The sequence below is a fragment of the Lynx canadensis genome, chromosome D3, assembly GCF_007474595.2.
Source record: "Lynx canadensis isolate LIC74 chromosome D3, mLynCan4.pri.v2, whole genome shotgun sequence".
In the NCBI taxonomy this organism is placed as follows: domain Eukaryota; kingdom Metazoa; phylum Chordata; class Mammalia; order Carnivora; family Felidae; genus Lynx; species Lynx canadensis.
This window is the reverse complement of record NC_044314.2, coordinates 69,263,568-69,324,515: the sequence shown is the minus strand read 5'-3', so window position 1 is coordinate 69,324,515 and position 60,948 is coordinate 69,263,568. Positions and strand designations below refer to the sequence as shown.

The 60,948-nt window shown below is 56.3% G+C and overlaps 1 protein-coding gene across 1 annotated transcript; it reads left to right on the top strand.

Annotated features, from left to right (window-relative positions):
* The first annotated feature begins 13,165 nt into the window (after positions 1–13,165).
* On the top strand, positions 13,166–57,395 carry MN1 (MN1 proto-oncogene, transcriptional regulator). The gene is made up of 2 exons (XM_030292265.1): positions 13,166–17,060; positions 57,180–57,395. The coding sequence occupies exons 1-2, from the start codon at positions 13,253–13,255 to the stop codon at positions 57,359–57,361; spliced, it is 3,990 nt and encodes a 1,329-aa protein (XP_030148125.1). The 5' UTR covers positions 13,166–13,252; the 3' UTR covers positions 57,362–57,395.
* Positions 57,396–60,948: the final 3,553 nt, after the last annotated feature.

Sequence of the window (60,948 nt, the reverse complement as noted above, 5' to 3'; positions counted from 1 at the left end):
CCAGGCCTGGGATGAAGAGAACATTTTGAAGTCAGCTTTTGGGGAAGACTTCCCTAAGGATGCAGTAGCTGAGCTGAGGGAGACTATGCCTCACCTGGGGGAAAGGGGGCAGGGGTGGGAAAGAGCCCCCCAGCTGTGGGCATTGCACCTGCAAATTCTGCGAAACACAAAAACAAGGTGTGGCTGGCAGACCGTGGCGAGGAACTTGATCGTCATTGCCCAACACTGGGATCCACTGTGCATGTTAAGGGTGTGGGGAGGGTGGGGGCGGGGCAGGGGAGGGGTGTGTGTGATCTGATCTGATCAGATTTCGATCCTGACTGCGGTCGGGGTGTTGGGCAGGGGGGGTGGGTGGGGGGGGGGGGGGGGCCAGAACCGGGGAAGGGAAGGAGCCAGGAGACGCGTCGACAGGGCCTGGGGATGTGGATGTGAGAGAGTGCGTGCGTGTGAGTGCGTGTGCGCGTGTGCATGGTCACGGCTGGGTGAGCCCCTCCAGGCCTCGCTTCCTCCACCTGACATCCCTCCAAAGGAGGCGTAGGCAGGACATTGGTGGCAGGAGGAGGAGGTCCAGTGCCTGGAGACAGTCCCTCCCTCGTGGCCCCATACCCGGGGTGTCATGAGGTCCTTGCTCTCGCCCGAATCCCTGTGATTTAAGAGGCGTTCTCCTTTTGGGTGATATAGATTCCAAAACGCGGCGTTCATCTCCTTGGCCCGGTGAAGCCAGCCTGTCTGAGTTATAGCAGCTTGCTTTCCGCATGCACAAGCGGGGCCGGGGGCCCCGTTCTGCTCTTTCTGCTCCCCGGGCCTGGAACATTTGAGCAAACATTCCTGGCGGCCTTGGAAGTTACCAAACCCAGATGAGCTCATCCGAGCCAGAGGTGGGGGCAGCTGGCGCCCGGGAGCCTGCCCGGAGCTCACCAGGTGGCCTGGTGGCAAATGTCAGAGGTGGCTGGGCCCCAGCTGGGGGGGAGCCAGGGGAGGGTGGGCCCTGTGCAGCTGGGGCCTGGCCCAGAGGACCCGGGGTGGGGACGCCCGGCCTGCTGCCCCTCCTCGGAGCCGGCGGTGTGCTGGTCTCCGGTCTGGATGCAAGCTCGGAGCCTCGAACCGCACAGCCAGGGTCTGAGAGGGAGCAAAAGTGTGACACAGGCACCTCATCAATCCTTCTCAGGGCCGCCCTGTGGGAGCCGGGCCCGCCCTGCAGGGGCCTCGCTCCACGCGGTAGCACTGCCGTTTATTGAGTGTTAACTACGTGCTAAGTACTCCGTGCAGGGTTCGCCCCCCCTGACAACCCAACCAACTGCTATTCTCCCCATTTGACGGATGGGGAGACCGAGGCTCAGAGAGGTAAAGCGACTGTGAGCGGCCGTGCTCGAGGCTGATCCCGCGCACCTCTAGACTGTCCGGGCCTCCCTCTCAGAGGGAGAGCTCTTCGAACTGTCACGGGCCAGACAGCGATAATTTGTGAACTTTTCCAAGGATCTGACTCCAATAAGCACATTACTGACTCTCTCTGGGCTCTATTGCCTCACTAGAGCGGGAAGGGCATTCAAAACCCACCAGCCCCTGGTCCACTCCACAGCCTGAGGGGTCGGGTGGGCTGGGGGAGTCTGAGCCTTCCCCAGGGAGTTCTGTTTATTTCCTGCCTGGGTCTTTTGCCTGAACAGGCGAAGGTGCCTATTTCAAAGCAATTCTCCCCAGGCTCCTTCCCAAAGTGCCGCACCTTCCTCTAAGGTCCCTCTATAAAATGGGCACGTACACAACCCTGTGTCCTCTTGCCTTAGGAATTAGAAATAACCTACGGAGGGGACTCAGTGCGGAGGCCGGCACAAGTGAGCACTCAGAACTGGAGACCGTGTTCCTCCTGTTGTGAGTTGCCAGGGCCCCCCCCTCTCCGGTTTTCTGCACTGGCTCCCACTTACCTCCTAGGGGAGGTTCGAGACATCATTTCATCTTTTTCACATAAACGCCATTTGCTGTAGGGATGCTGGGATCTGCTTTTACAGATGAGGAAACTGAGGCACAGGGGGCGAATGACCTGTCCAATGTCACAGATCTCACATCTGTGGGATGCTCTGAGCCACACCAGCCCGCCCCTTCCCTTCGCAGTGGAAAGCTAAGGGGATCCAGCTGGCAAACCCCAGCAGCTGTCACTGCCACTGACCCACGGGACAAGGCTGCAGACTCCAGGTCCTTGCAGGAATCGTCCCTGGAAGGAGTCCTCGGCCCCAGGCGCTGCAGGACCAAGTCTGGGTGACCTTCTCCCTGCCTTGGAGTGGTTTCCCCAGTGCCCCAACTCCCAACCCCAATGGAGACCCCACCATGTTGCAGTCTTCCCCAGCGGGGGTGAGGGAACAGACAAAGTAACGTGAAAGGCTTTGGCTAACGACGGGCTGGTCCAAAGTTTTCCCATCGTATGTATATGCTTGTTTGACTCCGTTTACGAAGCTGGTTTGCCAGCTAGATTCTCAGTGGTAATGAGCTCGCCCTGCTGACTGCTGCAGGGAGGGAATGAAGGCGGTGGGGGCTGGGGGGGGGATCATGCTAAACAGGTTTGTTGCATAATTATGAACGCTGCTGACCTTTTGCATTTTCTGACTCACCGTGTGGTGCGTGACGCCTCGTGCGTGGTCTCTGTTGTTTTGCTGCGGGAGAGAGAACTTTTTCAGAGGGAGGCTGGACCAGGCAATGGCGTTGCCGGGACTTCGGTTCCAGCCCATGGAGCTGGTTTGAGTTATTTTGGGACTGGGGCCTGGGTTCAGCACACTCCGCTTAGAGAATGGAAAATAGAAGCTCAGAGCTGGATGCTATCTGGGGGAAGAGAAAACCTCGGAGATGGAGAGATTGGCCGGATAGCTTGGGGATCCTATGGACCACGGTTTGAGACCAGGCCCTGCCGTGTGGGCTCCAGCGAGTTTGCAGGGATGGTGGAGGGACCCGGCTCCTAGGATCTCTTTCAAGATAAAATGAAGCCTAGGCGGGTTTCTGTGCTCAGAAGAGAGGCATCTCTTATCAGTGTTCATACCTTCAAGCAGTGGGCCCGCTTCTGGTCTGCCAGGTCACAGCTAGGCCTGCGGGTACTGGCTCTGAGCTAGACTCATGAGAGGGGAGCATGTGCCGGGGATGGCTGGGCTTCAAGGACGGCCCAGTGCTGGAAGCAGGTCACAGACTCGGCCCCCGGGTGCCTGGGTCCCTGGGAAGCTGCAACGCTTTCTGGCGGCAAGAGCTCTTTTCCCGTATAGGTGGCCCTGCCCAGCCCTGTGAGCAGCAAAGCGGCCAGTTCTCCAGGTCTGGTTCAAGGGGAAGGTCACTGGCTCTGTCATACTGACGTGCCGTGATCGGGCCCTACAGGCCTCTGGGAGCAGGGGCTGGGCAGGAAGGAGAAGAGAAGGAGGGGGCCCTCAACCCAGGCTGGGGGTCCCCAAGGGCAGGGGAAGGAGGAGTTTCTCTGGCTGGGCCAATTCCCCCTCCTGCCTCTGGGGGGCTCAGACGCGGGGGCGGGGGCCGAGGCTGCATAGAGTGCGGACAGGTGTAGAGGCCGATGGGGGGGGGGTCAAGCCAGGTCTGGTGTGAGTCCTGCTGTGCCTCTTACTTGCTGGGTGACCTGGGGCAAATCCCTTCACCTCTCTGTGCCTCAGTTTCCTCCTTTATAAAATAGGAAAAATCATAGAACTCACCTCACAGGTTAGCTATATAATATAATATAATATAATATAATATAATATAATATAAATAATATAAAGCTACATAATATAATATATGAGGCACTATAATGTAATATAATAATTATATATAATATATATTCCATTGTGTGACCTGGGTGCTTTCAGCCTCCCTGATACCCTTGGAGACAGGTATGATTCCAGATTGGGAAATTGGAGCTCCAGTCCAGATCTTGCCTATGGTCGTGCGGTCAGGGGTGGGGGAACTGGGCTTTGAACCTAGGACACCTTGTAAATGTCCCTAGGCCTCCTCCAGCTGAGGGCCAGGTGGGAAGTCCTAATCAACAGGTGACAGCGTCTGTAGTCACTGAAGTGAGGGGGCCCCTGTCCGTGCGAACAACCCCGACATGGGGAAGCCGGCTTGTACTGCCTGGCTCTGTGCTGGCTGCCTGGGGACAAGCACGTCGCTCTCCCCATCCCAGGCTCTGTTTTCCAGGGAAAGCAGTGAGGGTGGTTTTTGGGTCCACCTTGGAAAGCCAAGAAAGGGGAGACCCTCAGGGTCTCCAAGGATCTTTTATTTAAAAACAATTTTTGGGGCGCCTGGGTGGCGCAGTCGGTTAAGCGTCCGACTTCAGCCAGGTCACGATCTCGCGGTCCGTGAGTTCGAGCCCCGCGTCGGGCTCTGGGTTGATGGCTCGGAGCCTGGAGCCTGTTTCCGATTCTGTGTCTCCCTCTCTCTCTGCCCCTCCCCCATTCATGCTCTGTCTCTCTCTGTCCCAAAAATAAATAAACGTTGAAAAAATAAAAAAATAAAAAAAATAAAAACAATTTTTTTTAAGTTTATTTATTGGGGCACCTGGCTGGCTCAGTCGGTTAAGCATCCGACTCTTGATTTTGGCTCAGGTCACGATCTCACGGATCCATGAGTTCGAGCCCCGCATCAGGCTCTGCACTGACAGTGTGGAGCCTGCTTGGGATGCTCTCTCTGTCTCAAAATAAATAAATAAACAGTTTGTTTTGAAAGAGCGAGAGAGAGAGCGTGGGGAAGGGGCAGAGAGAGAGGGAGAGAGAGAAACCCAAGCGGGTTCCACACTGTCAGTGCAGAGCCTGATGTGGGGCTTGAAGTCATGAACTATGAGATTGTGACCTGAGCCGATAACCAACTGAGCCACCCAGACACCTTCCAAAGATCTTTTAAAACTCACCTCTGACTGTGTCACTTGGCTTTGCTTAACACCCTTTCATCATTCCCCAGAATGATGTGCAAACTTTCCCAGATGCCTTTGTGGTCCTCTCAGCCCAGACCCTCCTGATCTCTTGACCTCTAGACAAGCCTCTCCCTCAGCCAGCCCTGAACAAAGTGCTGCCCAAACCTCCCCCACGTACCGTAATCAGATGTCTCTGCTTCGAAAGTCCCTTGACTCTGTGCTGGTCGTTGAAGTTTTATTCTACCTTCCAAACCCACCTCTGGGAATCCCTCTCTGTCGTCCCTCCCTCCCACCACAGTTATTTTGCCCCTTCTAGCGTGTAATGTAGTCCCTTTTGCTTATACTACGAGGCGGTTTCTTTGGTCTGACTTGAGAGCTGGGGCTGCAACTTCCACTTTTTCCTGAGCCCTGGCACATAGTAGGCACTCGATATACATTTATTCAATGGACAGATGGAGGAGAGACCCCCCCCCTCCAAATATCGGGCATCGTGCATAGAGAGAGGGAGGAGATATGGTTGCTTAGCAACCGGCAGCCTGTGGCTCCTTGAGGGTCTCATCCCTTCCAACCTTTAGCAAGCTACTGTACTCTGCCCTGGCCATACCTGGGCCCTCCTGGAGGCCTCAGCCCTGGGTCCTCCCTGGACAGGTGCTGGGCCTGCCCCCAGTTACACCAGCACAGTGTGTGAAGTCAGGGACGTTGAGGCGACCACCTAACAGAGTCATCCTTTCCCTCAAAGACTGGCTGGTGAGGCAAGACTGATTTGTCAGATCAATTCGATTTCTCTGGGATCACTGTTTCACCTTCCGCCTCCCCGGATCCAAATACAGAAGAAATAATAACGACAATAATGGTAATAAGAGAGGGTATCTGTCAGGCTCTGGGCCACTTTTTAAACGTTGCCTCCAAACCTTACGATCCGCCCGCACTGGCCGTCATTCATTCCCCTTTTCACCAGGGGAAACCGAGGCCAGGAAGAGGGAAGTATGTGGTCCAAGGCTGCCCAGCTCAAAAGTGGGGAAGACAAGATGTGAATCTGGGTATGGAATGCCAAAACTCCGGCCCTTTCCACCGCTGACTCAGGAGAGGGAGTCATCCCGTGGACGCTCTACCCTTGGCCTCCAGGGAAGTAGGTTCCCGTCCGGGGCTCCTGGGAGACTAGCTGCAAGAGAGACTCGGGCCTGCTGGGAGTCCTGCGCGCTCCCAGGCTCTAAAGGGCAAGGCGGTTAGGGCAGAAAAGGCTGAGGACGTATGTGGGCGTGGGCGCTGTTTTCTCATGTTTGTGTGGGAGAGAGGGACCCACAGAGACTGCTAACACTCGTCACGGCCACAATACTACGAATAGCGATAGTAGTGGAGTTGTGATAAAGGTAGCCAACATTTCTTGGCGCTTACCCGTGTTCCTGACACGTGCTAAGTGCTGTACCTGAACGTTGAGGCAGCGGTTAAGCGCCGGGACTCAGGGGCAGGTGGACTAGCGCAGAATCCCAGCTTTGCCACTGGTTGACTTTGGGAGACTCACCCGGCTGGTGTGAGGCTCCATGTCCTCATCTGTAAAATGGGTTCAGAGCCCCCGTCTCGCGGGCCCCTTCTGAGGAGGAAGTGGTACCCTGGACGTAAAGCAATTAGCACTGAGCCTTCCGTCCCCAGTAGCCATTATGGTGTACAGACACGTCCACTACAGAGGTGTGTGTGAATGCACACGTGTGAGTGTGTACAGACACGTCCACTATGGAGGTGTGTGTGAATGCACACGTGTGAGTGTGTACAGACACGTCCACTACGGAGGTGTGTGTGAATGCACACGTGTGAGTGTGTACAGACACGTCCACTATGGGTGTGTGTGAATGCACACGTGTGAGTGTGTATAGACACGTCCACTATGGGTGTGTGTGAATGCACACGTGTGAGTGTGTATAGACACGTCCACTATGGGTGTGTGTGAATGCACGCGTGTAATTGTATACAGACATGTCCACTATGGAAGTGTGTGTGAATGCACGCGTGTGAGTGTGTGCAGACACGTCCACTACGGAGGTGTGTGTGAATGCACGCGTGTGAGTGTGTACAGACACGTCCACTATGGAGGTGTGTGTGAATGCACACGTGTGAGTGTGTACAGACACGTCCACTATGGGTGTGTGTGAATGCACACGTGTGAGTGTGTAGAGACACGTCCACTACGGAGGTGTGTGTGAATGCACGCGTGTGAGTGTGTACAGACACGTCCACTACGGAGGTGTGTGTGAATGCACACGTGTGAGTGTGTACAGACACGTCCACTATGGGTGTGTGTGAATGCACACATGTGAGTGTGTATAGACACGTCCACTATGGGTGTGTGTGAATGCACACGTGTGAGTGTGTATAGACACGTCCACTATGGGTGTGTGTGAATGCACGCGTGTAATTGTATACAGACATGTCCACTATGGAAGTGTGTGTGAATGCACGCGTGTGAGTGTGTACAGACACGTCCACTATGGGTGTGTGTGAATGCACACGTGTGAGTGTGTATAGACACGTCCACTATGGGTGTGTGTGAATGCACACGTGTGAGTGTGTATAGACACGTCCACTATGGGTGTGTGTGAATGCACGCGTGTAATTGTATACAGACATGTCCACTATGGAAGTGTGTGTGAATGCACGCGTGTGAGTGTGTGCAGACACGTCCACTATGGAGGTGTGTGTGAATGCACACGTGTGAGTGTGTACAGACACGTCCACTATGGGTGTGTGTGAATGCACGCGTGTGAGTGTGTACAGACACGTCCACTACGGAGGTGTGTGTGAATGCACGCGTGTGAGTGTGTACAGACACGTCCACTATGGAGGTGTGTGTGAATGCACACGTGTGAGTGTGTATAGACACGTCCTCTATGGGTGTGTGTGAATGCACACGTGTGAGTGTGTACAGACACGTCCACTACGGAGGTGTGTGTGAATGCACGCGTGTGAGTGTGTACAGACACGTCCACTACGGAGGTGTGTGTGAATGCACACGTGTGAGTGTGTACAGACACGTCCACTATGGGTGTGTGTGAATGCACACGTGTGAGTGTGTATAGACACGTCCACTATGGGTGTGTGTGAATGCACACGTGTGAGTGTGTATAGACACGTCCACTATGGGTGTGTGTGAATGCACGCGTGTAATTGTATACAGACATGTCCACTATGGAAGTGTGTGTGAATGCACGCGTGTGAGTGTGTGCAGACACGTCCACTACGGAGGTGTGTGTGAATGCACGCGTGTGAGTGTGTACAGACACGTCCACTACGGAGGTGTGTGTGAATGCACGCGTGTGAGTGTGTACAGACACGTCCACTACGGAGGTGTGTGTGAATGCACACGTGTGAGTGTGTGCAGACACGTCCACTACGGAGGTGTGTGTGAATGCACGCGTGTGAGTGTGTGCAGACACGTCCACTATGGAGGTGTGTGAATGCACGTGTGATTGTGTACAGACATGGCCACTATGGGTATGTATGTGAATGCACGCGTGTGAGTGTGTACACACACGTCTACTATGGATCTGTGTGTAAATGCACACGTGTGAGTGTGTACAGACATGTCCACTATGGGTGTGTATGTGAGTGCACGCGTGTGATTGTGTACACACACGTCTACTATGGATATGCGTGTGAAGGCACACGTGTGGGCGTGTACAGGGGCGTTTGTGTGCTTGTGTTGGTGTTGGGGACCTGATGGGCGGGCGTGAGAGCAGGGTGTGTACCGGGTGAAGGGTGTTGAGTATCGGTTGTTTTGCGTTTTTGTTGAATGGGGTGTTGGCTGGTGGGGGCCCCCTCGTAGACTGGGGCTCCTGGGCTCTTTTGAATATGCCAGGTTCTCAGCCCCAGTAGGGAGGGTTCCAGTAGCTGACTGGGGGCCATTCCAGGCAGCCCCCTGCTTGTCACGAGCTGGGAGCGGCTCTCTTCAGCTCTGGGGCCCCCAGTTCAGCTGTCCCCTTTCTCCATCCAGGGGGCCCCCCTGTCTGGATGTGGGCCCATGCAGCCCCCTCGGAGAGCAGGGCTGGAGGAAGGGGAGTAGGAAGGAGGAGGGTCTGGGGGTGGACCCTGCTGCTCCCGGCTCTGCGCCGTGGGGACTTTGAGTCGTCTGAGCGCTAGGGGGCAATGTGTCTGTTCCAAAGAAACTGCAGGCCCTTGCAGGCCGAGCGCGCACACAGGCACACGCAGGGGCGCCCACCCCTTGGAGGCACACACACCACGTCCACGGGCACCGATGTCCACTTTCACACTCACAGAGAAAACACACATGCTCGAGCAGAGACAGAGCCCCGGGTACAAACGCAGGCGTTACACACACGCAGAGGCATAGGGTTGGGGGACAGACAGCATCTCTCCTGGGGACACTCACGGAGACACCCGGAGACCCGAGAAGGCCTGTACCCAGATACACGCAGGTGCCCTGCCGCGCTCGCCCAGGCGAAGACATGGACGCAGCCGCACGTCGCCCTCCCGCACATTACGGAAAGGTGACCCAGACACATCCTGGAGAGAAACCCAGCCAGGCCCCAACACACCCTCCTTTCAGACGCTTACACACCTTGTAGACTGAACTCTTGGAAACAGCCCCAGAAAAATAGTCCCACACCCCCTCCCTGGAGCACACAGTTATTCCACAGGAAACCTGCCCAGGTGTTCAGGGGACCCCCACCCCCGTGTGAAGTCATGCCTTGGCCTAGGACACACCCCAACGGGGGGCTCCCCGGACTGCAGGTCTGTGGGCCATTCTTCCCACTGCCCTGGCCCACCCAGGTCTCCAGACAGGTCCGACTGCCACTATTTCCTCCAGACACGCACGGAGACATAATGCTCCTCACAGAGGGCCTCCTGAGACGCACAGCACCCGGCACCGATGGCTCTGGATGAGGTATGTGACCAGGTGTCAGGAGCTTTGCACGGGCCTTTGCCCAAACTGGGTCTTCCCCTTGGCCACCATCCCCTCTAGCTGTCCCCTTCCTGACCAGGAAGCTCAGGGTCTCCCCTGCTCTGGCCTGGGGCCCTGGGTGGGTGGGTGGGTGGGGTCCCTGGAGGCCCACCCAGTACCTCTATTTCTTTGTGCCTAAATCAGCCAAGCCTCAGTCTTTTCCGGCTCCCACATCCCTGTCACTTTGCTAAGTAATAATTTCCATGTCCGATTCCATTTCTTTCTAGTTCTGAAACCTCTAAGCTATCAGCAAGAGGATAGTTCACATGAAAACTAATTACACAAAATCAATATTTAATCACAGACCAACAACCTGATCCTGCAGAAAAATCCTTTTAAAACTCCACCGCCCTGTACAAATACTTCTTCTCGATGCTTATTTATGGACCCCATTTTTGGTGGGGGTCATTTTCATTTTTAATTTCAAAAAGAAAAAAAAATCTGGGTAGACATCCACAACAGGAAGGTCCCAGGAAGGGCCCTAGATCTGAGCTGGCTTCCGCTCTCTGAGTTTCAAAGTTGCAAGTTTTTATTGCTTGTTTTCATGTTTATTCTTTTTGGGAGGGGTGTTATTTTCTCCTGGAGTCCCTCAAGAGACCCCGGTCGCTGTCCTCCCCTCACCCGAAGTTGAGCCGTGTCCCTGGCATTTTGGCTCTGGAACACCCAGAGTCTGCCTTCCCAGCAGTGACTCCAGGGAGCAATGAAGCCGTGTGCACACAACGTGGTAACTTTTTAACTCCCGCCCGCGACGGTGGAGTGCTTAATCTGAGGTTTTTAAATAAAAAGGGCTCAGGGGTTGGTTTTATTATAACGTTTATTTCATTTCAGATTTCATGCGCAATTTAGCAAACGCTAGACAGACTTGGGTGATAAACACTTTCTTTTGTGGGGGGAAAGGCATTTTTATACACCATGCTTAATTTTATTTAGATTTAATAGCGATATCAGGGGCACTTCAAAGAAAGTTCTTTTTTTTTTTTTCCTCCCCTTCTCCTAAGAATGCTGGTCTGCTAGCGAAATCGCCTGGCGCTATTTTATGGCAAGGGAAATTACAGGCCTTCTCCCCCTTCCTCCCTGACTCGCACTTTAGGGAGGAAAACACACACACACACACACACACACACACACGCAGGCACACAGAATAAACACCTTCCCTACCCTCCATCCCCTCTAACTCCCAACTTCTAATTGCAAGATAGATTTCAGCCTCAGTGGGGATCAGGAAGATCTAAACATTTTAACTAAGATTATTGGGATAAATATTTCATAAAGAGCAGGGCAGATATTAAATTACTCTTATTGATTTTAGTATCACAACCCAATTCCGTTCTTTGGCCTCTTCAGTTTAATTGATCTCTTAAGGAGGCCAACCTCGCGCCCGCAGAGGGCCTGGGCCTTGGCCCGGGTGTCCGGGGTAGGATGCTCCAGCGGGTCGGTGCACCTTCTGCGCGCGGGTCTTCTTTCTGGCTCTGCGTTCATCCGGGGTGCCCCCCCCCCCCCCCCCCCGCTCCACACTCCCCCCACAAGTGGCCAAGCGGTTAAGGCTCCCCTGGGCGGAAGCCGGCGACCAAGAACGGGGAACCCCGGGCAGGGAACAATTGTGCGCGCCCTAGTGAGGAGGAGTGAGCAAGCGCCCGGGTCTTTCGAGGAGAACCCTAACTTCGGGATCCCCCGTCTGCTTTCACCTCCAGGAAAATCCGAGGGCCGGCTAACTTGGGTGCCACTAGTAGGCAGACAGCGGTGGAGAACCGAGGGTTCGCCCCGGGGCTGAAGCGCAGCTGACTCTTAGCGACTTTCCGTGCTCAGTCCGAGAGCTTTGCTTGGCGACCCCATTGTCTAAGCGCCCCGCACCGCTTACCGCCCACCTCCCCGCCCCCTGCCCAACCCGCAGGTCTCGCTTCAGTTAGGGGTGGGGAGTTGGGAACTGTGTGAGTGGGCAGGGGGGCGAACAAAGCCAAGCTCCCGCCATTCTCCGCCGGCGCCCTCTCCGCCCCGATGCGCCAGGAGGCCAGGGCGCGCCCCCCAGCGCACTGGCGCAGGACCCCGAGGCAAAACCCGAGCGGGGTACTCCGGAGCTGGCGAAGTGCGGGTTCATGGCGGGGGCCTCAGCAGCCAGCTACCAGGACCACCTTAAGAGCGAGCCCCGCCCCGGGACCGGAGCTCGGGCTGCGCTGATTGGTGCAAATGTAATGGCTGAAATTGATTGCTGAAATGCAAAACTTGTTGCTGCTTCTCCCGGCGCTGGGCGAGAGGCAGACACCGAGAGGGGAGCCGAGACCCTCGGAACGCCCCACGCAGAGCCCCCCCGCCAGCCAGGAGAGGGGTGCACGGACCCCCCCAGGATTGCCCCCGCCCCCCCATTCCGGGCCCGTAGAGCGTAGCCGGAACGCCTCAGCCCGCTCGCCCAGCGTGGCCCCCCAACCCGCGTACGCCCCCCTCCTCGGGTCCGAGGGGGACTCGCGAAGCACCTCGGAGCGGAGGCACGGAACCCGAGACTCGGAGCGACCCAACCTCTCGTCTCGCTGCCCGCCCGCGCCTGGAACCGGGCGCGGAGACCCCTTCGAACTCAGAGACCGAATAGAAGAGGACAGAAGCGGCAGGCGGCGGACGTGGCCGCGAAGCGGCGCGCCGGGGTGCAGAGCACCCGCCGCGGAGCAGGGGGAACCGCGCCTTCCCTCAAACCTCGGCTCGGACCCCGGGCGCCCGCCGCCTCCCCAGCCCCGCTTCGCCCTCGGCTCAGGGCCCGCACCCGTGATGCCGAGCCGAGCGTCCGGCCCTCCGACCCGCTGAAGAAACAGTAGCAGCTTGCTCGGGGCCGACGGAGACTGTGCGAGCGGATCGTGCTCGGCGGAGGCTTGGGCTGCGGAGCGCGGGGACTCCGGGGGGCGGGGGGGCGGGGAGGGACTGCTCTGTCCATGCCCGGGTGCCAGCCACGGCTTTGAAGGGTCTCCTTGCTCGGCCCCTTAGCAGCTCCGCCACGGACTCCAGGAGGCTTCGGGAGACGTCCTGGGGCTTCCCACCCGACCCCGATCGGACTTAAGAAGGTGATCGCTCCGCTCTCCCTTCCTCCTTCCCGCCTCCTTCCCCCCCACTTAACTTTTTGTCTCCACTCGCCCGCAGCTCCGTCCCCTCCGCGCAAACCCACCCGCGTCTGTGCCAACTGCCGGGGCATGGGCCCCCCAGCACGGCTCCTGGAGGCCTCGCGGCACTGCAAGATGTGAGAGGCCCGGGTCCGGCAGAGCCAGAGCTTCGGGAGAGGAGCTGATAGCCCCCAGCCTCCACACGCAAGCGAGGCGGCCGTGCGCACTGCGCCCCCGCGGTGCTGAGCGTCCCGGAGCGCCCAACCCTGGGCCGGAACGTTTAGCTGGCCGGAGGCGCGCCGCGGAGAGCAGGCTGTCATGCCCTATTGATCCCCCCGCCCCCCGCCAAGTATGTTTGGGCTGGACCAATTCGAGCCCCAGATCAACAGCAGGAACGCTGGCCAGGGCGAAAGGAACTTTAACGAGGCCGGACTAAGCATGAATGCCCACTTCAAGGCCCCGGCTTTCCACGCGGGGGGACCCCCTGGCCCCGTGGACCCTGCCATGAGCGCGCTGGGCGAGCCCCCGATCTTGAGCATGAACATGGAGCCTTACGGCTTCCACGCGCGTGGTCACTCGGAGTTGCACGCGGGGGGGCTGCAGGCACAGCCGGTGCACGGATTCTTTGGAGCCCAGCAGCCGCACCACGGCCACCCGGGAGGCCACCACCCCCATCAACATCACCCCCACTTTGGGGGCAACTTCGGCGGTCCGGACCCAGGGGCCTCATGCCTGCACGGGGGTCGCCTACTTGGCTACGGGGGCGCCGCCGCCGGCCTGGGCAGCCAGCCGCCCTTCGCTGAGGGTTATGACCACATGGCGGAGAGCCAGGGGCCCGAGAGCTTCGGCCCGCAGAGACCCGGGAACCTCCCGGACTTCCACAGTTCGGGCGCCTCGGGCCATGCGGTGCCTGCCCCATGCTTGCCGCTGGACCAGAGCCCTAACCGAGCCGCCTCCTTTCACGGCCTGCCCGCCTCCAGCGGCTCCGATTCCCACAGTCTGGAGCCCCGAAGGGTGGCGAACCAAGGAGCCGTCGACTCGCTGGAATACAATTACCCTGGCGAGGCGCCCTCGGGACATTTCGACATGTTTTCGCCCTCCGATTCCGAAGGGCAGCTGCCTCATTATGCGGCGGGTCGCCAGGTTCCCGGGGGCTCCTTCCCCGGTGCCTCGGCCATGCCCAGAGCTGCAGGCATGGTGGGCTTGTCCAAAATGCACGCCCAGCAGCAGCAGCAGCAGCAGCAGCAACAGCAGCAGCAGCAGCAGCAGCAGCAGCAACAGCAGCAGCAGCAGCAGCAGCAGCAGCAACAGCAGCAGCAGCAGCAGCAGCAGCAGCACGGCGTGTTCTTCGAGAGATTCGGCGGGGCCCGCAAGATGCCGGTGGGTTTGGAGCCGGGAGTAGGCTCCAGGCACCCGTTAATGCAGCCTCCCCAGCAGGCCCCGCCACCCCCTCAGCAGCAGCCCCCGCAGCAGCCGCAGCAGCCGCCGCCGCCGCCGCCGCAGCAGCCGCCGCCACCCGGGCTTCTGGTCCGACAAAATTCGTGCCCGCCGGCGCTCCCGCGGCCCCAGCAGGGCGAGGCGGGCACGCCCAGCGGCGGCCTGCAGGACGGGGGCCCCATGCTGCCCAGTCAGCACGCACAGTTCGAGTATCCCATCCACCGGCTGGAGAACCGGAGCATGCACCCTTATTCGGAGCCTGTGTTCAACATGCAGCACCCCCCTCCCCAGCAGGCGCCCAACCAGCGGCTGCAGCATTTCGACGCGCCCCCCTACATGAACGTGGCCAAGAGGCCGCGCTTTGACTTCCCGGGCAGCGCGGGAGTGGACCGCTGTGCTTCGTGGAACGGCAGCATGCCCAACGGCGCTTTGGACAACCACCTCTCGCCCTCCGCCTATTCGGGCCTCCCCGGCGAGTTCACGCCGCCCGTGCCCGACAGCTTTCCCTCAGGGCCACCCCTGCAGCATCCGGCCCCGGACCACCAGTCCCTGCAGCAGCAGCAACAGCAGCAGCAACAGCAGCAGCAGCAGCAACAGCAGCAGCGCCAAAACGCGGCCCTCATGATTAAGCAGATGGCGTCGCGGAATCAGCAGCAGCGGCTGCGCCAGCCGAACCTGGCTCAGCTAGGCCACCCCGGGGACGTGGGCCAGGGCGGCCTGGTACACAGTGGCCCGGTGGGCGGCTTGGCCCAGCCGAACTTTGAGCGCGAAAGCGCGGGCGCGGGGCGCCTGGGCACTTTCGAGCAGCAGGCGCCTCACTTGGCGCAGGAGAGCGCGTGGTTCCCAGGTCCGCACCCGCCGCCGGGTGACCTGCTGCCCCGCAGGCTGGGCGGCTCTGGCCTGCCGGCTGACTGCGGCCCGCACGACCCCGGCCTGGCGCCGCCCCCTCCCCCCGGCGGCTCCGGAGTGCTGTTCCGTGGCCCTCTGCAGGAGCCGCTGAGGATGCCCGGAGAGGGCCACGTGCCCGCGCTGCCCTCCCCCGGCCTGCAGTTCGGGGGCAGCCTGGCCGGCCTGGGCCAACTGCAGTCGCCCGGGGCTGGGGTGGGACTGCCCAGCGCTCCCTCCGAGCGCAGGCCCCCGCCGCCGGATTTCACAGCACCGGCGCTCGGGGGCCAGCCTGGCTTCCCGTTCAGCGCGGCGAACCGGCAGGCCACGCCACACAGCGGCCCTGGCGTGAACTCGCCCCCGAGCGCGGGCGGGGGCGGGGGAGGCACGGGCGGCGGCAGCGGAGGGGGCGCCTACCCGCCGCAGCCCGATTTCCAGCCCAGCCAGCGCACCTCGGCCAGTAAGCTGGGCGCGCTGTCGCTGGGCTCCTTCAACAAGCCCAGCTCCAAGGACAACCTGTTCGGCCAGAGCTGCCTGGCCGCACTCTCCACCGCCTGCCAGAACATGATCGCCAGCCTCGGGGCCCCCAACCTCAACGTGACCTTCAACAAGAAGAACCCGCCCGAGGGCAAGAGGAAACTGAGCCAGAACGAGACCGACGGCGCGGCTGTGGCCGGCAACCCGGGCTCGGATTACTTCCCGGGGGGGACCACCCCTGGGGCCCCAGGGCCTGGAGGCCCGTCGGGGACTAGTAACAGTGGCTCCAAAGCCTCGGGGCCGCCCAACCCGCCCGCCCAGGGGGACGGCACGAGCCTCTCCCCAAACTACACTCTGGAATCAACATCCGGGAACGACGGCAAGCCGGTCCCCGGGGGCGGCGGCCGGGGACGGGGTCGAAGAAAAAGGGACAGTGGTCACGTGAGCCCCGGGACCTTCTTCGACAAGTACTCGGCCGCGCCAGACAGCGGGGGCGCGCCTGGGGTGAGCCCAGGGCAGCAGCAGGCGCCAGGCTCAGCCGTCGGGGGAAGCTCCACGAGCGAGGCTCGCGGGGCTCCTACGCCTCACGAGAAAGCGCTCACGTCGCCGTCGTGGGGGAAGGGGGCCGAGTTGCTCCTGGGGGACCAGTCGGACCTCATGGCTTCCCTGGACGGCGGGGCCAAGTCGGACGGGAGTTCCCCGCACGTGGGCGAGTTTGCCTCGGACGAGGTGAGCACGAGCTACGCCAACGAGGACGAGGTGTCGTCCAGCTCCGACAACCCCCCAGCCCTGGCCAAAGCGAGTAGGAGCCCCCTGGTGACAGGCTCGCCCAAACTCCCTCCCCGTGGGGTGGGCGCTGGGGAACACGGACCTAAGGCGCCCCCGCCCCCGCTCGGCCTGGGCATCATGTCTACCTCTACCTCCACCCCTGACAGCTACGGCGGGGGCGCGGGCCATCCCGGCACGCCGGGCCTGGAGCAGGTCCGGACCCCCACGAGCAGCAGCGGTGCGCCACCCCCCGACGAGATCCACCCCCTGGAGATCCTCCAGGCGCAGATCCAGCTACAGAGGCAGCAGTTCAGCATCTCCGAGGACCAGCCCCTGGGGCTCAAGGGTGGCAAGAAGGGGGAGTGCGCCGTTGGGTCCTCGGGCGCGCAGAATGGCGACAGCGAGCTGGGCAGCTGCTGCTCCGAGGCGGTCAAGAGCGCCATGAGCACCATCGACCTGGACTCCCTGATGGCAGAGCACAGCGCCACCTGGTACATGCCCGCTGACAAGGCCTTGGCGGACGGCGCGGACGACGACAAGACGCTGGCACCTTGGGAGAAGGCCAAACCCCAGAACCCCAACAGCAAAGAAGGTATATGCGCTTGTTCCCTCCTCGGCTCCCCCAGACCCGTCCCCACCCCCCACTGCAGGCCTCAGCCTCCACCTTGAATGCTCCATCGAAGGGGACCATCCTTTGGGGCTGAGGAGGGCACAGGGCCCTCGTAGTGCCCAGCCCGGGGCTGGATACCCTTCCTTTGGGTACAGCAAGGGCTCTGTGGGCAGACCCCCCACTTGCCCCTCCCCCCAACCTCCAGGCGCTGCTGGGTAGATTCTAGGTACACACTCACATGGGGACTCAGATGGCAGCCCTTTGGGGATTATCTTAAAGTCCCTTCACCAACTTTTAGCTGAGCTGCTCGGTGGTGCTCAGACCACTAGGCAGGCCCCTTTCCTTTCACACCAAGACCCCTCCTCACCCTCCTCATTTGGGCCGCTTCTACTTTGTAGGAATTGCGTGCCTCTCCCCTGCCCCCCCCCCTTCCTGGTAGGATACCTGGGAAGTTGTGTTAATACCTTCCCACCTTTTCCTAGTCACCCAGAGCCTCCAGCTTGAGGCTGTGTATGCCAGCATCTTTAGGGGAAAAAAAAAAAGTTACCAGAGCTGGCGTCAGCAGCATCACTCAGAGGCAACGCCTAATTTGACATTTGTTCCTAATGAATAGCTGTTTTGTCTCTTCTTAACTATTAGAGTTGCATTAGAAACCTGGAGACCTGTCTGGTGGTGGGAGGCAGGCCCGCTTTCCCTGGGCATCTCCTTGACATTTGGTTGGGGGGGGGGTGCTGGGGCCGGGGTGGGGTCTGCTTGGCTCAGCCAGGGCATCATTTGTGTAGGGGGGATGTGGGTATATATTCTTAAGACACAAAGGACCCGCGTTTGTCAATATCTCTCCAGGCTTTGGTGACAGATGTCTGGTCCCAGCTCGTGTTTGCAATCTGAGCGCAGCCTCCCCACCAGGCCCGGGGTTGGAGGGGGGTGGGGTGGGGACTTTAAGGTGGGTGGGGTGGGGGTTAGTAAATGGACCTCCACTGCAGTTAAAGTACTAACAGGTTTGTTTTGTTTTGTTTTGTTTTGTTTTGTTTTGAACCAAAAGAGGACCGGACTGCAGTAGATAATCATTTTGTTTTAATGAGGCCTTCCCGCTCCCCCCCCCCCCCACAGATAATTGCTTCTTAAAATTAGGTAACATCCTCATTCCCTCTCCCCCCATCCGCACTTTTTCTTTTAAGCCCCAGTTGCCTCTCCTGGGTTTCACCAGGCCCAATATTACTGTGGAGGCCGGGCCAGCCGCTGCCGATAGAACCCTCTGCCTTTAAAAGCCGCGGCCCCAGATTCTTGCTCTCTCTTAGAGTTCTCTTCCTCGGTGTTGGTGTGCCTGGTCCTCCCGACCCTGGGTTTAAGGTGGCCGGCAGGTTTTAGGAGGGACAGGGGGAGGGGAAGCGCGTGCAGAGTTGGGTGGCTCGGGGAACTCGGGGCTTTCACCGCGCCGTCCCGGGGAGCTTTCCCGCTTAGGTTTTTCTAATTCATGAATGCGGCCTCGCGGCTTTTCTCTTTGTTCGCCTCCTGCCCAGCCCGGGACGCCGCTCTCTCATTTGAAGCTGGGTGTTTAGCATGCACAGCAGACGCCGAGGCTAGCATCAGCATTCTCCAGGCTTCTCCTAGGCAAGGCCATAAATTGGTTAGTTTGGGACCCTCCGCTTCTGCTCCCTGTTTCTTCCCCCCTTCCTTTTTAAAATGGAGTTGGACACCGCACCCTGCATGCCCAGGGCCGCCTCCCCCACCCACCCCCGTCTCTTTTATTTTCTTGTACACAACATCTCGATCCTACCTCCCGATGGATGGATCGATAGCTGGTTAGCACAAATCCCAGCCCCTGTCACTTCTACCTGGCTGGGCCTGGCTGCCCCTCCCCCTCCCCGGCCTCCCCTCCCCCCTCTCCCAGTAATTAAGAACATATTGGCCAAAATAGGGGTGAGAAAAGTTTTTTAAAAACCCCTGATTCTGAGAATTAGTGAAGAAAAACCAGTAGCTGGTGGCCTTTGAGTCTTCTGAAGGGCCTCCAGTAGACTAGGAGAAGAGGAATTGAGTGGTTTTAAGATTTTTTTTTTTTTAAGGTGTCACAGAGCCCTCTCTTCCCAGCCCAACTAATCTTCCTTTCCAGGAAAAAAAAAAAAAAAAGAAAAAAAAAAAAGAATGCGGGCTGTGCACGAAGAAATGTCACTAAAGATACGTTTTGTTTTGTTTGTTTCATTATCACAGTCAGAGGAGCGAAAATATTTTTTTGGAAACAGATGCTAGGCACTTTAGGGTTGATTTCCCCTGTAAGCTAACCGCAGCCCTCCCCTGCACGCGGAGGGGGACTTCCTTCAGGGACCGGGCTGCGGGGCTGGCCTCCTTAGCAGCATAGGCAGGGACAGCCACTTGACCTCCTTTGTTTTCCACTCTGTGATGTGGGAAGGACAGTTTCCTAGATAAAGCCCCGAATTGAGGTCACTCGCAGCTTCTGCAGCCTTGGGGCTGCTAGTTAAGGCTTTATAAGGTATCTGCATCTGATTCCTGCTCCCTTACTGGTAGTAAATAAGGATGATTAAACTTTTCATTATGATAACACCCTGTGGCTCCATCTGCACATGCTGTATAAATAGGTACACAGAGCCTTCAACAGGCCCCCGAGTCCCCTGGCTGGAAATCCGAGTGAAGTGTGCCACTTCAAAATAGAGTCGAAGAAGAATTTTTAAAGTAAAACGTTCTGCTTCCCCTTAAACACATGCCTGTGGGCCCCGTCAGCCGTGAGGCAGGGTGTCCGGCAGCTTTGAATATACCTTCTGGAGGTTCCGGCCCCCGGCAAAGACCTTCCCTGCCACCCCCTCTCGGGCAAAGCCCGTTTTGGTAATGATATTTTATTTTGTCACGCCGTAAAACACGCCAGTACTAATGTGATTAAATATTAACACCGTTTCTGAAATTCTTCGCTCCGATGACAAAATGCTCGTCGGTATTTAACGAAATGATCTGTGCTGGGATTGGAGAGGACGAATAAGTCTTCAGAACTGCACAAGCCGTGGAGTCAGTGGGACGTGCCCAGATTGTCTTATGGGGTCTAGATGTCCTTCAGAGGGGAGGGAACCCAAGTGGCCAGTTGTAGTTCTGGCAAAGTCCAGGCCAGGATCACGTGTGATTAGGATTTTTTTTTTTTCTACCAGGTAAGCGAGCTTCTCCAAATGACGCTTCTCCCGACTTCTTCACCCGCCAAACAACTTTTATAATAATGAAACTCTGCATCTCATCTTGAGGTTCTGTTTGCACAAAGTTGGGGTGGGGGAAGGGTGAGGTTGTGCAGAGGGGCGGGGGGGGGGGGGGAAGAGAAAAAAAGCCAGCTTGAGTTCGGGACCTATTCAGACATCTGTTATATCAGTGAGGATTACATGAATTTGAGACTAGTTTGCAACATCGTCTACCTATCCTTGTAATAGGTGTGTGGCTATTGGAGGAATTCCAAAACAGAGGAGGAGGGGAAAAAAAAAAGCCCCGAGAGATTGCAGATAAAGGGAATTAAGTCTGAAAAAAGTACGTTCACCCCCTCCAGGCCCTGAAACGATTTTCAAAACTTGAGTTAACCGTATTCTGTGATAAGTGTATCCCTGCCAAACTTCCACTCCGTTGCTTGCTCTCTGTCCTGAAATCCGGAGTCGTCTCGAAACGTTCCTTCACACACACTGAAATAGGAGAGGGCTTCATGTATGCTCGTGCATGCAATCCTGCCCTTTTTGGAAGTATGATCTTTTTACAGTGATGCGGGAGAAATTTTTGGAATTTCATGCTTCTCTCAGCGTGCCGGTCGGACAGCAGTAAGCAGGGCTGAGAAATAGTAGGCAGGCAGGATCTGGACACTGAGTTTTCTTAGACACGGAGCAGGCTGGGGCGGGGGGGAGGAGGGAGGTCCTAGGGCTGTTTCCTGAGTCGTTTCCCCCACTGCCCACAGCGTGGAGAGAATTTTCTAGGCTCACTCAGGCTTGTTTGGGGAAGGCAAGGCTCCTTGCCTTCCCATTTCCCTGCGAAATCACCCAGCACGGGTTGCATGCCTTCATGTGACTTTTGCGCCTCCGGAAGATGTAACCCAAAACTTCGCAGGTGTTAATCAGGGGTAATGTAAACAGATAGGAGCCCCCTTTGTGCAGCTGACTTTCCAGCCAGCTTGCTCCCCGGCTAGTCCGGGACATTCTACTACTGTTCTTTGGTGCTTGTTTAATATTTCATGGCTGTAATAAACCTGTCTTCTCTGCCCGCCTCCCGACATAAAACCCCAACATAGCACACACATCTGCAATTATGCATTTCTACTAAATATTAATAAAGGACAAGGATTTTTTAAGGGTTTGAAGCTTATCGGTGTTGGACTTGCTGTGGTTTCCACCGCTGGGTTTTTCTGGCTGTTTTGATTTGAAATAGCCACTGCCTTCCGATCTATACCAGAGACCTCTGTTCTGTTTCCATGTGTGTATCTGTACCTGTGAGTGTATAAATGTATACGGTTTTTGTAGACTGAAGGGTTTTCCTCAAGGATAGCTTTCTTTAATATAAATTCATTTAGATTTCTTGTGAGGCCCTTCAGACCGGAAGTAAGGGACTGTTGAACTGTACTTCTATTTTATTGAAGTTTCTAGGAAGGGAGCGAGGGCTGGTTAATCTAATATCTCTTTCTAGCAATGAAATTCTATGATTCCTGATACGATTTTGTTTGCCTGACAGAGGTATTTAAATTTCCACACAGAGTCTTAATAGGCCCTGAAAATCTTAATAGGTCCTGAAAAATAGATCCTGCCCTCGCCAAGAAGTTACTTGATACTCTCTGCTGATATAAAATATACATCTTTAATAAACAGTCCGGGAGGACCAGGTGAAATTAGAGGAGGGGAATTTCTTCCTACTCTGGCAGGACAAACTTGAGTGTGTCCTCGGGATTTTTCACAGGCTCTCCTGAACCCACTCCACGCTGGAAGATTTAGCAAAATCACCTTTTTCTCCGCTTGGCCGACAATCACGTAGGGTCGTGTTCTCTGCCCCGGGAGTGATCTGCTTTGCCAAAGGCATTCAGGAGATAAAGACTCCTAGTAAGGAACACTGTATTTACCTCTGTTTGGTTAATTTTAGGGAATAAAAAGCTATAGCTTTTATGTCACAGGATCAGATGTCCGGGGACGGGGAGTGTGCGGGGGGCCAGTAGGCCTCCCAGCAAATTGCAGCATAAACCCCCAAACCTTCTGGTGTCGGAGGGGACCTGGGTCTGTCTGGCGGGGATGGAGGGAGGGCAGGCCCTGTCACCAGTGGGGGTACCTCTGTCCTTCCGTCTCTGTCCCCATTTGTTCCAGCCAAATATTCACCGGCTTCATCATTTTGACTCAAGTCGGGATTGTGACTTGCCGAGCGGTGTGTTTGTTTTAGGACGGTGTCTATTTTTAGGCCCGACTTGGGTGGACAGATTTGAGTGTGGGTTTTGATTGCTGGTGGCGGAGATGTTGGTATATACATGAGTGCGTGATTGAGAAGAGAGACATTTGGTGGAAAATTTTCAAGTTTCCTCACCTTCTCGGACACACGGAAGCCGAAGGAAGTGGTCTGGGGGCCGGCTCGAAAGAGCGTGGCGAGGTGGGTGTCGGGTCTGGGCCTGCCTGTGGCCCATGAGAGGAAAGCAAGGCCCCGTGCAATTCAACATGTAAAGGAGCCCCCCCCCTTTCCTTCCCCCACGCGCCCCCCCCCCCAGCACACGCACATATACATATGCATGGCCAAGTGTATCTCCATCAAATCATCCAGCCACTCCAGTTTTCCCTTAATCTGCTTTCCCAAGGCAAGTGGACAAAGTTGCTAAACCTTCAGTCTCAATGGCGTCAGCTGACAGGTTCTGATTCTGTAAAGGACTGAATGAGCACAAGTCCTAAAAATAGACGGAGGATTTTGAAGATCCTAATTATGAAATCTCGGCCTCCCAGGCCTCCTGGGCTGTGGGTGACTTTGATCTGGAGTATTTCGGTAGCAGACGCACATCGCCCCTTGCTGGGTTGTGTGCGTGAGTGTGTGTGTGTGGAGGTGTCTGTCTGGCTGCGTTCAGCTAACCCCACTCTCCAGCCGGGAGACGAATCTTTGAATCAGTGCCCACCACCCACCCCCCTCCCCCTCCCAGTTGTGGGAAGCGGACGCTGCTTCTCATTTATGGAAATTCCTCTCCTTTATTGTAATCTTTTGGTACCAACGTGGAGGAGACGACGCTGGGCTTTCGAATTAGTCACGGCCTTGCCTTCGGGGACCCTCTGTGTCTCGATGCACGACGGCTCAGCTGACCGTCCCCAACTCCACGCCACGCGGGCCCTGAGGAACTGCAGGGGACCCAAAGGAAGAGATGATTTGGGGACCCCGGCACATTGTGCCCGATTGGGTTGCCCAGCGAGGAGGTGGCCCTGATCGTGTTCTGCCGCCTTGCCACGGCATGACAGCAGGCAGGGACACACGGCCCCAGCAGGGCAACCGGTTACCTCAGGGTGTGAGTGAGGAGGGACGGTTGAGGGACGGCATTCTCACGGGGTACAATCCTTACAGGACGCCGAGGCCCGCTTTGTCTGCTGGCCTGCATTTTAATCAGCGGCCTCCAAGGTTTGGGAAGCAGATGAAGGGTCTGCTCCCAACATGGTGTTTGCCGAGAAAGGACACAGGAGAGGAAGCAGGGAAGAAACTGCTACGGGTCCCCCCTCCCCCGTACCTTGAAATCTGAGGGGCTCTTTCGGGTTCTTGATGGCTTTGAGCTTTGGTCCGACGAGGCCACATTGGACTGGCAGCCCGCCCCCCGCCCCCGGCTCCCGTACCTACTGAGTGGGAGTCCGTCCTAGCTATGATGTCCCAAATTCTCATTCTCCCTCTTGGCTGAGAAAACAGGTAGGTTTTCATAATCACCGCTTCCTTGCAAAGCTGGATCCGAGGGAGAACTTTATAGCGATCATGTGCGTAATCCTTTCACGATTTATCCATCATCGTACGGACCCAAATGCCCTTTTAAACATAAAAGCAATTGAGTTTAACAGTTTGGAGGTCTGAGTGTATTCGCAGTAACCGATTGGCTCTCTCTGAAGGCGCATCTGAGGTGGAATAGGTTTGTCCCCCAAAAGGGGAAGACCCTCAACGAACACCCTAACACAGGCTCCCCTTGTGACCAAGCAGGTTGGTGGTGTTCTGCTCTTTAAAGCTCAGCGGTCCAGAGACCTCAGCCTAATGGCTGGTGGGATCCACTGGCCGACCCTGAAGCCTCGGTCTCTGTCTCCTTTCCCACCTTCTCCCTCTCTGTGCAAGATCTTGGGCTCCTCGTGAAGTGTTTGGCCCTGGGATCCCCAACCTTTCAGCGGCCCCTGGCTTTCGGGGTTGCAGGCTGACCTATCTGTGCCAGTGTTTGGTTTTGCCTTAGGAAATGTGTCAGAGAGTGGTTCAGGGAGACAGGGAGACCCTTTGGCAGAGACCTATTTGGGGCCCATTGCTGTGGACTTCTTTGGGAAGTTGAGTGCTTTAAAGACCGCCCCCCTCCTCCTCACCGCCACCGCCCCGGGAGGGAGGGAACCAGGTCTTGCTTTTATCCTGCATGTCTCAAAAAAAAACAAAAAACAAAAACCAAAAAAACCCCCAAAACGATCTCCACGGTTAGTCACAAATAGACGGCGATTGTCAGACTTTGGAGGAAGCGTGGACTAACTTTGGTCCTGAGGCACTCGGTGGCCCCTGTCTCCCCCATTTCCCCCTGCCGGCAGCCGGTCTGGTGAGAACCGAGTGGCTCGTAGATCGTAGATCGATTCTGAGGATTTAAAATTAGGTTTCCCTTTTTCTCGCTGGTAATAATTTAACAAGTGTCGGGGCACCAAGATTTAATTTGATCATAAAGGTTGGGTCCAGAGGGTCTCTGGGCCAACACAGGCTCGTGCCTTTCTGACGCAGCTGGCTTTGCCTGGCGTGCCCCGGAGTTGAGCGAGGGCCCCAGTGTGGTGTCCCTGCTTGTATTTGGGAGCTCCTGGAACGTGAGGTGACAGTTAATGAGTGAACCCCTCCACTTGCACACACATGCGCACGGGCACACACACACACACACACACACACACACACACACGCACACACATATCCATTGCTCCTTGTGCTTCCAGTCATCCAGGGCAGGGTAGGGTGTCAAAAAGATATGACCCTTTTCAGTTACCGTGGAGCAGTGTTTTCAAACGCCCTTGGATCTTGGAACACAAGCATTGTCGAATGATTGGCAACGACCACCAGGAGTAAAATACTTCTGAGGGACCATCTTATGATCAGAGAGGGGGCGGGGAGTCCGAAGAAAACATAGCCTGCTTTGAAATCTCCTAAGCTCAGCCTTCCTGCGAAAGCGAGGGTTGGTTGGGAACTCACAGAGAAGTAAGTGGGTGCTGCCCTGTCTGCGTGGGCTGTCGGAAGAGTCCTTTTGCAAATGTTAGGACCCGAGAGGCCTGATATGTATATCCTTGCTCTCTTTGCCTAGGAGTTGGAAGTCGAGAGAAAAACATCCCTCGGTGGGAAGCCTGGATGGAGGTTGGGGTGCGGTTGATTTTCTCAGAGAGGGTAGTTAGACGGGTGGGTGGAGCGGGGAGAAGTGGGTCCATACGAGTCGAAATGTTATTTACCGATACTTGGGATTCAGGAGTGCAGAATAATTTGTCAGTGTGGAAGTCATTCCCAGAACACTTCCTGGGTGAGTCTGGGGGTGACCGAATTGCTCGGGGGCTGTCGTTGGCCATCACGAAAGCACACAAAGTTCCTGGTTTGAGCCTCCACATGGACCCAGGTTTTGGGGGAGAATCTAGATGTGGAGGGATCCAGCACGGGACTGGTGACCGAAATGGTGGGTCTCTTAGCAATCAGAGCCCGGTTTTGGTTAGGGAGTGGCTGAGGCAGGCGCACGGGGGTGGGGGGCAGAGGACGAAGACCCAGACAGACACTGGGTGGGTCAAGCCCTTGTAAAGTGCCTGTGGCCACCTTCTGCAGAGGAGTTGACCCCATGTGGCCCCCTATAGATGCACGGAGTTTCGCAGAGGGGCCTGGACCTTTCCATTAAAGAGGGACGATGGGGGTGGGGAAAAAGGAGTGACCTCTCCCCTCGTGACCCCATAAGGTGACCACTGAGGCTTTCTTCCCAGCACCCAGCCCCTTTGGGGATAACCTTGCCTTTCACAGACCTCGCAGGCAGGCCCCAACTGCCTGGAAACGCAGGCAGCGCCCTCCTACACAATGTATATTTTTTTTCCTTTTTCTGAATGGTAGGCAAAAAGGGAAGACAAGTCAGTTGATGAATTCAGCAGGAGGAAGATTTCCCTGACTCCAGATAAGCCAAGTGGGGAAAGGAGCCGCAGAGATTCGGGTCTCCTTTTTCTTCCTCTTCCGGAGGGAGACCCACGGTCCAGCCATCAGCAGCCTTTAATGCTTTTGTAGCAAGGCCTAATTGGCTCAAAACAAATTGACCATTTTCGTCCCCTGCAATGTAACTTTTGGTGGTTGTTTAGTATTTGAGGGAACGGAGGCTGTAGACCAAAATTTGGCTTTTTTAAACACGAGCAATTTCACGATCCTTATGCCGTGACTATTTCTAAATTGTCTGGGCATAAAGCTTTGGATGCCTTTTGCCGGTTTCTGCTTGTGCACACGCACACACACACACACACACACACACACACACAGGCCTGAGAAGTCTTAATAAGAAATGAACAAATAAATGGTTTTTTTCCCCCCAAGAAGAAGCTCATACAAAGTTTTGGCTCCTTTCAGTTTTAAGTAGAGGCTTACTGATCTCCGTGTGGTCAATTTTTGCCGAATTTGTAATCCTGTCAGGCCTCCGGGAGAGGCATGATTAATTTACTTGTACATTTCACTATTTTGGGTCGGTTTAGTTAATAAGCATTTATTTTGTGCTCAGTGTGGAAAGCATTTTGCTGGGATTATAATTGTGGGGGCGCGTGCGCGGGGGCCCCGCTCCCCAAGACGGAGCAGAGAACCCCGGTTGCAATTCCCACCACCTCCCCAGGATAGGAAGAGAGGGCGAGTGGCCCGTTCAGCCATCACTTGTGGGGTGGTGGGGAGCGGAGGGAGAAAAAGCCCAGTTGTCCAGCAAACCCAGCCTCCCGGAGCCTTGGAGACACGGGTTTCCTCCTGGTGCCTTGGTCCCTGGAAAGTTTTCGAGCATTACTTCTGTTAATTGCCTGGGAGCTGAGTCCTGCCACGGAGAAGACTGACGAATCGTAAACCTTTTTGGAGCGCCCTCCATGCTGCTTCCTTGACAAATGGAGCTGCTGGGGGTGTGCGCGCGCGTAACTTTTGGAGAAATGCATGGCTTGACTTCCAAAGAAGGAAGAAAAAGTATGCATGAGTCTCAAAAGCTGGGACAAGGCAAAACAGAGCCAAACAGCCCTCAGCTTTGGCCTTTCTGATCACTTGAGTCTCAGAAGGGGAGCGTGTGTCCTCTTGATGGTGAGGGCTCTTCGGCAGGGCGGCTCGGGGTACCCCCCTCTTCCTCCCTGGGCTCCCCGCAGCTTTCCCGGCTCTCTGCTTCCAGATGATGGGTTAAAATTCCACTTCCCTTGTTATTTGTTTTTTAAAAGACGGGTTTCGGCCATCACAGTTTTAGAGCGAATGATTTCCTGCCCCCCCCCCTCCCCGGCCAAGACCCCATTTGCTTAATTCCTTGTACATTGGTTTCCACCGAGGGCCTTGCCTTTGCGGCACGAGGGCAGGACAGGAGTATTTTCGGCGTGGAGCCAGCCCGAAATGAACCTGAGTCACCGAGGAAACAGGCATTTGGAGAGATGAGGATACAATTTCTTTTTTTATGTGGGCCCGTTAAAGTCTAATGGACATTGGTGCCTGGCCTTAAATTTGGAGAGGGTCTTTATCTAACCCTTAAAACTGGAGTCGTTTCCTGTAATTACGACACCCCAGGCTAGACCACTAAATCTTCCAGAAGCTCATCTGGAAGATGGTGGTGGGAGGGGGTGGGAGGGATGGAGGGGCACACCTGTTACCTGTATCAGCTATAATTATGCCATTTCTGGACTCCTGCTTTGAAAGGAAGAATTTATGGACCCAGCAAAGCCGGAAGAGAGCGGCCCGAGGCGTTCTGGCTCCTGGCAGTGAAATCACAGCCACCGCCCCGCCACCCCCCAGCTCCGTGCCCATCACAGTCCCTACATCTCTTTAATGAATTAATTTAGCTCCCCGACATTTGGTATTAAGTAAGTAGCTATTTTGGGAATCCAAGAGAGAAAGAACTGGAAGACTTTTTTTTTTTTTTTTAACTGTTTGGAAAAAAGAAAAAGTATTGCATTTTGAAGTTGGGGACGCCTGAACATCCAGGCACGCTGGTGTGGAGGAGGACACGTTTGGTGGGACGTGGCAGGACGTGGCAAAGAGGACTGGCCCCGTCCCTGCTCTGTTTTGCTTTCCTACGCGGGGTTTTTTTCCGTTGTTAAGAACGAAGGAGGCCACAACCCCCGAACTCCATGCATTTTGTTTGGAAGCATTGTTTAGATTACTCTCGCTTTTCAAATTGAGAGGAACTTAGTTTAATGGGAAAATAGCAGTATTACTCTCTTGGCGTGTTTGCTTTAGCGTTTAAAAATAGTTTGTTTTCATATCCTGAATTTCATCCTTTCCTTGTTTGCTCGTCTGATGGAAACCCGTGAGAGTGTGTGCGTATGTGAGCGCGTGTGTGTGTGCACGCGTGTGTGTGTGCGTGTGTGTGCCTGACACCAGCACACACATCTCTACACACGCAGCCACGCAAATGGTTGCAATCGTGCAGCCAAAGACCCGTTGTGATTTTACAGCTGCCTAAAGGGACCCGGAGCATTTGCTTTTAACTTAAACCATCTTGTCCCCTCTCTCCCCCACCGTCACCCCACTCCTAACCACCGCCCCCCGCCCTCGGTCTCCCTCAGCAATATTTATTTCTTCCTTAAAAAGGGACTGCCAGGCCTGTTTGCTAAGGTCCCTGTTGGAATAGATTTTCAGGGGTTATGTATTAAATGTGTTTGAGGGTGATTTCAGCCCTCAGCCTGGTTGTCCCAGTACTAATGGTAGCAGGGACCTATTAGAGAGAGGCAAAGAATATTGTAAATGGCTTATGCAGAAAAACCATTTAGATAAAAATGCAATTTTCCCTTCTGCATAGAGTGCGAAGAATTAATAGCACATTCTTTCTAAATGGGTATTTTTATATTATATTTTCCTCCTAATGAAATTCTTTTCCCAAACAGGGGTATGTTTCATTTTAAACTTTAGAGTAAAATTGATCTGTTTTTAAGCCTGCAAAAAAAACTGGTGTCCCGGATTTCAGGAGGCCCCTTCCCTGCTCCCCCTGCACCCAGGATTTTTTGAAGTTAGGTCATGCAGGAGGATGGAGAGAAACGGTGGTTCTGTCACAGGGAGAAGGGCTGGGTTTGCTCACATTTTTTTTTCCTTCCTTCTTCCTGGGGTGGGTTTTGGGGGGCGGTGTTTGGTGGTTTCCACAAGTACGGAAACTGGTCTTGAAATTCGAGCTGTTCGTGCCGGGCACCCCTCGCCCCCTTACTGCCCTCCCCCCTCCTCCCCTCCCCTGGGGAAGTTCCCCAGCATCCTGTCTCCCTGACTCGCAGGTGCCCACTCTCTGCTCCCCAGTATGTGGGGGCTGTGCGAGAGGATGCTCTTAGCCCCCGAGCACACGCTGAGGAGGGGTCCTGTGGGCCAGCTCTCTGCCAGGGCCTGTGTGGCCGGTTTGGGGGTGGAGTGAAAATTCAGACCTTCTTAGAAGGCCTGCTTCATGCATTCCAGCAGAAGCTTGCGGCGGCCTCGTTGCGGAAAGTCTTTGAGAGCTTATGGTTCTGGCTGCCATCGGCTGGTGTCTGGTGACCCAGTTTTTCCTGCCCGGGTGTGCATGTGTGGAGATACTGTGTGGACTTGTGTTGGCAACTTAGACGTGCGGTGTCGCGATAGGTGAACATCTTAAAACACGCGCTTGTAGTTTTCACTGTTGAAACAGCGCTGAGGGGGCGCCTGGGTGGCTCAGTCGGTTGAGCATCCGACACTCGATTTCGGCTCACGGTTCTGTGGGTTCGAGCCCCGCATCGTGCCCTGCGCTGACAGTGCGGAGCCTGCATGGGGTTCTCTCTCTCCCTCTCTCTCTGCCTCTCCCTGGCGCGCTCTCTCTCTCTCTCTCTCTCAAAATAAATAAGCTTAACAAAATAATAAAAAAAGAAACAGCGCTAAGGGAAACATTGAGGTAAGATTTTAGACTGGGGAAAGGACTTCTTCCAGTTTTGGGCCCCTTCTCCCAGCCTTTGCCAGCTGAGATAGCCAAGGCCCAGAGAGGGCAAGCAACCTGGCCATGGTCACACAGCACAGCTGCAGAATAAGGATTGGGCTACAGCTAACCCTTGGCCTTGGCCTTGCCTTACTAGCTCTTGACCTCCTGATTTTGCCTGGCTAGGCCTTGTGTCGACTAGGGCTGGGGACCTCTGAAACCGGAAGTCTCTAGAACTTCTGTAGACAGCACTGTGACACATATTCCCGATGACAGCGACACTTCCTCCCTTTCCTCTTACGGAGGTAGGTGTCGTTTAGGAGACAATTCCTGACCTTGGGGAAGCCGCAGTAGCACTAGATCCCGCCAGACGAGCGGTCTGGGTCTCGGGCCTGGTGCTTTGACTCTTCTGAGCTGTGTGACCGTAGCCACCTTTTAGTGCTTTTAGCTTGGTTTCCTCCGAACATTGAGCAAAGCGAAAAAAGTAGTCCCTACCTCCTAGAAGTGTTGTGCGAGCTAAATCAGACGACTTTAGCTGAATAAGGCTAAATAGGGTGATCATAATGATGTGGTTAAGCACACAGGCTCTGGAGCCCGACTCCTTGGGTTCAAACTCCAGCAGCTCCCATTTCCTGGCTGTGTGACCTTGGTAGGCTGCTTAACCTCTCTGTGCCTCCGTTTCCTAATGGGCGAAAGGGGACACCAATCATTCCTATCTCACGGGGCTGGGAGATTCGGCGAGTTAATATATACACGAGCAGATACTCAGAAGACTGCCTGTCACAAAGGAGGCACTGTGCCAGCACACAGCTTTTATTGACCGCCTACTGTATGCCAGATGTTTCATATGCACGATGCTCGGATGTCCAGCTTGGTGTTGCTGCTGTTGTTTTTGTCCCATCTTGGGGACGAGACGACGAGTCACAGAGAGGCCGTGTGTGTGACTTGCCCTCTGCCATCACGTGGTGCAGGCTGGAGGGCACCCAGCCCCGGCTGTGCATCTGGTGCTTAGCACGGGGCCGGCCCCTGGGGACGTGCTGAGTAAATGTTGCAGGGTCCTTGGGCACGGCTGGGCTGGGACTCCCTGCTCCCGCAGCGACGATCTCGGGCCTCGTTGCCGGACCCTCTCCTTGTGTGGGGCGGTCAGACCCCCGTGGACCGCGGCGGGCTGGTCCCCGCCTGGTGCGGTCAGCCGCGGTCAGGCACGGGCTGCTGGCGGTAGGAGAGCAGCGCTGTGGTATTTTTCTTCCTCCTGACGGCTCTCCCCGGGCGCTGAAGGAACAGTTCCCTGATATGCGTGAGTAATGGTCAGCCTTCTCATTGAAGGAATTCATGAGACGAGCCGGTCCCCGGCCTCCGAGCACTTTGCCAGGAGCCTGCGCCAGCCATAAACAATTTGAGAGCTGGCGATAAAATATTAAACCCTTGTGTCTGGCACCTCAGGTGGGGACTCGGGAGCCTGGCAGACTTGGGCTGAATAGAGAGAGAGAGAGAGAGAGAGAGCGAGCGAGCACGTTGGAGAGTGCGGGAACAGCCCTGCCCCAGAGCGAGGGTGCGAGAGCTGGCTGTCGAGGCCTGAGTTCGAATCCCAGACCCGCTGCTGGTGCGCGGTGTGACCTCGGGCAGGCGGTTTGCCTCTGTGAGCCTCAGTTTCCTCACCTGGCACACGTGTGTAATCCCTTTGCCCCTCTGTTAAGATGGTTGCAGTGGGGGTCAATGAGCCCTGTGCCCTGCGGGGAAGGTGAGCAGCGGGGGGGGGGGGGGGAGGTTGGTGAGAGCAAAGGCTTTGGAATCAACTGGAGGGGAGTCACTCTCTGTTCCCACATTGGTCAGGTCATGGTGCCTCCCCCAGCCTCAGTGGCCTCAGCTATATGCTGGGGACAGGAAGACACCTCCCTCAGGAGTCTGGCCGTGGTCCTCACCTGGGGATGATGTGACACCCGCTCCCCTGCCCCCCCATTGCTTGGCAATGTCTGGAGATGTTTCTGGTTGTCACAACTGCAGAGAGGGAAGCCGTTGCTGGCATTTAGTGGGTAGAAGTCGGGGCTGTTGCTAAATATCCTACGATGCGCAGGTCCCTGCCCCAGTCCTCTCCGGAGAAGAATTACCAAGCCCCAAATGTCAAATGTGCCGGTGCGGAGAAACCCTGAACCATGCTGAGTGAGGGATTGGGAGGGTGGAGGGCTGGGGTTCAAAATAATCAACCCATGATAGCCAGGTCTGGATTCCTTTTTTTTTTTTTTTTAATGTTTATTTATTTATTTTGAGAGAGAGAGAGCAGGGGAGGGGCAGAGAGAGAGAGAGGAGAGGATCCCAATCAGGCTCCGTGCCGTCAGCACAGAGCTGGACGCGGGGCTTGACCTCACAAACTGTGAGATCATGACCTGAGCCGAAGTCAGGAGTCAGAGGCTTTACCGACTGGGCCACCCAGGCGCCCATGGCCTAGTCTGAATTCAAAAGCGCCTGGCATGTGTATTTATTCAACACACGTGAATGAAACATTTAGCCCGTGGTAACACTGTCCTAGGTGCTGGGATGCAGCCAGGGGCCAGGCGGACCAAAGCCTCTGCCCTCACAGAGTTTATATTCTAGGAGAGTGGACAGATGGACGGACACACAGCGAAACACGCAGAATGATACAGCGGGCAGGACCGGGTATGGAGACTTAAGAGAAGGGGGCGTGCACGAGAGTTTCTAGGCTGGGCCACCAGGGATGCCTCTGTGGGGTGGTGACAGGTAAGGGAGACGCTTGAATAATGAGAAGGGACCCGCCAGTGTTGTGCTGGTAACTGCCCAACACCCGGCTCTCTGGGGGAGGAGGGAGGAAGTTCTGCTCAGTAGCGTTCGCCGATTCCCTAGGCGGAAATACTCCCAACCGTGGCCGACTTCAGCCCTCGGCCGGCGTGCAGAATCCCTGAATATTGAACAGTTTCCACATCCTGGAGCGAGCCCCATCAGGGTGTGCACGAATGAGCTTCCAGCTGGGGGCACGGCAAGTGCGGGGACCAGGCCTGAGGCAGGACGGAGCGGGCAGTGTCCGGGGGCAGGGGAGGGGCTGGTGAGCGGGGAGAGATGGTCCAGGCAGGCAGGGGCTGGGCCACTCTGGGCTTATCATCACGATCAGGTCAGGAGTGTGGATGACGGGGAGCCTGGGGAGGGCGTTGGGCGCCGGAGGGATGGGATCTGATGGCACATTGTAGATGTGCAATTAACAGGGGTTGCATCTGAGCCCAGAGTCTCTGAGACAATGTCGGGTTCCCTTCTCTTTCTTCACGCCCGGCTCCTTCTGAGGAGGCAGAAACTCTCTTCCCCTGGTCTGGCAGCACTGGGGCCACAGGTTAGGGCAGAGGGGGCATGTTCCCCCTCCCCCCCCCCCAGGACAAGGCACTCGAAGCCCAAGGGGAGTGCTCAGCCTGCCACAGGTGGGGGGCGTGGGGGATGTCCGTCCGCTCCCTGATCTGGGCAGGCCACGATTTATGTCCCGGCCCAGGGAGACTCTGTTTCCTTCTCTTCCCAGGCATTGTTCTCCATGCCTGACAGAGGTCACCCGGACAGGAAAGGCACGGGCCCTGCCGAGGCCGGCCCGAGGAGGCGCAGAGGGCTGAGCCTCTGGGTGACCTGGGCCTGGCATCCACCTTCTGGAAGCTTTTCTTTTGCTTCCCTCCCTGACTCTCTGAGCTGCAAAGCAATTGTAACAGGCCACAGTCACCGGGCACCAATCATACCAAGCCCCATTTTACAGATGAGGAAACTGAGGCTCAGAGAGGCAGAGTGACCTGCCCAAGGTCACCTGGCTGGGAGTGGGGGCAGAGTGCAGGTTCACCCCTGGGCCCATCTGACTTGGGATCCCATGCTCAGGACCGCTAAGGACAAGACAGGAAGCTGATTTCTTACCAACAGATGCCCGAAATAGAACGGGCTCCTGGTCTCTCCCTCTTCTGGCAAATGTCAGCCACACCATTGACTATTGAGATCTTCACCGTTGGTTCCCCGCAGGTTGAAGGGGCAGTGACCTGGGGGCGGGCAGGTGACTTGTTGTGACTAGGGCAAGGCCGTGCAACCTGGCTGAGCCTCAGTCTGCCTGTCTGTCAAATGGGTCAATACTGGTATCTTCTGGGGACTCCATAGGCAGGGACTATCTGCCCATGTATCTGTCACCTACTTTCTCTGTGCCCTGCACCATGCCGGAACCATAGCTGTGAACAAAGCAGGCACCGGGCCTGTTGGGGGAGGGAATCACCCAGGAAACACAGGCAAAAAGAACAATCGTTAATGTTCTCTAGGAAACTGGCCAGTGTAAGGAAAGAGGGTCTGGGGCGGGCCTGCTGGGGTGCCCAGGATGGCTGGGCAACTGCGACGTATGTATCGAGACCAGAATGAACATCAGGTGGTAGCTCTCCCAGCCGCTTGGTGGCCAGTAGGTGCCCAGTGACTGAATGAACAAAGGCCGGGGCTCTGTCAGATGCAGGGATGCCTCCTGCCTGGTCCCAGGGCTGGGGGCTGAGTGCCACCCCAACAGCCCTGAGACCTGGGAGGGCTGTGAGGGTTTTCCTCCAGAGGGACTGGGGTGAGTAGGGAAGGGAGGGCGCCCCGGACACTGGAATTCTTCGTCCCCACCCTGCTGGCCTCGTCACCAGCCCCTCCTTCCCATGGGTCGTGCTTGCCTGAGACCCAGGGGCCCGGGACAGAGCCCCCGTCCCACCTGAGGCTCGTTACCGATGCCAGCGCCCCCCCTGACCTGGGTGGGCCGTCACAGGGTGCCCGAATCTCTTCCATTAGTGCCCTGACTGCTGGCCTTCAGCGCTGGCTTTTACGCCCCAGAGATCAGGGAGGAGGACAGCACACGAAGTCTGGGCCAGCACTGCCTCCCTCTGGACCCGTCCCTTCACCGCCCTGGGCCTCCGTGTCCTCATCTGTTTTTTTGGGTTAAACAGGGTCTTAGTGAGGATTACAGGAGTTAATGAATTTACCCAGCATTTGGCACATCCTAGAGGTCACTAAATTCTGACATAAAGACGGGCCTTGCACCCCCCCCCCCCGGCCCTGGCAGGAGGAATCGGGAGCCTTCAAGGGGAAAGGGCAACGCGCTGCAGAAAGTGGGGGGGGGGGGTGTCCCTTTACCAGGCGACTCAGTTTCCAGCAGGCAGAGAGCAGTTTGCAGGGTCTGGGAAGGTGATCCTAGGTGCCGTGGCGGGGGGAGATGGTGGCCGCTGTGTTGGGCAAGGATTCCCCAGATGGCTGGGGGTTTTAGAACACAAGGCAGTGAGAAAACGGATCCGTGATAGGAATCGTGCACTTTCCCGGAGCCCCTTGGAGTTTGCAAGTACCCTGGTCCCGCACACCCACTTCGTAGGTTCCCTGTTAGTGCAGGGCTTAGAAAACCAGTCCCTTGCTAAGCTTAGAAACTTTTCTAGCAATTACGGCAGCAACCCTAACAAAGAATGTAAAGAGTATTAATCACATTTTGACTCTAGGCGGACAGTGACGTGTTTCCATGGACTGTTAGGAGACATACAGTGAGTAGCCCTTACAGACCGTGCCTGGCCGCCAGGAACCTGCTACGTTGTCGTCAGCCTGGGTCACCGACTAGGGACAGAAAAACCGTGTAAACCTGGAGGACTTTTCATCTTGCTGGGGTTTCCTCTCCACGTGACGCTGAGCAAGCTCGTCTGCTGGAGTTTTCGGCCTCAAGCATTAATTTACGGTTCAATCAAACAAAAGTGGGGTGGAGAAGAGTGTGGGTAGGAAGTAAACTCCTATCTACCCAGGGTGGGGTGGGGGAGGGACAAAGAGAGAGGGAGACAGAGGACCGGAAGCCAGCTCTGGGCGGACAGCAGCGAGCCGGACCAGGGGCTCGAACCCTGAGATCCCCTGAGATCGTGACCTGAGCCAACTGAGCCACCCAGGCGCCCCCCTTCCTTGCGTTTTAAAAACCGGCACAAAGACTCTTTGCCCTCCAGTCCCTGGGGGACAGAAAAATATCCCCAGCTGTGGTTCCCCAGGTGTTTGCTCTGTCTCCCAACCCCCACCACCCCTTTTTTCAACCCTCTCCCTTTCATTCCTGGAACAATGTCCCGGCCAGTTCCTTTGGGTTCCTCCACATTCCCTGCCAAAAACAAAAACCATTCTTAACCCCAGATGACCAGGCCTGCAGTCGTTTTTGTCTGGTATGTAGCATCCACCTGGGGTTGGGGGGGGGGGAGCATGCATGCTTCCAATTTATATTCCAGCGTGCCAGCCTCAAGGAGGGCAGGGGCCGGAGGAGAAAAGGCCTCGAGGGCCAAGAGTCCAGAATCACCAGATCTCAAGAGAGGAGTGGGTGAGGCAATGCCGGGCAGCTCAGGGGTCTGAGGCCAGCCCCGGGGATGCGAGCGTGAGGGGATTCTGGGTCAGGCCAGGCCCCCGGCCCTTCCCACCCCCCCCCCGCCCCCCCAGCCCCACTCCCCCACTTGTTAGCCACGTTGTGGACTTGGGATTCTGCTCTGTATTCTATTTGGTTATTATTATATTTTAATGAGGTCAGACTGAAAATCCATCTGTCTGGGCCTGCCTGCCTAGGTTTGAAGGCAATTAAACTGGAGACTAACCTCTTAATTAGGGTTTCCCTGTGTAAATCTCGTTTGATAAATTCCTTATCATCTTTGGCTTTAACTACAGCGAGGCCTCGAGAGGGGATTGAGCACCCCACCCCCCCCGGACCCCTGAGTGAATCCCCCCCACCCCCCAAAGAGGCTTGCTTGCTCCGCAAACAGGGCTCCGCCAGCCAGAACCTCCCCCAGGAAGGACTGGGAGAGAGGCCCCTTTCAGGGTTAATTAATCAGAAAATTTAGTGGTGCCCTGTGATTCCGGAGAATTTGTCTGCCACCTTTTTTATTCTGTTCGCCCCCTTCTGCCTCCCTTCTAGGTCTTTCTTTAAAAAAAAAAAAAAAATTTTTTTTTGGCGGGGACGGCGGGGGGGGGGCGGTGAACTGGACTCTACAAAAGGAAATCTGCAGCCCCCACCCACCCACCCCCGTCTTTCCTTGCCACCCCCCACCCCTACCACCACCCAACCTGTTTGTGTGGATGGTTAAATTTTCTTCCTTCCCTTTTTTTAAATGCAAGTGCGGCTGGGAGTGGAAATGTCAGGGGTCAGGCTTCAGGCAGCAGGGAGCAGGGCAGCGGTTTTTAGCTTCTGTCTTTGCCATTTGGGAGAAATCGGAGCCGAGCTTAACCCTTTGGAGCCCAGCCCCTGCCTGTGGGTATGGGTGCTTCTTCCTGCTGTCTTCGCTAGAGTCGGGGGGCTCCGGTTTTTAGAGTGTTGGGGGGTGGGGAACCGAGGCCCTGGAGGCCGTAGTGACGTGCTGAGTCTCCTATTTGGTACCAGGCAGGGATGGGACTAGGGTCCTTCTTCTGAACCCTGATCCCTAGAGCTCTCTGGGGCCCAGTAGGAGGACGGGACTGACTCAGAGGTGGCGTTTGGATTCTTTGAGAGGCCAGCCTGTGCCAGAGCCTTCTCTGAGTCACCCACGGCATCCTCACGCCCCTGTGAAGCAGCTGCTTCTGTGGACCCATTTTACAGATGAGGTGAGTGAGGTGCAGGGGTGGGTGTGGCTGGCAGGTGGCAAAGCTGGAGCTGCACTCCCATCTTTCCGTCCACGGGGCCAAGCTGCACCCCCCCCCCCCCCCGCCCCACCAGTCCATGGAAATAGTAGAGTTCGTGCCTGGTGACCAAAGGTCTCCATCGTCTGTGGAGTTATCCGAGGGCAGGGGTCACATAGATGGTCTGTAAAATGGGGCTCAGGAGAATGCGCGTGTGGCTGAGGCGGTGTCAGGGTGACACAGGGTCAGGTCAGCGGCTTAGGTCAACACCTGGCAGAGCTGCTCCCAGCACATGAGGTCCATATGGTAATGGCCATAAATACTCTCTTCGAGCCTCAGTTTTGTCATCTGTGAAGAGGGCACGATGGCAGCATCCACCTCGGGGTTCTGTGGTGACTACATTCGCTCATGCCCGTAACCCGACCGCTCACAGCTGGAAAGACCCGGTGCATATTAACTTGTTATTGATTTGTAATCCCCTAATTACCCCGAATGCGGGGGGTGGAAAAACTATAGGCAACCACAAACTCCCAAAGAAACCCCTTGGCACCTGTGTGGATAGCCAGGAGTGTGAGGGTTTCCGGTGGGAGCCGGTGAGAGCTGGGAGCGGGGTCGGGGGGTACGCAAGGGGCTGACTTCAGAGCCTAGGCTGTGTGGCCCTGGGGAAGTCACCCCACCTCTCTGTGCTCCCGAGGTGGGAGGGCATGCCAGCTTCCTCCGTCCGCGGGGGCAGGAGTCCGGACCTTGAATCTGCAGGGGGAGCAGAGGGGGATTTGCGTCATGCCTTTGCCCTTAACTGGGCAGTGGCTCTGGGATCCACTCTGCTGGCCAGGCCTCAGTTTCCCTGCCCGGAATGGGTAAATCGCAGCAAAGCTTAGAGGAAGCGACATGCCCAGACGTTTCTGTAGCCTCCAACAAAGCTGTTCAGACGTCAGAGATTATTATTAGAATGATAGAAAGTGGGATCACGTCTCTGCCGAGTGGAGGGAAATCTGAACACACGGGACACTTGGAAGCTTCGGGTCTGCCCCGAGACCGTTTGCTCGGCGTCTGTTTCCAAGAGGGTGCCGTGGGGGTGGGGAGAGATCAGAGGACCAAGGTGATGTTTGAATCTCAGCGCAGCCGTTTTGCTGTGTGGCCTTGAGTGAGTCAGGTTGCTACTCTGTGCCTCGGTTTTCTCCTCTCTAAAATGGGCATAGCACATTTCTCGCCTCGTGGCGGGGGCTGTGAGGACTAGGTGACGTGAGGTATTCGGGGGTGCCAGCCTGGGCTCCCACTGATGCCATGCATTTGGTCACTGGTCACTGGTCACCGTGGCAACGGCTCAGGCTGAACCGAGCCTAGAAAGGTCTTTAGAGCTGCCTGAAGGGGAACTTGAATTCTCCCCTTGCCGGCCTGTGGCCTCCCATCCTCCCTCCCTCTGAAACCGAAGCCCAGCATCTGTTTCCCCAGGAGCTGTTTAATATTCTGCTGGGGTAAAATGAACTCATCGGAGCCACCCGAAAACAGCTAAATGAACCCCCGGCGCCCGCGGCCTTTCAGAGCGGCTCCAGACCGCCACCCCCCCACCCCCAGACCTCTGGGAGACTGGCAACCACAGCAGCTGTGAGAGAGGGGCCCCCTTTTCTTCTTGGTGCCCCGGGGGAGCCTGTGCCCCCAAATGGGGCTCCTGGAGGGCCGGGTGGAGAGCTAGAGCCTGGGGAGGAGCAGCCTGGGTTTCTCGGCCTGTTGGGGGCCTCATCTGTACTTCTTGGCTCGGAGGTTCTGTGTGTGGGGTCTCCTTGAGGAGGCTGAGAAAGCCGGGCCTTCCCCAAATTCTTCTTCCGATCCTCCCCCACCCCTGGCTCAGACGGGGTTCCGTGGAGACAGGAGGCCCCAGCTCGGAAGCAGCACTTCTTGAGGACGATGATAGTCGCGGTTGCCTCCGTGGAGCGCTTGCTGAGTGCCAAACCCCGTGCCAAGCGTGTCGTCTGGGCTACTTTGTCGACTCCTGGAAACCACTGTGGCAGTTCACCCATCTGACAGATGAGGAAACTTGGGCCCGAGAGGCGAGCTGGCCTGTGCAGGGTCATGCCCCCAGGAAGCAGCCGAGCAGGAATGCAGGCGATTCCAAGCAGGAATCTCTCCCCGATGGCGCGCAGATCTCTGCCCGGGATCCTTTGGGACCCCGTGGCGTCTTCTGCAAAGCAGTGGCGGTCGGGGGGTGGGTCCGTCATGCCCGCCTGCAGGGTTGTCCTGGGGTTGCGTGACCGCCGTGCTGTGCCGCGGAGCGTTTCCCACATGCATACAGTTGGCGCTCACTTACGTCATCGCCTGATTACCTTGCCCGTTGCCTGCTCCGCGCGTATGTCGGGGCCCTGTCTCTCCCTTGTCCTGCCTTCCTGCCTGCCTGCCTCCTTTTTCTCACCCCAGCTACTTGGGAAAGCAAATGGTAACAAAGTGCTTCCAGGTAGAAGCTGAATTAATTTCATGTAATTATCCCTGATAAAATTAAATATTACTTGCAATTAGTCTTGGGCGATTTCTCTACTGCGAGGCGACGAGGCAGTGGGATAAAACAGGCCGAGCTGGTGCCCACCGGGCCAGGCGCCGGGCCTGTTGGCGGCTGGGCGTGAGCTGCCCGTGGAGCGGTGAGCTCTCCCTGAGGCCAAGGCTGAGAGGGCGTGGGGCGGTGGGCAGCACTGGCTGAGAGGCTGTGCGTGTGCCCCCTCTCCCCCGCCCTTCCTTTATGTCTGAGGAGCCTCAGCGAATATACCACTGGGCTTGGTGTTTCCAGCAGGTGGCCTGGCACGTGTCTCGACCCGCTTTTCCTAGAAGATCCCTGCGGGTCGACCTCCAGAAATGGAATCCAGACTTCCGCAGTTCCTGCCCGGCCGTGGGACTTCGGACAAATCACCTCCCTTCGTCGCGAGCCTCGGTGTTTCATTTGTAAAACGGGGGTAGTTTTGCCCCTTCAATGAGTTAGCGCAGGGGTCAGCAAACTTCTTCTGCGAGGGGTCGGATGTGAGGGGTTTGTGGCTGTGCCGGCCGCTCGGTCTCTGTCATTTCTACCTAACCTTGCTCTTGTCACGCGAAAGCAGTCATGGCGTGTGGCACAGAGAAGCTGCTCAAGAAATGGAACCGGTTGGCCTTACCGTTTTCTGGACTCGAAATCCCTTTGATGGTAGATTTTAGCGTAAGTTAAAAACAGGTTTGGACTGTAAAGTCTGGCTGATAATCATTCCTTTTTACCGTGGATACAGCATCCGCACGTATTTTTGAGTTCTTCGACCGAGGCAAGACCTATTACCCCCGTGGCAGGGAGACTAGACCCAGAGAGTGAAAGTGCCTTGTCCAAGGTCACAAAGCTGGGAAAAAGCAGGGGGGGGGCCTGAGCGCACCCCTCGTTCTCCGCTTGGCCCAGGGCCTGCCTGGGAGGGCACCAGGTGCCAGTTATCCAGATCAGATGATGCTCACCCCGTTAGCGAATGTGTGACCTTGGTTGGGTCCCCTTGGATCTCTCCATCTCCCTTCACTCATCATCTGGAAAATGGAGAGATCATAATGCATACGTTATAGGTTGTCATGACAATAAAGAATTACACCAGTGTAAATGGAGGCTCGGGGCTGGCCGCGGAGCGGGTGATCAGTACAGAGGCATCACCGTTATTATTGCTACTTTTTTTTTGTTTTCCGTCACTGCATATCCAGGCACTTTTTGAGGGTGTGAACTTCAGCCGTCCAGAGCTGTATTTCCCTGGGCCTCAGTGTCTCCCTTCCCGGGACTGCACAAGGTCAGTCAGATTTCTAGACTGAATATCACCTGCTAATCCGCATCGATTCGTTCTGGCTGCCTCGAACGCTGCGTTGAGAAAGACTCTGAGGCTGTGTCTGGGCTCCACGGAAGGGAGTAGCTGTGGGCGGTCAGCGGGCCGTGCTCTGCTTTGGGCTCAAGAGGAAATATGTTTTGGTGGGAGTCCCTAGTGGTTGATAATCCGGGAAAAGGATTATCCCAGCCCCCCCCCCACCCCCCCCGTTTACCTCCATCTATAGAAACTTCTATTGGAAAAACGATGGAGCTTGCCTTTTGTAAGAAAACCAGTTGACACAGACTGGGACCTCGTAGATGATAATTCTAGACCAGTGCTGTCCAATAGAACTTTCCACGATGATGGAGAGGTCCTCTGCCTGTGCTGTCAGGGACAGTGACCACCGGCCACAGATGGTTGTTGAATACTTGCAGCGTGGTTAGTTGTGAATCAGGAATTGATTTTTATTTTATGTTTTTAATTTTTTTCATGTTTATTTATTTGAGAGAGAGAAAGAGAGAGAGGGAGAGAATGAGTTGGGGAGGGGCAGAGAGAGGGAGACACAGAATCTGAAGCAGTCTCCAGGCTCTGAGCTGTCAGCACAGAGCCTGACGCGGGGCTCAAACTCACGGACCGTGAGATCGTGACCTGAGCCGAAGTCGGATGCTTAACCAACTGAGTCACCTAGGCACCCCGAGGAATTGATTTTTAAATTTAAAAGGCCACATGAGACTAGTGGCTGTCGTGTTGGACAGCCTAGTTTTATTATTTTATTTTATTTTATTTTATTTTATTTTATTTTATTTTATTTTATTTATTTATTTTAAAAATATAATTTAATGTCAAATTGGCTAACAGACAGCATGTACAGTGGGCTCTGGGTTTTGGGGGTAGATTCCCGTGGTTCATCGCTTACATACAACACCCGGAGCTCACCCCAACAGGTGCCCTCCTCAATGCCCATCACCCAATTTCCCTTCTCCCCGACTCCCCCCCACCAACCCTCCATTTGTTCTCTGTATTTAAGAGTCTCTTATGGTTTGCCTCCCTCCCTCTCTGTTTGTAACTATTTTTTCCCCTTCCCTTCCCTCATGGCCTTCGGTTAAGTTTCTCAAGATCCACATAAGAGTGAAAACGTATGATACCTGTCTTTCTCTGCCTGACTTATTTCACTCAGCGTAACACCTTCCAGTTCCATCCACGTTGTTGCAAATGGCAGGATTTCATTCTTTCTCGTTGCCAAGTAGTATTCCATTGTGTATCTAAACCACAATTTCTTTATCCATTCATCAGTTGATGGGCATTTAGGCTCTTTCCACAATTTGGCTATTGTTGAGAGTGCTGCTATAAACATCGGGGTACAAGTGCCCCTAGGCATCAGCACTCCTGTATCCCTTGGGTAACTTCCTAGCAGTGCTATTGCTGGTCATAGGTAGGTCTATTTTTAATTTTCTGAGGAACCTCCACACGGTTTTCCAGAGCGTGGACAGCCCAGTTTCAGATGCACAGAGCTCCTGAGCTATGTCATAGGGGCCCCCAAGATCAGGGACTTGTTATAACCCAAGCACGTCGTGATCTCTGGGTAGGTTGTTGGTGCAAGCCTGTTGCTGAGCAACAGATGCCCTGCCCCCTGTGCCCCCCCCCCCCCCCGCCATGGCAACTGGAAACCTCCCTCTGCAAGAGTTTCGCTCAGGTGGGTGACCCACGCACCTGAGGGCAGAAGCTTTTCCCTATTGTCCCGCTTCCCTCCCTAGAGGCCTGGTTCCCCAGGGCTCAGACCCTGCAGTGGGCGGGGCCTGGCCTGGATCAGATGCCCTCGTCGGATGGCATGCCAGCTTCTTCTCACTCCCGAGAAAGTGGCAGGTGCTTCCAGACTTACAGTGGGCGGACCGGGAGGGAAGGGAGGGTGACAGCCCTTTAGGAGAGAGGAAATCTTCTTTTTTTTTTCTTTCCTTCTCCCCTCTCCCTTCTTTTCGCTCCCTCTTCTCCTCTGTCTTTCTGGCTTACTGTGCAAGTACCCGAGGCTTGGGGAAAGGACTTGACTTCATCCTGTCTCAGTTGCTCCCTCGCTGCGTGGTGTTGGGCAGGTCATCTTGCTTCTGTGCACCTGTTTCCGCCTCCTTTACGAAGGAGTAGCAGGCCCTCCTTCTGTAGGTTGGTGGGAGGTCCCGATGCAGGGATGGACATGGAACTTCTAGAACGAGTGTCTGGGATGTGGTCTCCTTCCCTGAAGAAGAAGGGAACACAGAGATGGTGGGAATGTTGGAGGTTATTCAACGGATTCCCTTGCCCAGTGTCCGCGTGAATACTCATCTCAGAGGCTGTCTGAGTGGGTTCAGGGGCTCGGGGCCAGTAGGCAGGAGGGGTGCCTAAGATCACGGTGGGCTGGGTGGGGGTGTTGGTTGGGAAAGGGGTCTTCCTGGGTAGTGATTCTAAGGTGGGAGGGAATTTCTGGCATTTGTCAGCGGACCCCTGCCTCTCCCCACCGAATTTTTCTTTCCGTTCAAAAGGCATCTGCATTTTGTGGCTTCCCCATGCACGAGCAGGGTCTAAAATAAATTGGGCGAATTGTAGCCTCCAGACTTGGAAGGAAGTGGATGTAATTCCTCCATTGCTGGATAATAAGTCTGTGAGGGGATGTGGCCCCTCTCAGTAAATTTTGGGGTCGGGGTCAGTGGGAAAGTCTCCTAATGAAGACTTGCTTCATTGGCACCAGGAAGCCTTGAAAAGTTCTTATGCAGGTCTGTCTGGAGGCCCAGGCGATGTAGTTTCAGCTTCCTTATTTCACTGATCCTTTAGGGTTTATGCCTGCTCCTAGGAATTGATGGGTCAGCACAAACTGGTTGAGGGTCTACCATGGGCCACAGTGGTGATTAAGGGAGACCAGGCTCTGATTTCATGGAACTCGTGTTCTAGGGGTTGAAGTAGAGGGTAGGACAATTATGAGAGGTCAGGGTTAGCACCGGGTGTTATAACAGTGCACTTTGGAGTCCACTGAGGGTCTTGGAAAGACCTACCTGAGGAAGGAGGAGACAGAAGGGTTGACTTAGATGAAGGGAGAAGTGACCGTAGTGGTCCAGAAAGAGGGGAGAGCAGGCATGCATAGTGTTGCCACCACTTGGTGACAGCATACTGCAAACTCCGCTGTCAGACCTTACGGATGAAGAGAGGACTGAGTGCTGGCTTGGGCAAGCAGGCAGGAGTCCTCTGATCTATTCACACTTCTGCTCCTGACTCACTCCTCTCCGGCCTCAGTTTCTCCAATTTACAGCACGGCTAGCCCAGTCTTTTCAGAAAACCACAGGGGCAAGGGGGTATGACCTCTGCCATGGAAGGAATGTGGTGGCCCCCGCCTTCCCCGCAGAATCCATACCTTACCTTCTTCCCAGGTCAACCCCAGAGACTCACTCTGGGCATTGCAGGCCCCACTGGGCACACAAAGGGCGGAGCCGTCCCCTCTCCATCCTCGAGGTACAGCTTAGCCAGCCTTTCCCGTCAGTCCACAGCAGAATTTGGGGTGGGCAGTACCTACTTGGATGGTCTCTTTAGGTCACAGAATCACAGGCCTGGCCGTAGGGACTCCTGCCACTTACAAAAGGGAACGGCGGCCCAGAGAGGGTGAGTGATGCATTTGAAGTCACACAGCCAGCTTCTGGCAGAGCTGGGCCCCGGTTTCCTGCAGCAGGGGAGGGAGGGAACGCAAGCTGGGGTGGCAGGCACACCTCCCCTCTAAAGTGTAGGCCCGACCTGCCAGATCCCTCGGAACACGGGAGCTCAGGATGTCTGGGCCTGCCACCGGCGATCCAGAGGCTCTGTTCCCTCTTGTTTTGCTGGGAGTGACTGACCGGCTCCCCCCAAGCCCAGACCAGCTTCCCTTGTTCCACCCATCTCTCTCCCCCAGGCCAGGCAGATGCCATGGGTGGGTAAGACAATACGGCCCGTGGACTCACAGAGACCTGGGTTTGGATTCCGACGCTTCGCTTTCTCGCTGTGTGACCTTGGCTCCGATAGGATCGCTGAGGGAATAAACGAGATGAGCCAGTGAGAAGACCCCGGGGCCTGCCATAGGGCCTGTGCTCTGTCCACTGGTGTCCCCTTGGGCCCGCTTGTGCCCAGCCCGTCCCTATCCTTCCACGAGGGGAGACTGAGCTGTGACAACCTCCTTCTGGGGGGGGGCACCCGTCTCCCCTGGCCTGATGTGGCTGACTCACTCTGCCTTGGAGGGCCCACGTTTCTCTTTTGCTGCGTCGTAGATACATTCTGGAATGATTTTTTTTTAACGTTTATTTATTTTTGAGACAGAGAGAGACAGAGCATGAACGGGGGAGGGTCAGAGAGAGAGGGAGACACAGAACCTGAAAACAGGATCCAGGTTCTGAGCTGTCAGCACAGAGCCCGACACGGGGCTCAAACCCACGAACCGTGAGATCATGACCTGAGCCGAAGTTGGACGCTTAACCGACTGAGCCACCCAGGCGCCCCTACTGACTTTTAAATAAGAAGGCAGGGAGGAGGGAGGTGGCCCGAGAAGGAATACCAGGGACACAGTGAACAGGGAGGACATTTCTGATTCCTTAAGGGTCTTCACAGATTAGCAGCATTGTTCACATATAAACATGTTTCTAGGAAGCATGTATTGAGTGCCTACTGGGTGCCTGGTTGCTCCTTCCTACTTGTGTGAACTTACATAGACAAGTGACGTCATCTCTATAAGCCTCAGGTTCAGGGTCAGCCAACTTTCACTGTAGAGGGCCTGAGAGTGAATATTTTACGTCGATGGGTTATAGAGTCTCTGTCACAACTACTCAAATCTGCCCTTGTAGCATGAAACAGCCATGGACTAAATGTAAGTGTTTGAGCGTGACCGTGTACCGATAAAACTTTATTGATAAAGTCAGACAGTGGGCCGGACTTGATCCATGGGCTGTAGGTTGCTGACCCTGGCAGGTCCTTCACCTGTGAAAAAGGGGTTGGGAGAATAGAAGCCGTCCTCCAGGGTTATGGTGAGGGATGAAGTTGTGACAGGTATTAACTCTAATTGTTGTCTGTTATTGTTAATGTTATTGTATTCATTCTCCCAGCTGCTCTGCCCGGTAGGTGTGTGGTCTCATTTCACACATGGGGAAACTCAGACGCAGAGAGATCAGGGAACTTCCCCTCGATGCTTCTGCTTACCATTGGGTAACCCGGGATGTGTGTCTTTTGTGCCTCGGTTTCCCCACCAGTGTCCTCAGAGAGAATTCGTTTATGTAAATGCACAGGGCACGATGTTCACGTCCATCGTGTGGAAGGGAGGTAGAGGCACAGAGAGGTGGAGCGGAGTCCCTTGCAGAGGTCATCAGCTGAGACATGGCAAGACTGAAGTGGGGTTCTTGGGGACCCGGGTTATAGGCGTCTGACTCAGAAGCTGCTGGGGAGGAACGGTCCGTCCAGTTAGACCAGAGCTCTCCCAGAGTACCATTCTGTCGGGGTTGGGATCGGACCCCCCTCTTGTTGAGAGTGGTGGAACACAAAAGACCCTGTCCCCAGTGGAATGTGTTTCTAAGTCAGGTGTCCCATGCTAAGGCTGGAATGGATGAGGTGGGAGCTTACTCGTTTTGACAGATTCCCAATGCCCCTCTCCGGCTCACAAGCCTACTTTGGCTCCCTTCTGCTCTCAGGAACAGAGCCACTTCCTGGGGCGTCCAGGGTCCCCTGTGACTGGCTTCATTTCAACTTTGCAGATTTCTCCTCCTCCTTGTCCCCCACGCCTTGAATCGGGGCCCCTGAGCTGGCCTCTTGTTCTTCCCAGTGACAGCACTGGCCTGGGGCGTACCTCTTGCTTCTCTCGCTGCGAAGCTTTATGTGCATTCGTAAGCCCCCCTGTATGCCCTTTCCTCTGTGAATTCTTCCCAGATACCCCCACCTGTGCCCTGCGTCGATGACACAGGCCAGCCTTTTGCTGTGGGAGCGACAACGCTCTGTTTTGCGCTTACGTGTTTGTGGAGTAACTCTCCATCAGTCTGAGAACTCTGGGTGGGGGTGCTGGGAGCTCTGTGCTGGGATCACTTCTCCGAGTCCCGTGCCCCGCATACAGCTGGGCACACCTGTTCAGTAGTGATGCTTTGGCCCATCGCCCTCCTGTTATTGCTGTCTCGAGGGCCCCCTCTTCCAGGCTGCCCGAGGAAGCCTCAGGTTTGGAGAATGATGATGGGAACGGGACGTCGAGGGTCCTGTGGGTACCAGGCACCTGGGTACCAGCCCGTTGCCCCTGTCGGCAAGGCAGGAATGACCGGACACATTTTTTCAGGTGAGGAAGTGGAGACTCAGGTCGAGGAGCTCATGCAGGGTCCCCCAGCCTGACGGTGGCAGGGTTGGGATTTGAACCCAAGCCCCTGTCTGCAAAGCGCGTGACTCTTCCACAACTGACCCCCGTGCAGAGCCCTTCCTCCAAGACGCAGAAGCACTATGGGACACACAGCTCCCCCCGTGGGAGGACCACAGAGCTCCCGCAGGCCCCGGATGGGTGGGCGGGGCAGTTGTCCCCGAGAGCCTCCACCCAAAGCATCAGCACTTTAAAAACTGTTTTAAATTCCGAGGTGTCGCTAAATCTGGCCTCTCCTTCCGTGGGCTGAAAGCGACGAGGCTCTACCTCAACAGGAACGTGTGTGTGTATTTGTTTTAGTTTAGTTTAGTATATTTGTTGAAGGGCCCGCCGCACGCCAGGCAGGGTGCTGGGGGCTCCGGGGAGGTGTCTACCCTGGCGCTGGGTCGCTCCCAGGGCACAGGTGCGCAGGCGGGAGCCCGGAGAGGGGCAGCCTCCTGCCCAGGGCCACCCAGCACTAGGTTGGCCAGGGGTGGCCAGGGGTGGCTCCGGTGCCAAGGGGAACGAATTGCCAGTGAGAAGGCGAGAGAAAACAGAGGGTTGGGAGCGCTCTGTCAGAGACGGGGGCTGGAGAGTGTCTCAAATCTAACAATCCTACTAGAGACGCCGATAGCAGCATCTGTCTGTCCGGGCGTCCTTGGTGCCTGGCAGGGTGCTAACTGCTCTGCTTGCGATCCCGCCGGACCCTTCTGGTGGTTCTCTCAGAATAATACTGCCTCCGTCCCCATTTCACGGATGAGAACACAGGCTGGGGTGGGGGGGGCAGCTCGCGTCCCCAAGGCCGAGGCTGAAACCTGGCGCTTTGGGCTCTGCGGGCCGTGAGTGGCCTTCCTGCTCTGGCCCCCTTGCTGGGCCACTGTGGGCACTGTCAGAAGGAAGGGGCAGGCTCAGGGGTCGGCCTGAAGCCCCCCCCCCCCCCCCCAGCCTGTCACGTCTCTGCAGCACACAGGCCGGGAGTGGCCCGGGGGGTGCACGGGGCTGCATCTGTCACAGGTCACTGGCTGTGTGTCCAGAGGCGCCAGGAGAGGGAGCCCGATCGGAGGCTCGGGCTGGGGTGAGGGGCCTGCCCCGTCCATCCCGGGGAGTCTGGGCCTCCGATGCCACCCCGTCTCCTCCTCCAGGGCTGGAAAAGGTCTCCCGCATTCAGCCCCCGCCCCCCATTCCCAGCGCTCAGCAGCCTGGTCCCCACGATGCCCTTGCTGCTTCGCCTCAGTGGAGCCCTCAGCCAGTTCTCAATCTAAATGACAGCTGCCCTCAGCCAAGTCAACTCCAATTAATTTCCGAAGCCTTCCAGGGGCCTGGCCGAGCCTCGCACCAGACTCCGTTGCCCCGGCGGGCCAGCGCGAGCCCCTTCTTCACCCTCGTGGGGCCGGGGAAGGTGGGGCCTCACAGGGTCCCCCCCGATCGTTGGAGGGGGGGGCCTTTCTACGTCTCGGGAGCCCCCGTGCAAGCTCCGTGTCGCCCCCATCAGAGGGGGCTGATGTGGAAACTCAGGCAGCGTCCGTGGAGAAAGCATCGGATGGGGCTTCGGGTTTTGTCCTTGGCTACTCTGTCACCCTGGGTCATTCTCATCCCATCTGTGAGCCTTAGGATCCTTCCCCAAAAAGCGAGCGTTGGTTTCCGGGAAAGACGGGGAACAGGGGAGGGAGGGAGAGAGAGCACCAGAGACTCAGAGAGAGACAGAGAACAAGGGAGACTGAGAAAGAATAGTGCGCGGGTGTTGAGAGGGAGACGGAAAGAGGAGGGACGGGGGTTGGGGGGGAGGTAACACCTGCCACCTTGGCTGGGACGTTTTGCTTTTTCATGTGACTTTGATGCACCCACACACATTGGCATCAGACAGACCTGGGAGTGACCCAGGCTCGGCCACTGGCTAGCTGTGTGACCGTGGGTCAGCGACATCCCCTCTCTGAACCTCCGTTTCCTCCCCTGTGAAATGAGCTGGGGTGTCGGGCCCTCTCTCGCCAGGTGTTGGCGTCATCCGATGAGATACGGGCCGAGGCCCGGCCCGCAGGGAGCCTGAGGTCAGTGATCCCTCTTAACATCCCTGGAGCTGATGGGACTGGGGACGTGGGACATGGTCATCTTTTTCCTTTCCTCATTTGTCACAGTGACACAGAAGCCGTCCTTGAAGGGCGGGCAGAGAAAGGGTAGGGGATGCCGGCAGATGCCCGGATGGAGAGTCAGTCAGGCCGCCAGCCACCAGCCCCCCGTTCCTGATCCCTGAGGTTGCGGGTGCCATTTCCTGGGGCTTATTCAGGCCGAGTATCTTAGTGCCCCTCACGTGGGGATACTTCCTGCCCACGTCGAATGTAAAATCTCATTTCCCCAAAGGAATAAAAAGAGTCAAGGAGGTTGTATATCTGTCTACTATCAGTCATCTTAGAGAGGCCCAAATAGGCCCAGAGGGGGAGAGTGACCTGCCCAAGGTCACACAGCAAAGCATAAAATATGTAACAAATCCTTATCGGGTGCCTACTGTGCGCCAGGGACCAGAGGGACAGCTGGGATCCTCGTGGGTGTGTCTGCCTTCAGGGCCCCTAGGCCAGGCTCCTCTGACAGGGACTGGACACAGGAGGGATTGTCATCCCCTTCTACAGATGGGGAAACTGAGGCTCAGCAAGTTGAGCCGGCCCAAGGTCACGGAGCTGGTGAGATTCAGATGGGGGTGGGATGTGAATCTAGGCTTCAGCACACGCAGAGCCGGGACTCCCCCAAAGCTGCCGAGCATGGGGGAGGATTGGTGTGGGGCTTTGGGTTTGCCACTTTCCGGCTTGGTTCGTGGCTCTGTGGATGGACTCTCTTTGTGCAGCCCAGCATCCGGTTTAGATTTGCTGTTCCTGCTCTGAGCCCAAAGTGGGTGAGTCTCCTGGAGCCTGTGTACCTCCCTGGAGGAGGGGACACGGCCCGGGGACGCACTGTGGACGGGCAGCCGAGGAGGGGCCCGCTTTGGGGTTGTGGGGCTCTGCGGAAGGGTTCCAGCTGGGTGGTAGGGGTCCCCCACATCCCCAGGGGCGGGTTCTTGGAGATGGGCCTTAGTGCTGCCTTAGAAAGGGGACTTTGGCCACCCCTGGGCAAGACTCCCTTCTGTGGCTTTTGTCTGCTGTGATAGCTGGTGGCCGTTACCTGAGCACCTGCCGCGTGCCGGGCACCGGAGAGCCTGGTGTGACTGGGCAACGGGTGGGGTGCTGTCCTTGTCCCATTTCACGGGGAAGGAAGCTGAGGCTCAGAGAGGGACAGTGATTTGCTCGAGGTCAAACCACCCCCACCCCCACCCCACCATGATGTTTTCCATCTTTGGCTGCTTGTTACAGAGGGGCCCTGAACCCGGGACTCCCCCTCTGCCAGGGTGAGATATATCAGTGCTAGGGGGTCACTGGTGCTATCCTTGCCACTGGGGGACCTGGGGACAGAGGTGCCATCTGTGAGCAGGGAGAGGGGTCACATGCCTCAGAGTAGGGACGTCAGAGAAACGTTGCCAAAAGGCTGACAGCCAGGTGGATGGTGGGAGTCAGCAGGGGTGAGGAGGAGAGGGTGTTCTAGGCAGAAGGAACGTCAGGAGCAGGGTTGTGGAGGTGGGAAGGATCAGGGCTCTGTTGAGACTCTGAGGCTGGAGGCCCAAGAGGGGAGCAGACCAGGTTATGCGGAGCTGGGAGCCCTGGGGAGCCATGGAAGGCTTAAGCAGGAGAGGGGCCTGCTCTGGTTGACGCTTTAGGAAAGTCACCTGACTCACAGCAGGGCAAATGGGCTTGGGGGCCAGCACAAGGCCACCGCAGGCGGGAGACAGTGGGGGCCTGGACCGGGGTGGAGGCAGGGGGCAGGAGAGAAGCAGGTGGACTTTGGAGGCAGCCTCTTCCCTCCCTGGTGCCTGGACTCTGGGGCCTGGGCAGGAGTGAAAGGCGATGTTCAATGTCCAGAGCTAGCCGGGCCTCTCTTGGAGATGGGGAACACAGATGTGTCTGGGGGCCCACGGGACTCCCAGGCTGCAGGACAGAAGGGCCGATGGGACGTGGCCCAACCCTGTGGCTCTGCTTCCAGGCCCCCCCCACCCCCCCCCCCCCAGCTGAGTGGCAGCTGTCAGACGCCAGTGTCTCCTCCTGCCAGGTCCAAATAAAGGAAAAACCAAAATACATTTCCCTTTGTCGGAATCCGGCGAGGGTGAGTCGGGCGAGAGTCATTCGCTATTGTGTGCTGGGGCCCACACTGCTCCTTACATAAGCTTTGAGTTAAAAATACGCACGGAATTCTAATTTGCCTGCTCCGCCTGGGATCGCACCCTGGTCCCCCCACCCGTTGGTGGGCAGGGGGTGGGGCAGACACCCCCCCCCCGCCCCCGCGCCCACGGAGAAGAAGGAAGAGAAGGTCCTGTGGCCAGTATCCCCTGCTGGCGTATGGGCAGTATTAGGTCTGATGCCTGCAAGGCCCTGGGCTGTTGAAGAACAGTGAGGGTAATAATCCTGAGAGCAGCTAACCTTTTGGGGAGGCTCCTCATGTGCTCAAGTCTTCGCCCGTGTTATCTCCGTTAATCCTCCCAGAAGCCCGTGAACTTGGTTCCCATTTTACAGCACAGGTTAGATCAGCACCCAGGGGGCCCTTGATGTGGGTGCCAGTTGGGAGGCCACCCTGACCTCCACAGCCCCCTCCCCCATACCTCCGGCCTTCCGTATGGAGGGCGGCAACGGGGGGGGGGGGCGGGCAGGAGGTGGCCAGGCAGAAGTCCCCTTTCTGAGGGTTCGAGGACAGAGGGGTAGGTGGTACTGTGTCACCAAGCCCTGCCTCGGGGCGGGGAGGCGGGGGCGGGCAGCTGCCCCCACCAAGCTCACGACCCCTGGGCCACGTGCCTCATGAGAATTGGAACCCAGCCCTGGGGATACTGAGTGCAAGGTGTGTTTCGCGGACTCTGAAAAAGAAGGCTCAGTCAGTCCCCTCCGTGGGTGTGGGCGGCCTCCCCAGAAGTGAAATCAACAACGAGGTGTCCCCAGGGAGACAAATGCGTGTCTTTTCCCCTCCTCCCTCCAACCCAGGCCAAAGGGGTCCCCAGGCCGTCCTGGCAGGCCCCGCGGGTCTCCCCGCTCAGGCAGGGAGCGTGCTTGCTGTGTGCTAGGCCGCGTGCTAAGCCTTTTACATGGATCATTTCATTTAATCCTCGTAACTGCCTCCATGGCGGCCAGTCCTATTATTTCCCCCATTTTCTGGGGCTGAGGTTCTGGGGGCTCAAGTGAAGTTCGCAGAAGTCCTGTGCTCCGCAAACGGCAGGCGCTGTCATTGTTGAACCCGGTAAGGGAATATGGCATCACTTGGGTTACTCGTGTGCTCGCTGCTTTCGCACCGGCTCGGGGTCCTGCCTTTCCCCTCGTGGAATTTACTGACCCCTGTTGTGGCTGGAGAAGCACGGAAGGCAAAACCCGACGCGCCCTCATGTTCACCGTGGGGTGAGCCGGAGGCAGCTGGTACCCCGATACCGTGATTCCAAGTTGGTGGCAAAAACGACCAAGTTAAGGGAGGCAGAGCTGAGGAAGGGCGGGATAGCTCAGCCAGGATTTGTTCTGTGCGTGAAGGAAGACCGGTGGGTGGGGGGGGGGGTGCCCAGCTCCAGGCCCTGCCCCTGGATTGGGGACTGAAGTGGTCTGTTCTGGCCAAGAGGGGAATGTCCTTAAAAACTGCCCCGCAGCCCTTTCTTGCTGGGCGGGCGTGACATCGGGTCCCGTGACCCCAAAGCTCCTCCCCTTGGCCCCTGTGCTGCCTGCACAGGGGGGAGGCACATTCAGGGTGACACATTTTGAGTTGATGCCTCAAGGACTGACCCCCACATGCACACTGTTATCCCCTCTTTTTCTTGTATGGTCTCCCCAAGCCGCTCTGAGATGGGCCTGCCAGGGATCACCATCCCCAAGTTACAGATGGAGAAACTGAGACTCTGCAGATGGGGCCAGCTGCCCAGGTATGGGGGATCTGGGATTCCACCTCAGCCCAGCCCTTGGGGAATCCTGGACTAAAAGGAGAGGGCTGGTCCAAGCTGGTGGCTTGGCCCCCGGCGACCCCGGGGCAGTTCCATGCCCTCCGGGGCCTCAGTCTTCCCATCTGTCAAATAGGGATGAGGCTCACGTCACGGCCTACAGGTCCCAACAGAGCACCTCCTGTGCATGGGGTGCTGTGGCAAACAGACAGACCTTCTCCCCTCTGCAGGCACAGTCCGACGGGGGAGGCCGAGAGCTAACAAGTGGAAAATGTGACACTCCACATCAGTTTCCGCGGTGCGCTGAGCAGCTGCAGGGTCTCCCCTGACCCTGTGAGCTCAGCGAGGGGTGGTTGTATCTCTGGGTCCTGGCCTGGGGGGCCGCATGCCTGCCCCCCGGGGGAGCGGGGAGTGAGGGCCTCTCTCGAGTAGGGGCAGGCCCTGACTTGAGGCCGCTTCCATGGGACTGATTTATCCGCAGCCGGAGGGGGGTGGGGGGGGTGGGGGGGGCGTAGCGGCAGACCTAGGGCGTGTTGGGTCCCCCTGGCTGGAATGAATCCGGAGGGAGGATGAGTTTGGTCATGCTTTGGGGTTGTCAGGAACTGAAGAATAATATTCTCTCTTAAAAATATTCCCCGTGGATATCAGACTCTCTGGCTCGTCCCAGGCAGAGGCTGGGGAATCGTGGGCCCATGCTCTGTGACATTGGGCGAGGCCCTCCCCCACTCTGAGCCCCCAGGTGGGGAGAAGGGGCACCCAGCTGCTGGGCTTGTGGGGGGGGGGGGACGGGATGAGATCACACACGGACAGGTTCAGCTGTATGCCTGACACTCCCTCCTTAAATCCTCCCCAAGTAAGAGGAGCAGCTATTTCTAGAAACGGCGCACGGCGTGTTTAGGAGTCATCCATAACTTGGCAATAAAGTGTCTTTAGGAAATGTGGCCGTTTGGGTCAGTCTGGAAGCGTCGCTCAGCAAAGCCCGCTTCCAGAAGGGCCCCCAGGCCTCCTGCGTCTGAGCACAGAACTTGGAGAATGTTCCTTCATCTCGCGCCCTTCATCCTGCAGCCTCAGGGCAAGGGAGCCCGGCGGCAGGGCTTGGGCCTGGGTCTCGTCTTTCTCCGGCTGTGCAAACTTTGGCAGGGGGCCTCAGTTTCCTGTCTGTAAAATGGGCACAGGCAACTGCTCTGTTGGCTCCTTGAGACGATGTGTGCGAAATGAAGTGAGGAAGCCCCTTCAGAATTTTCTCTCTCTCTCTCTGTCTCTCTGGCAGATGCTCCCCTCCCCCAATCCAGATCTCACAGTGCTTGGTGCAAAATCCCTTTTGCGGGGACCAGGGAGCAGGGCGTCACTGGGAGCAAGGCAAGCTTGGGCTCAAGAGCAGAGGTGTAGGGGCTGGAATCCGGGGCCCACTGTGTGCTAGGGGACCCTGAATCTGATGCCTCTAGCTTCGTGGGGTACCTTGTCCCCAGGAGGCCCTGGGTGTGGCATCAGCAGCGACACCACCACTAACAAGCTTTGAAACCTCTGGCTCAGCTTCCCCTTCTGTGAAATGGGAGCAAAGACTCCAGTCTCGTGGGCAGGAGCAGGCCCACGTGGCTAGTCCTAAGGTGGGGATGAGGCTTGGGGGCCTCTGGAAGGCTGCAAGGACCCCTCACCTCCCGGCCGCCCCAGAAACGGATGGCAGTGCCAACAGCCCCGTCTGGGGAGTGCTCTGTGCGCCAGGCCTTTATAAGGCCCGAGGGAGGTGACATTGCCCCCACCTGGGGGGCGATGAGGAACTGAGGCTCGGAGAGAGCCGGGGAATGTGGCAGGGATTAGGGGTTCAAGCCCCAGCCTGTGACTCCACCGAGGCTGTCTCCTGATCTTGCTGTCCACCCCAGGAGGGGGAGGAAGACGGTGTCTGCCTTATCCGAATCCTCCCTGATCCGCAAGGCTAGTGCCGTGCCTGGCACATAGTAGGGACTCCGTAAAGGCTTAACTGGATGAATGAGCCAGGGAGAGAGTCCTTCTCCCCAGTCCCAGCTCCTCCCAGCATGCCGGTCCTAAGCTGGGTGTCTCTGGGGCTCCAGGGTGGGAGCTCACTTAGTCACAGCCTGGCCCATTCTCTGGGAGGATTTTCTCTGCAGGCCGTGGCTCGGCTCCCAGGGGAGGCCTCCCCCCCTTAATCCCGGAGGGCGGGCTGGGCGGGGTAACTCCTGCCTGGCACAGGGCCCTGGCCGGGCCTGCGCAACAGCACGCTGAGGAGGGCGGGCCGGTCACGGAGTTCAGTATCTGGGTGTGCTCCCTCGGCCGGAGCTGGGCCCCCACCCCCAATTCCAGCGCGTTAGCAGCCCCCGAAATGACTGTTCCATTCCTTCCTTGCCTTAGAACTCCCAGCTCGTGCTCTCTTTGAGTGTCATTCATACTAAGTTATGAGTGGTTGTCAGACTCTCTTGCCCCTCAAGTCTGTCGAACCCAGACATCACTATGATCGGTGGTGTTTCTGGTGCTGTGCGACTGAGAAGGAAATTGAAGGGATTTTCGCTGAGGGTGTAGGGGAGGAACCGACTCCCTCACCCGCACCAGCCCAAGTCCCTTTGTGAAGCAGCTGGGGTGGGCAAAGGACACTGGTCTCAGCAGTTTGCTGCTGTTTCAGGAAGTCCCCAGCACGTAGTAGGCCCTTAGCGAGTGTCTGTCCAGAGGATGACAAGAGAATGAGCCGTGTTCTGGACCCTGACAGTCCTCCCCTCCACCCTTTGACCATATAGCTGGCGAACTCCTACATATGCTTCAATGCCCAGTTTACATACCCCTCCTCCAGGAAGCCCTCCCAACTTATTCCACATCCAGTTAATCTTTTGGGAACTCTAGTCCGTCAGAGATGGGCAAACCCTGCCCAATTCTCCCATTTCCTGAAGGGAAACACCCGACCCCGAGCCAGGGGCCTACCCTTGGCGGAGGTCTCCCAGCCACGTCAGGGGCAACCTCAGGGGGATTTGAACCAGACATCTCTAGATCTCCTCGGACGGTCTTCAGGCATGAAAAGAGGGTGTGGGCGGTGTCTCTCTTCCCACGCACGTCTCTCCGACTCCGCCCCCCCCTCCTTAGGGCCTCCTGCAGAGCGGAGCAAGCTCCTAACCTTTCTTCCTTTTTTTCTCTGCAGCCCATGACCTCCCTGCAAATAAGGCCTCAGCCACCCAGCCGGGCAACCACTTGCAGTGCCTGTCTGTCCACTGCACAGACGACGTGGGTGACACCAAGGCCCGAGCCTCCGTGCCCACCTGGCGGTCTCTGCACTCCGACATTTCCAACAGATTCGGGACGTTCGTGGCCGCCCTGACTTGAATTGACAAGAAATGCCCCTCCCCACCCCCCACCCCCCCGGGCCCTTTCCTCCCCCCACCCCCCTCTCCTCCCGCCCCGGACCCCCTCCGCCCACCCCACCCTCCTGGTAATTTGAAAGGGCCACTATTGCTGAGTGGATGATTTTTTTTTCTAGGTTGGTACCTGCTTAGTGGCATATGGACCGGAAAGGGTTAATTTAAAGGGGAAAAAAAAAAGCCTCAAAAAATTTTTTTAAAAAAGAAACTTGTCTGCCACAGTATGTTACCAGTGTTAACCCTTCTGCAGTTAGCAAACTTTTGCTTCAGCCTTTTTCCTGCTAGATATAATTCCCGTTTTTCTGTAATCTTGGCATACGTTTTTTAGATGACCTCTTTCCTTGTTTTATTTTCATGCTGCTGTATGTCCAAAGCATTGTTATTTCATAATAAGACAAGAGTTACTTTCTTTTTTATTCTCTTTTATTCTTGTCCCTCTCCCCCTCCCCCCCACCCCACCGCCTTTTCTTTCTTTCTTTTTTTTTTTTTTTTCTTTTTGCTTTGTTCACTGCTTATTAAAATGGAAATCCTGGAGAATAGTAGTTCTGGAAGATTGCCGGGTGAAAGTCAAATTGTCATCACGATGTTATATATTGACACCCAACTGTCATCAGTCAGGCAGGAGCCAAACAATTAATGCCCCCCTTAGGTCTTCCGCCTGGGATTTTGTTTTGTCTGTTCCCTAAGAAAATAGAGAGAGATATATTTTTTGTTCCTACAAACACACGCTCAGCCTTCAGCTCCGTTCTGTCTTCTGCTGGAAGCTGTCCTCTCTGCAACGGAGGTGATGATGTGTCCAGCCCGCTCAGTGGGAAGGAGTCGGAATGTTCAACAGTGGTGTTTTTTCTCTCCTTTTCTGGGCCTCTGTGCAAACGCCCAGGCTCTGAATTTTCATGCTATGCTAACCAGCCTTAGTGTGCATGGGGGATGGTGCCTTTCCAGCTTGCAGAGCCTCTGGGGGCTCCTGGCTCCCGCCCTGCTGCAGCCGGCCCGGCTGGGGTGGTGGGTGCCCAAGTTAGGGGAGGATCAGTTCTTAGCCCTTGACCTTTGCCGACAGCTGTTCCCATGCAGGCATTGTGGGAGGAAGGAGGTGGGATGCGTGTATCTCCCTCACCTCTCCCATTCTGTCCCCACCTCCCCATCTGTGTTTTTCCCCCTCCAACCTGGGCAACCAACCTCCCATCCCTGGGAGGAATGGGACGTTTGCCAGGGCAGGGAAGGAGCCCTCAGGCTCAGCCTGCCAAGCCCCCCCCATCTCCGAACATGGGTGTATTTCTCTGCAGGGGTTTGCGTGCTCCTGCGGGTTATGGGAAGGAAACAATGAATAGAACCAATGACTTTGATTCCTGGGCCTTTTTATGTAAGCCCGGAATACCCCCCACCCATCTTTTGATTTCATCTCACCCTGTTGCAAAACAAGAGCCAAGTCCTATGCGCCTCACCAAGAAATAATCTCTCAGAGCCGAGAGGGGGTGCGGCTAGGTGAGTGGCATCAGAGAGCGGGGCTCCTGGACCCAGTGGGGGACCCAGAACGGCAGTCATTGGAAGCCCAGAGTTGGTGGGGCGGGCACCTTTGGGTGCTGTGGACGCCTACGAAAGGCTTGTATGGCTCGGCGGGGTGGGGGGGGGGTGGGGAGGCTGTGGGGGGCACACAGATTCCAGGTGGGCCAGACAAGAAGCCGCGGATAGCCTCTCACCCACGTCAGTATCTCCCCTATTTGACTTCAGTTTTTGTTCAAGAGCAAGTCTTACTGAACGCCCCGTTTTGAGCCTTGCGTCCCCTCCCCTCTGCCCCCAGGTCCCCCAGAGTTCACAGACCTGGCTTTTTTGTTGTTGTGTTTTAGCAAGTGACCTGAAGGCTTGGGGCTCACCATACAACACCCACACTTTATTTCAAAGAACTTTTCAGCGAAGGGAGAAGAGGGTCATCTCACTCTTTCCCCTCCCCCTCATCTTTCCCGCGAAGGCAGGGGCAGGATCCTTTTGGCTGGGGTCTTGAGACTAGAAGGTCCTTGCATGGACTGTCTGACCAGAGCCCCGGCCCCGGGCCCCGTAGAAGGCAGGCAGAAGCAAGGGGTTGTGAACTGATCAGTCTCCAGAAGGTGTGAACCGTTTTCTGCCTCCAGAGGAAAGAAAGAGAGAATGTCCCCCTTCCCCGGGCTGCAGGAGGGTCAGTCACAGTCTGAGCAGAACTCCACACCCCCTCTGATTCCTCCATGTACAACAGGTTGAAAGCTGCATCATTTTATTTTATTTTTTAAACAGGAATGATTTCTCCTTAATTGCTTAAGGCCGGGGAGCCAAGCGTCTTGACTTTCCCTGTGTTGAGTTCATTAGCACCTGGCCATCAGCTCAAGGTCCCCGCAACGTCGGAAACCCCTGAAGTTTTAAGCTTCCTCGCTCCCCACGACCCCAGAATGGAACAGCTTTAAAAATAGCCTTAAGCAAAAGGATGTTATTTCATTAAATTTGGTTTAATGGAAAGAATCAAAGCAAATTAAAAACACGCCCAACCCACGAGACTCCAAACACTGGTAATCGGTACTGCATAGCAAACTTTTTTTTGGGAAAGAAAACGAAAACGTTATTGCACATGTAAAATATGAAATCTTAACTCTGCTGTGTGTTAGGCAATCCTGTAATCTTTTTTGACTCTTAAAAGAAATTCATTTCTGAAATGCTTGGTTGGAAGACTGTGACAATAGCTCATGAAATTGAGTGTTATTTTTTTCTTTCTTTTTTAAAAAAATATGTAAAGTGCAGTCTTCTGTATTCATGCATATTGTATATACCTGTATATGTTTTCCTGAGCAGCTAAATAACAATAAATATGACGTTAATGGTGACGGTGGTACATTTGTGGGCGGGGCTTTGCTTGCTTTTCCTCCTGCCCCCTCCTTTTTCCGTAGGTCTGTCCCAGGTTCCGTGGGGGACGGGGGTGCAGGTCTGGATGCTGAAGGGCGTGCGTGCACGCGTGCATGCACGTGTGCTCATGTGCATGCGTGTGATGATGCTGTTCTAAGTTGGGTCACCTCCGAGTTTTGAAACGATGCCTGGGCTGGGTAATTCTTTGCGGTGGGGCTGTCCTGTGTGCTGTAGGGAGTACAGCAGTATCCCCGGCCACTACCCACTGGGTGCCACCTGGGACTGAGAACCTCTGGTATCTGATGGGTGCTGGAGGGAAGGGGCAAGGAGAGACCACCCGAGTGGCCTTACCGTGGCTATTCTTTGGGGTCCCAGCGCTGAGTTCAGATCCCAGGGAGCTTTGTGACCTCCCGCAAGCGACATTTGGAGACTCCCACTTCCCCTTTTTCCTCATCTGTGAAATGGGTCAGATCTGTGGAGTCACAGGAGACAACGCATGTGGACCCGGCAGGTGGGAGGGCTCCATGTGGATAGATTGTATCCTTTCAGAGCGGGGCACAGCTGACAGCCTGTTGGGCTCTGGCTCTCCTGGGCTGGGTGGGCAGGTGGTTTAAGCCTGGTCTCCATTTTCTTGTCTCAGAAATGGAGCAAATGCCATCTAGCTTGAAGGTTACCATGAGCGCCAAC

Bases quoted from the DNA above. Each gene is read 5' to 3' on its own strand.
- MN1 (XM_030292265.1), top strand. From the start codon at position 13,253: ATGTTTGGGCTGGACCAATTCGAGCCCCAGATCAACAGCAGGAACGCT. The intron at 17,061-57,179 runs GTATATGCGCTT...TTTTCTCTGCAG, and splicing joins GAACCCCAACAGCAAAGAAG to CCCATGACCTCCCTGCAAAT.